Below are 72,089 nucleotides of genomic sequence, written 5' to 3'. Positions count from 1 at the left end.
CAGGATGGCGCACCTAGCTTTCCTAACCGGGTCTAAGCCAATCCGGGACTATTCTAGGGCTAGTCTCCCTCTTCAGGCCCGTGCCTGGAAATACAACAGTATTTGAAATACAACGAAATGGTACAGTGATTGTGCGTTCATGTAAAGCAGATGTGTACCCAGATATGCGCAGTATTCTTAATCAATCACATGCATATCAACAATGTAGGTAAATGTAAGCTCAATGATGTGTATTTTTGTGCAAGCTACACTCAACAAGATATGATCGTTGACATACTCAAAAGTGTTCACAACAAGCAGTATCTTGGAATCAAAACTATTTCAATAGCACATCAATATTCCAAGTATACAAATCAAATAATCAAACTAGTTCAAAAAGATTTTCTTCAATGAAATAAGCACAATACTAGTTTGAAAATAGTTTGCTTGTTAAAAAATATTTGCACAACAAAAATTCAAGCTATAGAAATCTTTGCAATGACAATGCAAAGATTCTTAAGCTACTAGGCTTTTCCTAACACAAGATTTATCAAATGAAATCTGTGGGAAAACCTTGCTTAACTCCCCAAAATCAATATCAATCAACTGAGTAAAGCAATGGGAGTATGAGCAATACTAAGCAATAAATAAACACTCACAAAGAAAGATTTCTCAAGGGAATGAAGGTGTTTGAGTGTTATGGGGTTGGAATGGACAAATAAGGTTTATGAAATTTGAGAGAATCATTGGCTAGTCCTATTTGCTAATCCCACTAATTTTTGCAAATGAACCCCTATTTATAGACAAGGTTAAAAATACAACTGTTTGGGATATGTTGGGAATTATTAGAAAAGATTCAAAATGTTTAAACACCATTAACCCCACATAACCCAATTTTACCGCGGTTAAATAATTTTTAACCCACCGAGGTTTGGGTAGCTGAACCGAGGTTCGGTCGCCCGAACAAACACAACTTTAAAAGATATTCAACTGAGTTCGGTCGCCCATGTCGTGTTTCGGTAGCCCGAATCAAAGTCAGAAACATTTGTTTGTGACTTTGGGTGCCCGGTCCTGGGTTTGGTAGCCCGAACTCTTGTGTTCGATCGCCCAGGTTGGTGAAAAGTTCCCTTTAAAGGGTTTGGGTGCCCGAGGAAGATACCCTCAAAATGGTTTGGGTGCTTGAACAAAAGTCAACAAGTTGACTTGTAAAGGGTTCGGTCGCCCAAAGCGTTTTAAACGCAATGGGTTCAGTCGCCCGAACACTCATAATATTTTCAATGAAGTCCATTTTTATCCTATTTTAATTCCCCTGATATAGTGAATGATAATGGGGATTTTCTTTTTGTGCAAGTTTTGGGACCTTGGGTCTTTTCAAGGACCTAAAGTCATTCAGTCCCTATGGTCAAACTACGGTCTTTTTAAGAGCTTACAAATGCCTACATGCATGACATGTAGATATTATTACAGACCGTATGCCTAGTTACTATTACAGACCCAAATAATATAAATTACAACAATAATTAGTCTTCAGGGTCCTTAGTCTTCAAGTCTTCTCATGTGCCATCAATATGATCTTCTAATTATATACTTGCACACAAACTCGAAAGTCATCAAATACCAAGAGTATTTGTCATTATCAAAACTAGGTGTGACCCATAAGACATCATTTTCTTCGTGATCATGTGCAAAAAGGAGATGTAACACTTGAGTTTGTATATACTGATGAACAATGGGCAAACATATTCATGAAACCACTTGTGAATGATAGGTTTATCCAAATTAGGTGTAAATTAGGCCTAATGCATAGTCGAGAGGTTGCTTAGAATTATATTAGATGATATAATTTAGGGGGAGCAACGTCACTTAATACTCACAATAGACAAAAATTTCATATTCAGCTCATTTGTTCTCACTCGGTATCACATTTGTTCGCATATGAAATTTGACACATTGTGTATGGTAACATTGCAATTTACATTCAATAAGACAACTTTCTGCATTAGCAAGGGGGAGAAGTAAATTGAATTAACATAGAGAGACACATTTCATAGTACAATCTTTAAAATCTGATGGCTGAATAAGTTTTTAAAACTTTAAGATTTAAAAGGGGAGAAGAGCATAAGGTTATATCCACTTATGTATTATTATTGTTATACACCTTTTTGTTGATGTCAAAAGGGGGAGAAGAATCAGGCTCAGAAAAAATGAAAAAAAAATGAAAAATGGGCAAAAATGATTGGCAAAACTAATTGTGTAAAGGGAGAGAAGAATCAGGCTATATGAGAAAATCAGGGTAAAAATGATTGGCAAAACTAATTGTGTATGAGTATGAGCATATTTAATTTGGCATGAGCATATTTCATTTGCAATATTTGATGCATTATTTGAGGGGGAGCCTTGTTAGGCGTAACCCATTTTATATTTTTTCTCATGTATTTGTCATCATCAAAACGGGGGAGATTGTTGACTCTATGAGTCCAATTCGATTTTGATAATGACAAATCACTTGGTATTTGATCTGTGCATTGAGATTGTGAACAGGAACGATATTTAGCATGCACGGAAGGATAACAAGTCATGGAAGCCATGAATACTAAAGTATATACATCTTGGCAAACTCCATGGAACTAAAAGAGTAGAAGAATGAAGATGCAAGTGGCAAGTTCAAGAATGTCATGGGAATGGGTATTTAGAACTGAATGTATTCACATCTTTCATATGATTTAATTTGAGGCTCAACGTATACCCTAGACTAACCTTATGAATCATGCATCTCATGAACATCATTAGGGGATATTTATGGACTTAGAGATATTTTTGAACCCTGGAAAATATTTTATAAAAGCGCAAAGAAAAGGAGAAAAAAAACAGATTTTTCAAATTAAAAGGGAAAATTCAAAAATTGGTTAGTTCAGAAGACTGAACTCAACGTTCAGTCGTCTGAAGATTCAATTTCAGAAGACCAAAGTTAAGCTCAGTCGTCTGAAGAATTTCTTCAAAAGACTGAAAATTAAGTTCAGTCGTCTGAAGAATTTATGGTGAAATATAGAACCTGGTGAAAACACATTAGAAGACTGAACTCAAACTTCAGTCGTCTGAACCCAACACTTCAGAAGCCTGAACCCCAACTTCGGTCATCTGACCCTATGTCCAAGTAAATTTTTTTGAAGCTCTAAGGGACTTCAGTCATCTGAGCCTTAACCCTCAGTTGTCTGAACCTGCGGGAAAGTTTAAAATTTTAATTTTTAATGAGAGAACTCGCGAATTATTTTTTGATCCAACGGTTAAGATTCATTCTAAGGGCAAGGTACCTATATAATGAATATCTAAACCCTAGTGCCCCAAGAGAATAGAAGAGAAGAGAAAAAAAAAATCTTTGCCGTACGATTGAGCTGATTGCACGTTTAGCACAACTTTGAACACACTTCTGAAACTTTTTCCTGGGATTTCAAAGCTTGTACAGCAAATCTGAGCTAAGGCTATCTTGATTTTCAAAAGGCCACCTAGCAATCATTGTGCTATTTTTTCAAAGAGCTTGTCATCATGAAATCTATTATTGAATATTTGTTAAGAGGTTGATCTTGAGTGTGCATATATTAAATCGTTTTGATAAGATCACTACTTGAGAAAAGCTTTAGCCATTGGTTAGATATTTTTTATTCAAGTAAGTTTTCATTCAAAGACTTGATATTTTCAATATTACAAAACTACATGATTGAATATCCTTAGTGTTCATAACGATATATTATTGAGGGATATTTTCTGAAAAATATTACATTGGGTTTTTGATCTTTGGAAATCATATCGTGTGTGTGTGTGTATATATATATATATATATATATTTGCATATTACAAAGATCGTATTGTGGTTGAATATTTGATAGAAAACTTTTTGATTTTGATTGATATAATATTCAAGACAAAGCCTTGGATAAGTTCACATTTGATATTTGTGCATTTTCACAAAGTGAACTAGAACCCTAATTTTCTCCAAAACTTTTACTTCTATCATTACTTGGGAGATTTGAAAGAAAAAGGGGAAATTTGTTGAAGCATTTCATTCATATAACGATTGTATCATTTCATACACACTAAGCTTCAAGTTTCACCATATGTATATGTGATAGGTTTCAATTGTACTCACTTAGCTTTGTTAGAAGCGATTCTTGAGTTATTTTGCAGATTTGATATTAAATTGTAATCACAGTTTAGGTTGTGAACCGGGTGAGGAGGAAGTTGTGCCTCTTATAAGAAGCGGATGTAAGGGAAGTTCCGTCCTAGTTAAAGGAGCAAGGAATTAGTGGAATCCTTGAGTGGGTTGCTCAAGGTGAGGACGTAGGCCGGGTTGGCTGAACCTCGTAAAATCTGTGTTTGTCTTTTCTCTTCCTTTACTTTTTTTATTTTCTGCATCACATTTAAATATCTATCTTGGATGTGTATGTTGAATAACCCTATAAGTACTTGAAAATTAATTGGGTGAAAAGAATTCATTGGTGTAATAATTTAAATTAGTTCTATACTTCAGCAGTCAATCTATTAAATTTAGAAATAGGGATTAAGTGGTAAAGGTTTTTTAAAATACCCAATTCACCCCTCTCTTGGGGTTACACCTAAATTAACAAGAATTAATTAATAAAAACTTATTACCTATACTACCTGTATCTTGGCAATCTCTCTTAAACCTGTACGAAGCTATATTAGGCAACCTCTCGATTCCACTCTTATGCTTGGTGTCTAACCAGAACCTCTATGAATGCTCTCCTCAATGAGATTCTTTGGGCTTCCTTAGAGCTTCAACCGTCACACAATAGTGTTTGAATAAAAAGAAAGATTTCAAGAGAGAACTTTTGGACTAAATAAACTTTTATTAATTTGTCTCAATTTTTCTTCCCCGAACAAAGGGTCGGAGATCCCTTTAAATATACTCCAAGGGATAAGCACAACTTGCTTTCTCCTTGATTGACAAACTTACTTTTAAAAAAGCAACTGATAGCTTTACTTTAATAAAGCAACTGACATAAAAAAACACTACGTAGATATATAGCCTACCAACCTACTTTAATAGCCTACCAATCTTGACTTTTTAATATATCAAGTACACATCATACTTTAATAAAGTTGCTGCAAAGGTAAGTAATATAACCAAATAATACAACAAACTTTAATAAAGCTGTTTTAAAGATAACTTGATATGACTTGTCAAATTGTCTGTTCTGTAATGCCTGGGTATGACACGTGTCTGGACAAGTGCCTGATATGACCTTACTAACTATTCTGATCAGTTTGGCTTGGGATATGATGAAAACTCGACTATCATCTAAGTTGTACACCTGTCAAGATCTCATCTTGCTTTAGAGATCTTCCAAAGCTGCAATGATTTCTTCATCGTACTCTTTTCTTGCTAATTCTGCTAGTACAATCTGAAGATCACTCTTCATAGCATGAGTTGAAGGTAGATGACACTCCCAATTCTTAATTTGATTGATTGTTTTCTTTGCTTCAATTGCAAGTTTTGCTAAACTAGCTTCTTCAAATTGCTGGCGATACTTCCCCTTAATAGCAATTAAAGTTTCATGGTCTGCAAAGAAAATGCAAATTAATGCCATTTTTGCTTCAAGAAGATAAATTCCCCAAAGATTTTGAACCAATTCATAGAATTTACTATGCCTCTGGAAATCCTCCCAATCTGGTTTTTCTTCATGGAAGTTTGATATGGGACCTTCTTTCCAGTCTTCTAGCAATAGATTCCAAAACAAAACCTTTCCTATTTTTAATTCAATGGGTTCAATGTATCCAATCCACCATAAACGTCCTCGATTCGTGAAATTCAATACATATTTTACCACTAATGGCAGGAAATTAAAAGATTGGCGTATTTTGCTGAATCCAAAAAACTGAAATTCTCTTATTCTTAAGGCATTTTGCACTGCAATTAGCAACTCAGGGTTTATACTTCTAGGAATGTGTAATTTCGGAATACACAATCCACTCCTTATCCAAAACTATTTTAATCCTGGATAATCTAAAATACTCACTATCGCTCTGGTAGTGAAATTGTATTTCTTCAACTGAATATTCATTTCAACTTTGAGCTTGATTAGTTGAAGGATAAGTTCTGCAATGCCTTCCCTCTCCACAATTTTGAAGTTTTCTGAAATAATGGCTTCAAATTCTTCCAATATTTCGACTACTTCTCTTAGACAAACTAAAAAAGATGTATTTGCTGGAATTGCTGGATTATTGACTATCCCTTTTAGAAAATTTCTTTTTTCCTTAGAGATTTTTGGAGTCCTTCCTAGAAAATCTTCAATAACCAAATCAACTTCGACTGTTTCAACTTCAACTATTTTTTTATCCTTACTGGATTTCCAAACATTCTTGTTGATAGTTTCCTGGTCAATTCTCTGCTTTTCTTTCTTGCCTTCTCCTCTTACCTTTTTGGTTCTGGGATTCTGAACACACTAAGTACTATAGTGTCCATACTGACTGCAAATAAAGCATTTAATATGACTTTTATGAATGGGTTTTTTTTATCTTTTCTAAACGAACTCCCTTTCTTTACCTAGATCTGTTCCAAAGCTAGAACCGAACGTTCTCTTTTCTGAGAAACATTTCTTCCTCTACTACTCCTTTCTCCCTTTCTAGAGTTGGAAGTTCACTGTCTCCGTTTGTCAACAAATTTGGCAACTGGGCAATCTGCCACCTTATGCTTTTCTTGACAAATCGCATATTTTAAATGGCTACTACTGCTAGTGCTACTGCTTGCCATTTGTTTTGTAAGAATTCAGATATCTGGTTAGAGTATCAGCAATAATATTATTTATACCTTTAATATGTTCTACATTAAAAGAAAAATATTGTAATTCATTCCTCCATCTAACTAATTTTACTTGAGTGCATCGTTTTAACTTAATTCCTATGAAGTGCTTTACATATGAACTATCTGTTCTAACGATGAAGAGTTTACCCAAAAAAAGTTCATTAGCCATAATTCCTTTAAGGACTGCTAATAATTCCTTTTCATGAACAGGGTAATTTAATTCTACTCCATTAAAACATCCACTTCAATATCTACTGAGGTGTTCTGTTTTATCAATTTTTCTAATTTAAAACATATCCCCATGATATATCTGAAGCATCAGTTTCAAGAATTATATCTAATTCAATACGGTCTGGATATTCTAATTTTGGCAAATTTTGAGCTTATTTCTTTAAGGCTTTTACTACTTCAGTATCTTTTGAAGTCCAATTCTAAGGATCCTTTATTGAAACCTTTTTCTAAATTGGTGCTGCCTTTTTTGCCAATTTTTTTAATAAATTTCCTAATATAATTCAATACTCCTAGAAAGCATTGACACTGCCATCTGTCTTTGAATTCATTAGGAAATTCACATAACCTTTCTGTTATATGTGACTGAAGTTCCTCTTCACTTTCCCGAATTTTTAATCTTAAAAATTCAATCTGAGGTTGCATCCAAATGGTTTTTCTTTCTGAAAGAACCATTCCTCCTTTTTCTAAATACTTGAGCCACATGTTTCAAATGTTCTAGATGATCCTTAATATTTTTATTAAATACTAAGACATCGTCAATATAAATTGCAACAAATCCAGTCATTCTTTTAAAAGCCCGATCTATCCTTCTTTGAAAAATTCATGGGGCGTTCTATAATCCAAATAGCACAACTAGCCATTCGAAAAGTCCAATCGGCGTAGTGAAGGTTGTAAGAGTTACTGCTCTTTTTTTTACCTTTATCTGCCAATATTTTGATTCGAGATCGAATTTAGAAAATGCTGAGAGTTTCTCCTTTATTATTCTATTTCTAAGAGATTCCTGATTAGGTAAATTATACCCATCATCTTTTGTTTCTTTATTCAAATCTCTATAATCAATAACCATCTTGTCTTTACCATGTACTTGCTCGGCATGATTTGTTACCATGAATGCAGCACTCTTGTGCTCACTTTTACTGTGGCTAATAAGTCCCAAATTCAATAATTCGAGAATTTGTTTATCAAATTCTTTCATCATTTCATTTGGATAATGTTAGTGTCTCTCCCTAAAATACCCTTGTATGCCTCCTCCTCCTATAAAAAGATGGCCTTGTACAGTAGTATGTGTACAAAAAAAGATTAATAAAATTCCTTTTAATCTTTGCATGGTATCAGAACCAAAGTTAACCTCATTTTTTCTTAAAAATTCCTTCCCGTGCTCAGCAGCCGTTCCTGCTCACTATCATCCCCGTCCGGCCTCGTTCTTGCTCGCTGACACCTCTTTCCTTTGCTTGGCCACCGTTCCTACTCGCTATTGTCCTCGTCCTGCGTCGTCCCTGTTCCTGCTTGCTATCATCCCCGTCGTTCCTGCTTGTTGTCCATTGTCGCCATTAGAGCTCTGCTTCAGACTCATCGTCACTGTTCCTGCTCACTGTCGTCTCCGTCATTTCTTGCTCGTTGTCCACCATCACCATTAGAGCTCTACTTCAGACTTGTCGTCACTAATTGTCTCTGGACGATGCTCTAGTGCGGCAACGATCGCACGACCCAGCCCATGGAAATTCCAAAGGGGGCAAACAACAGAGAAGGACTTGGAAGGTTTTCTTTGAAGCCTCCCGAGGATTTGTTTGATTGGAGGCCTCCTGAGTTCTGCATATATACACCCAGCCCATCCTGTTTGATTGGAAGCCTCCCGAGTTCTACATATATACACCCCGCATAGCCTCTTCCACAAACCAATTGAAGAAGTTCTAGTATAGCAAATTTTTGTATTCCCCCTATGCAAGAGCAAGAGAGCGTTTCTTCACCCCTCTCGTTCTCTCCTGCTTCGGCTTTAGCATGATTTCTTGTTCGTGAATTTGAAGCTTTCTTTGGGTTATCCAGCTTGTGTGTCCCTCAACACTGACACGCTACTTGAAGCCCGACTACATAGGCATAACCAAGGCGCTGAGGCTTGTTTAATTTTATTACTATGCTTCAATTTTTGCTATTGTCCTTGCATCATGCTAAGACTTGATTAATTTTATTATTGTGCTTCAGTTTTTGCTATTGCCCTTGCATCTTTTTTTTTGTCTACATGGTCTCTTTACATGATGTTGCTCGCCCTATAGAGATTGTTCTGAATGGCTCCAACTACAATGCATGGGCCTAACAAATATCAGTTTTTTTTATTGGACGGAGATTATGTCGTTTTGTTACTGGAACAAAACAAAAAACCACGAAAACTGACACGCAATCAACAGAAGAGTTTGATGAGGCTCTTGATGAATGGGAAAGTACTCCCTGTAAGATTCTTTCCTAGTTTATTAATACATCCGTTCCTTCTATTCAGAGTCTACTTCCTAAATTTCATAATGCTAAACTTGCTTGGGATTTTTTGGCCAAACGATACAACTGTGGTAGTCATGCTGCTCTCGAGTTTCAGTTGGAAACTAGGCTTTCCCAGATGCGTCAGGAACCTAGACAATCTATTGCCGAGTTTCATGCTCAGGTTAGTGGCATTTGGGATTAGCTTTCTAAAGCTGACCCTGCTTTTTCTGATGAACAGTCGATTAAACTTTTTGCTGCATATCGGGATCGTCGTCAGTTTATATACTTTATAATGCATATCCGGGATGAGTTTGAGAATACTCGAGCTTCTTTGTTACATCGTTCTCCTCTTCCTATGTTTGAGGTTGCTCTTGAGGAGCTCATTTCTGAGGAGACACGCCAACAAACTCGTCGGGTTCATTCTACCAATATGGTTTTAGCTACTGCTCCATCTCGTTCCTTTACTCCGGCTCCTCCTGCTATAGCTGTTGCATCTTCTAAATCGCGTCGTTTCAATGGCCAGTGCCACTATTGTAAGGAAGACAGTCACCGTATTTCTGATTGTCCTAAGAAGAAGGCCAAGGATGCTTGGGATGCTCTCAAGGCTAAGGCCTCTTACTCTTCCAAGCCTGTTGCTGTTGTCTCCACTAGCTCCTCAATTTCTGCACTATCTTCTGCACCTCCATTGTCGTCTCTTTCTGCAGCTGACCTTGAGAGAAATTATCACACAGGTTCTATCCTGCACTTCTACTGCCTTATCAGTCTCTGCAGGTACCTCTACACCTTGGTTTATTGATTCTGCCTGTTGCAATCATATGACCTCTGATTCCTCTTTAGTAACACATAAGCAATCTTTAACTTCTGTTCCCTTAATTTATATTACCGATGGTTCACATATGTTTGTTAGTCATTTTGGTCATCTTTCTACTCCTACTTTTTCTGTACTTGATACATATGTTGTGCCTAACTTGTCTCTCAATCTCCTTTTTGTTGGTCAACTTGTTGAATGTGGTTTGATCTTAACCTTTTCTCACAAAGGTTGTGATGTGCAGGATTCGAAGATGGGCCAGCTTGTTGGGACCGGGAGTAAAGTTGGTCGCCTTTTTGAGCTCACTTCTCTGTATTTGCCTTGTTCGTGTTCTCCTCCGTCTCTTTTTGCTGCGGTGTCTTCCAGTGTTTGGCATTCTCGTCTCGGTCATGCATCGTTGTCTCGTGTTCAGTCTTTAGCTTCTAGTGGCTGCTTAGGAAATGTTAAATTTGAACATTTTGATTGTATGCCTTGTCAACTTGGGAAACAGACAACTTTACCTTTTAATGACAATAATTCTTTGTCTTCTGCACCTTTTGATTTGGTTCATTTTCATATTTGGGGACTTGCTCCTGTCCTTACTAAAGGCGGGCCTCGTTACTTTGTCATTTTTATCGATGATTACTCTTGGTATACATGGATTTATCTTTTGCATGATCACACTGGGTTACTTAATGCTTTTCGTGACTTAAAGCAAATGATTAAAACTTAGTTTGCTCGCACCATTAAAGTCTTTTGGTCGGATAATGCCCTGGAATATACTCCTACCCTTTTCATTGAAGAACTTCGAGAGGCCGACACCTTATCCCATCGATCCTGTCCATCCACCTCCCAACAAAATGGTCATTTCGAACGTAAGCACCATCACATTCTTGACACTGTTCGCTCTCAACTCTTCTTTGCTTCCCTCCTCGAATCCTTTTGGGTTGAAGCTGGTTTTACCGCTGTTTACACTATTAATTGGGTTCCAACCCCTACTCTTTCCAATAAATCCCCATATGAGGCTCTCTATGGAAAGGTACCTAATTATTCTCTTCTCAAAGTCTTTACTTGTGCTTGCTTTGTTTTGCTTCAACCTCATGAACATACGAAACTTGAACCTTGCTCTCGTCTATATTGCTTTCTTGGTTATGGCATTGAACACAAGGGTTCTCGGTGCTATGACCCCATAGCCAAGCGTCTTCGAGTCTCTCGGCATGTTCAGTTTTGGGAACACAAAATGTTTGCTAGTACTCTCCATTTTCTTCCGATTGTCTCTCATGCTCCCCCATATTCACTGATCCTGCCCTTGATCCCTCTCTCGATATCTCTTCTAATGCAGGTCCTGCCAGCTCATCAGGTGCTCCCTCTGCGTTTGCCGCTTCCGAACTTGGACTGTCTGATGATCCTGCCATTACTTCCACACCGCTTGAGTCCACTACTTTGGATGTTCGTCGTTCTAGTCGAGTAAGGGCACCTCCAACCTATCTTAGTGACTTTCACTGTTTTTCTACTCTTGACTCCCTTCACGAGCCTCGCAGTTATCGCGAAGCTTGTTCTGTTCCTGTTTGGCAGCAAGCTATGTTTGAAGAACTTGACGCACTTCACAAAACCCATACTTGGGACCTGGTTGACCTGCCTCCTAGTAAGACTGTAGTTGGGAACAAATGGGTGTATAAACGCAAAACAAACTCTGATGGTTCTAAAGTACGCCATAAAGCTCATTTAGTGGCAAAGGGCTTTACTCAGGAATATGACATTGCTTATGAGGAGACATTTGCCCCTGTTGCTCGTATTACCTCCGTTCGCTCCCTTTTGGCTGTTGCCTCTGCTCGGCGGTGGCCTTTATTTCAGATGGATGTCAAAAATGCCTTCTTACATGGTGATTTGGCTGAGGAGGTATATATGCTGCCCCCTCCTGGGTATCCTCTTTCTCCTGGTCAGGCTTGTCGTCTCCGTCGTGCTTTATATGGGCTTAAGCAAGCTCCTCGTGCTTGGTTTGCCAAGTTCAACTCCACTATTGCCCAGCTTGGGTTTGCCTTTAGCCCCTATGATTCAACTCTTTTTACCCGTCACACTGTTATTGGCATCACTTTTGTTCTACTTTATGTTGACGATATAATCATTATTGGTGATGATACTTCTGGTATTCATGAGCTTAAGCAATTTCTGTGTCGGTCGGTTCCCTTCACTACTTTCTTGACTTAGAAGTGTCCCCTACCTCTGATGGCTACTCTTTGACCCAAGCCAAGTATGCCTCTGATCTTCTCACACGTGCAGGTCTCACCAATTGTAAGTTAACTGATAGTCTGCTGGAGCCCAATCCTACTGATGGGGAGCTCCTTCCCGATGCCACTCGTTACCGACAGCTTGTTAGGGGCTTGATTTATCTCATTGTCACTAGACCGGACATTGCCTATGCGGTGCACCTTGTTAGTCAGTTTATGTTGGCTCCTCGGTCTGATCACTATGCAACTGTTCTTCGCATCTTATGCTATGTGAAGGGCACCTTATTTCATGGCTTTTTTTTTTCCCCTCTCACTCATCATTGACGTTACAAGTTTATTCTGATGCTGATTGGGCAGGGGACCCTACTAATCGTCGATCTACCACTAGTTTTCATTTTTTATTTAGTGACTCTCTTATCTCTTGGCGGAGCAAAAAGCAGACTGTTGTTGCTCGCTCTAGTACTGAGGCTGAGTATCGGGCTCTTGCTGATACTACTTCTGAACTTCTTTGGCTTCGTTGGCTTCTCCAAGATATGGGAGTTCCTCAACCCTCGAGCACTTCGCTTTATTGTGACAATCATAGTGCTGTCCAGATCGTTCACAACGATGTCTTTCATGAACGCACCAAACATATCGAGATCGATTGTCATTTTGTGCATCATCATTTTCAGGACGGGATACTTCGCCTCTTGTCCGTTCCTTCGAATGATTAGTTGGCTGATATCTTCATGAAATCTCATCCACTTGGTCGTCATCGGGCTTTAGTCTGCAAACTCTAGTTGTCATCTTCGATACCACCTTGAGTTTGAGGGGGGATGTTAGTGTCTCTCCCTAAAATACCCTTGTATGCCCCCTCCTATAAAAAGATGACCTTGCACAGTTGTATGTGTACAAAAAAAGATAAATAAAATTGCTTTTGATCTTTACAGATAATTAATCCCGTTACCTCTGATAATTGTATCAGGGTTTTTAAGCACAATATCCGCTTTTGGTATGACCTTTTGCCATAATGTCTGTGGATTTTCTGATCAATTGTCTGAAAGCATCTTCTTGACTTCTTCAAAATTACTTTTTTTTTCTGATTGATTTACCTTTGAATACTTTCTGATACCAATTCTTTCCGGTTATCAAGCTTATCTTGATAATCAGATTTTTTTAATTTTTTGACTATCATATAATTTTTTATAATAGCCCTTGAAGATTTTGAAATGAAATAGTTATTTAGGATTATTTCTTTTGAAAATACCTGTTGATATTCCTTAAAAAACTAATTTTACAAAAGAAAATCATCTAGTAAAATTTTAATGCTTCATAATGACTAATACCCAAACTGTAGGGACCATCTGATGCGGTTTCTCTGCCGCACATATAACGAGTGGCCTTGGGTGCGCAGGTCCAGCGCATCCCAATGTCATAGAGGAGCCTATATGCAGGGTAGCACGATCAAGACACAGGCTAGATTGCCCCTCTGAAGTTTGATTTCTGTATTTATTTTTTAAATGCACAACTCAACCTCCCTCCCTCTCCATGAAAGAATCACATGTAAAAACAACGCACAGAGAGCCCTGGATCTCACCATCCTGTTCCTCCTCCTTTCTCTCGTTTCCTATCGTCTCCTCTCCATCAACCGCCACGGATTCGCTTGGCTCGTTGCCTTCCTCTGTGAGTCGTGGTTCACTTTCGTATGGGCTCTTGCAGTTAACGCTAAATGGAAGATAGTGAAGAACGAAACGTTTCCAGACCGCCTCTCCAAACAGTATGTACCAGATTAATAAATTAACCTTACATTTCTATGCTATCTAAGGTGTTGTTATTCATTTCACGAACTTTTTTTTTTTTTTTCTTTTCAGACATCCTAAGATTGGATTAGTTTTCTTCGCACTTGAATCATTAATTTACCCTTTTTAAGGATAATATGTTGAAAATTATGTTTTTCTTTTCTCCCAAAGGGTGTCTGAGCTTCCAGCAGTGGACATTTTTGTAACAACAGCAGACCCTGTGTTGGAGCCACCTATGATGACAGTAGACACTGTACTGTCGTTGTTGGCAGTTGATTACCCAGCTCATAAGCTTGCTTGCTATGTGTCCGATGATGGCTGTTCGCCGCTTACCTTCTTCTCACTCGTCGAGGCGTCGAAGTTTGCAAGGCTCTGGGTTCCATTCTGTAAGATGTATGGAGTCCAAGTTAGAGCACCCTTTAGATATTTCTCTGATGATCAGCCCATGTGTCCTAGTGGCGGTGCTGTTCATTCATCATTTGAGTTCCAACAAAATTGGAAAATGATGAAGGTGATTCATTAACTATATGATAAGCCTTTCGCCCTTTATCCTCTATGATTGGCCTGAAATTAAAATTTTATTTCTTATAATAACACACACACACATATATATACATGTGCCTACGCATGTATGTATGTATGGATATGTTAGTCTAATTCATAATCTGGGTTTATATATCTTTGATATTTTTTTACAGGATGAGTACGAACAGCTCTGCCAGAAAGTAGAAGCAGCATCCCAAAAACCTACGCCATTTGATCTCACCGGCGAATTCGAGGTTTTCTCAAATATAGAACGCAAAAACCATCCTACCATAATAAAGGTAATTTGCTTATATATATATATATCATGACCAGGCTTGTTTTCAATTTTTATGTCTGACCTAATTGGGCTACATGCCTTTTGTTTGTAGGTTATATGGGAAAATAAAGAAAATGTCCCCGATGGAGCGCCCCATCTCGTTTACATATCCCGAGAGAAGCGTCCAAAACATCAACATCACTACAAAGCAGGGGCCATGAATGTTCTGGTACGAAGCTTGTTCCTACAGTTGCACGGGTCTGGAATGCGTATGCTTGACGAATTAGCTCATTATATATAGTTCATATTTGGTGCAACCAAGATTAATGTCCTTAGATTAGTTTGACTAGCACAATGAAAAATAGGTTTATTTTAGTATATTAATTATACAATCACTATAAAGCAAATAATATGATACATTTTTTGAGTTTATAATAAGAAATAGATAATAAGGATTATTTATTCCCAAATTTGATGTCTATTCTTTTCTTATTAAATGTCAAATTAAATAATTAGAAATATATAAGGAATAATTATTCTCTTAATTCCTAAAATTTAAAGTATATTCCATATTATTTCAATGAACAGTTATTTTGTCGAACCAAATGAATTACTAGATTACGTTTGATTTGTGCAATGTCAATTCCTAAAAATAAATTAATTTTAGTATATTAACTACAATTCTTTATACAAAAAATTATGTTACTATAAAATAAATAATAATGTGAAATATTTTATTAGTCCATGATAAGGAGTAAAACAGGGATAACTATTATAAATTTCATCATGGGGATGCATATTCCTTTCTTGTTACATTAAATGAAATAATTAGAAATATATAAGGAATAATTATTTTCTTAATTCTAAAAATTTAAACTATATTCCATTTTATTTCAATTAAAAATTTCTTGTCCAACCAAATGACCCATTATAGTCCAAGCCCATGGGTTAGAGCTGGACAATTTATCTCTCCTCGCGTCCCCAATGTTTAAGGTATTTTGCAAGTGTAAAGACCAACAACAAGAACACAAAACACTTCACTCTCTCTTCATCTTAACTCTCTTAGAGAGAAAATCAAATGATATGATATATCACACCGGTTCATTGTAATATTATTAGTCCTACCAAATCTTTACATCCTTTCTGTGTCATATCTTGAATTTTTATAATTCAATATCAGATATATGTCATATCAAAATGTCCATTTATGTGCTTGTTAGCTTGCCCATAATATATACATAACAAATCAAATAGTACATTCCAATACTATTTGAGGGAGTTGAAACTACTTATGTATAACTATTTGTTTTTTTTTTTTTAAAGTGCTGAATTTAGTAAGTGTTAAACTGAAAAAATGTTGAAAGTTATAAGTGTTGTGTTAACTTTGGTGCAATCCCAAAAGGAAGGGTGAATTGGATATTTAAAAATTCTTTTCTAGGTCAACCAGTCTAACAACAGTAGTGCGCAAACTAGGGTCATTTTATGTAATTGCGAACCCAACCAGATATTCAACCAATAAACATAAAACATATAGGTGCAGAAAATAAATTGTGGAAAATAAAACTAACACTAGATATGTTATCGGGGTTCAACCAATCCTGCCTACGTCCCCGCCTTGGCTTACTAGCATAAGGATTATACTAAAGGCTTACTTAACGGGTGGAGCGACACCTAAATACAATCAGATCAATTAGTACATGACTAACTTCAACCTTTACAACCAATCTTTTAAGGCTAGATTACCACCCCTTCAGGCCACACTTGGAATACAACAGTATTTAAATACAAATTGGGTACAGTGATTGTATTTCTCAATCAAGCAGATATGTACAAATGAGAGTTTTAAGCAATCTAAAGTGGAGTACCAGCACATTAGAAACTCTCACAATATTTGGATGATCAAAGAAATGAGTGTATGAGAGTATTTGAAAGTAGTATAAGCAAAATAGGCTTTGTAAATTTGAGAGAGTTTTTTGCTAATGATCTTGCTAATCAACCTCTAATCAAGACAGTTGAATGAGTATATATAGACAAGAGTTGAAAATTAGCCATTGGGAACACGCTGGTAATTTTTAAAATTGTTTTAACCATGTTTAAAACATTAATCCCTCATTTAACTTTAATTACCCGTGGTAAAATTAAGTCAACCCGAGACTTTCGGTTTATCGAGTCCAAGGTTCGGTCGCCCGAATAGACACAATGGAAAAAGCGAATTTTCCATGTTCGGGTGCTTGAATTTATATTTGAGTGGCTGAACCAGGCGATTTTCCAATCGCTCGAGGTTCGGTCGCCTGTTCCTGAGTTCGGTAGCCCGAAGCTATGTTGAGCGTAAATGTTCGGTAGCCCGAACTGTTAGGAAAAGTTTGAATAGGATTTCGGTCGACCGATTAAGATGTGTTCTTTTTAGTTTGGTCACTGGAAGGTCAAGTCAACGTGCTGACTTTTTCACGGTTCGGTCGACCGAGGCAAATATACTTGCCAAGTTTGGTCGCCTGAACCCTAATGGATTTTGGGTTAAAGTCCTATATTCATGTGCATTTAAGTGTGGGAACCTAAGGGTCATTCTAGGGTCATTTGAGCTTACAATTACTTACATGCATGATATGCAGAGATTATTATATATCCATTTGAAGTTAAATTAATACAAATCCAATAGTATTACAACAAATGATATATATATGCCGGGTCCTCATAATTTTTCAAGTTATTGCATGCTATTAATGTGATCCAGTTAGTATGATTCTGCACACAAACTTAAAAGTCATCAAATACAAAGAATATTTGTCATTATCAAAACCGGGAATAACCTATAAGGTCAACATGTTGTTTGGTTGTTATTAAAACAAAGTGGTATTTGAATACTTATTTTTATTATAGGATATTATAAGATTAGGGTGAAATTAGACAAATTTGAATACAATTTTGTTTTACATCTTATTCAAATTCAATATAAATCCAAATCTAATATCTCTTGGAACATAATATTAGTGATCTTTTTCTAATTTTGAATATAGTAACAATTATTACACTATTAATTCCCAAATCAAAATATGAATTGGAGGCTTCTTCTTATTCTCACATGGTGTATGATAAAACAGACCAGAGTGTCTGGGGTGATGACAAATGCTCCATTCATTCTGAACGTGGACTGTGATATGTATGCCAACGATCCCCAGATTGTTCTTCATGCCATGTGTTTGCTGCTTGGTTTCGACAACATAAGGTATTCCGGATTTGTCCAGTTTCCACCAGAATTCAGCGGCGGATCAAAGGTTCAACCATTTGCAGACATGTTTGTGGTTATGCAGCAAGTACGTAGATTCATGAATATGTAATTTTTGCAATTAACACAGAAACAAATGATCATTCCATATCTACTAACTACTTTTATGCTTTCGTGTAATGTGTTAATATTGTCAGTGCCTATTAAGAGGGTTTGCGGGAATTCAAGGAGCTCCCTATTTAGGAGCTGGATGTTTCCATAGAAGAAAAATAATTTATGGTTTACTGCCCGATGACACCAAACTTGAAGGGCCAAATTTTACCTCAGCAGACGGTACATCCATGCATCAACTTTGGTTTTGTTAATTAATTTACTCAAGCTGCTGTATTTCTTATTGTGCTTTTGTCAATTAATACATTTATGCTGTAGATCCAAATTAAATTTTCACTATTTTTTTCCTGGTGGGGGTGGCGTGGCAGTGAGGTTATCATCAGGAAAATTGGCTGATCTGAGCCTACAGAAAATATTTGGAAAGTCGAGTAAACTCTGCAAATCAGCATCTTACACTTTGTCAGAGATGGGCACGAGGACAGAGTGTGTCCAGAGTCTTTCGGCTTCTGTGAAGGCAGCTTACCAAGTTGCAGGTTGCGACTACGACTATGGTACAAGTTGGGGTACAAAGGTGTGGCTTATGTTTTCCTTCCCTGTTCTAACTCAGTCAGCATGGCCCACATTCATTAACAACATTGGCAGTGCACCCTAAAAATCTTTTTTATAAAGGGTAAATATTTTATTAGAAAAATGGGGAGGACTCAAGCAGAAGGCTTGAGCCCCTTTCAGTACAAACAGCAACAGGTACAGACTGGGCAATGAAAACAGTATATAAAGTCAAGATCATAAATCAAAACTTGGAAAGAAGACTTATCTCTCGTCTAGTTAATGGAGGGAGAGGATTTTGTGAAGATTCGCCCATTGCATAGTTTGAAAGGGAGTAAGGGTTTGGCTCCAATGAAATATGTTATGTTGGATTTTCTTCTTGAATTGACAACATTTTAGTGTGTCCCGGACATAAGTTCAGGTGATAAGGAGATTTCCTAGAAGGCCGCTTATAACGGTGGATTTGGGGTTCAAACTGTGATGCTTGTGGTGCACGTATGGATTTATCTCCAAATATTATATAAAAAAAAAATGCCATTGGAATAGTGTCTCTAAGTTTGCTTGAAGGGCATTTTGATCGTGGGAAGTTCCAAGACTCCATCTGGCCTTCAAGGGTTTTGGCATGGAGAGGGGTGAATTGGAAATTTAAAAAATATAGGTCTAATATTTTGCAATCAATATACCACAATCTAGGGTCTGTCTAAAATTCGTATTTAAAAGATTCGATAAATAAATCAGTAATTAATGTGTACAAATATTTACTTCAGGTATTTTCAATCAATCACAAATATGTATTCTAAGATAAATTAAATAGATATATTTCAACAAATAAATATCAGAAAATAAAGCAAGCAAAATACGTGATGACACCAGAAATGTTATCGGGGTTTGGCAACAATGCTTACATCCTCGCCTCGAGCTAACAAGTAGGAAGATTTTAACTAAACCTTTGCTCACTTGCGGATGAAGCGTCATCAATTACAAAACCTTCCCTTACTGGGTGAGGATTGCCCCAGGTCAAATTTGTAAGGCTGACCCTAACCTTTACAACCTCCTTAAAGGGGCGGAGAATACTCACCTCAAGCCACGATTGAATTACAACAGATAATCAAATAATGTGTTCAATATCAGTATTTCTCCAATAAGCAAATATGTACCAATACAATTAATGCACTCACAGATAATAGAGATTTATGCTCAAGTGAGATTATGTAAGGACCCGAACCTGAGTGGATTCCTACATATAAATTTTTCAGCGGACTCAAATAAATCTAAATAATTTTTATTAACAGAACAATAATTAGCTTTATTACAAATATATGTCTCAACTATTAAAATGCAAATTTATAAAATTCTAAAATAAACAAACATATTCTAAATTGTATTATGCTAATTTTTTTTTCTACTCTGCTCTTTCTATTCCCGCCATGCACTTACTACGCCAAATTTCTGGTACTCTCTTCAAAATGATCTGAAATGTAAAATAATGATTGGGGTGAGACGACGCTCAGTAAGTAAATAAGATTATTATTAGTGTGTGGCCAAAATGACCTTTCACAATTTCGTAAAATAATATTTAATATTATAACTTCAAAAATGCTTTTAAAATAGATTTAAATTTAAAAATTTCTGTATAAAAACTTTTGCCATCAACTATAATAGTAAAATTTTATAATCATATACTATAACTATTAAATTAAACTTTTAACTTTAAAAACCGTAATTATAATTTTTAATTATATACATATATATACTTTTACTTATTCGTTTCCTTTAGATCATCATTTAGGCACAATAATAACCATGTTCATATAAACTTATATTTTACCTTCAAATCATCAATAACCCTGTATACGTAATTAAATAGGTATATATATATATATATATATATATATATTTATATATACTATAAAAATCATCCTTAGGCCTGTTAATCGTAAGTCACGTTTATTCCCATGACTAGGTTGTGCGGTCCGAAAATTGGATTTAGCTGGCTGGCCAGTCAAACTAAATTAACGTACATCATCATTAGGTGGGATTTTTCTTATTAAACCCTGGTCCGACCCAGGTGTGCACTCAGGAGAAATCTATTACAATATAAAATCACTCTGCAAACAGCGTAGGTATACTCTGATCCGTTTAAACTTTAAGTTGCGGTACCAAGCATTTGTAATTTTCTGTATTGTCTGAGTCATAAAGGGTTTTAAAAATATTTTGATTATATAATTTGTACAATGAAAATAATATCATGAAAATCTCATTTTTACTCATATTTTTTGTGAAATACGCAATATAAAAAAAAAATCAACTTGTGTAATCTTTACACATATTTTTGTGAAATATGCAACGTATAAATAAACTCATGTCACATAATTTTTGTGTGAAAAATATTTTCTTGAATAGAAGTTAATGATGTAAAATATCCGAGAGATTTAGAACATTTCTTAACTCAAAAATAAATGCAAGTATATTAAAGATAAAATTAGTATAATTAAATATGCGTAAAAGTAAATTTAAGAGAATTTTATGAAATTAACTAACATAATCGAAATTTACTTACAAATAAACTCGGATATGAACTTTAAATAAAAACCTAACATAATCAAATTTACTTACCTCTTCTTTTATCTTGTGCTACGAACACAACGAATATCTCAAAAAAATGAGATCGGAAAGAGTGGGTGAGTGAGAATTTTAATTATAACAAAAATTCTCTCTACTACTAATTCTTTCATTCACTAATTCTTTTGTTCCTTTGATTTTTTTTTTTTTGGTGAAAAATGAATGTTGAGAGCTTCCTATTTATAGAAAAATTTTGGAGAAGAAAATGGAATTTGTAAAAGTGTGAGGAGAGGGGTGAAATTAAAATTTTTTTTAAAATTAAAGAATGAGAATGGGATGAGTTAGGCATGAGTTAGGTATGGGATAGGGGATGAAGGTCATGTGAGAGTGCTTGCCATCACTTCCATTTAATTAATTTTTTTTTTATTTTTAAAAAAATTATTTTATTATTATTATTATTATTAAGCTATGTTTTAATTTTTTTTTTTAAAAAAGAATTAAGTTCAAATTTCGAAAATTCATGTGGCACATGGTCTTGTGAACCCTACACAATTTCGAGACCCAAGTGGGTCTTATGTAACTCTATTAGTCTTCACACAATTTTATGAGTCCTACATAGTTTCGGGGCTCATGTGGGCCCCACACAGTCTTGTGAGCCCCACATAGGATACATATATTATTATTATTATTATTTTACCATGTATTTTTACACATTATGTCTTTCAAAACACTATTTTATGTATATGTACTTATTTATGTATACAAACAGTGTCTATACTGTTTATCCCATGAAATTCCATTTTGATTAGGGCGATCTCCAGGGAGCGACTGAGCCGTAATGGTCTCTGAGCACTCGCTAAGACAAGGTCTTCCTTAGGCATCAAACATGGAATCAAAGAAACTATAGAAGAACATTTCTGTATTGATATTAACTTAATGAACATTTTTGTTATTTTATTATTATTATTATTATGCTTTAATCATATATATATTTTTGGGTCATCACATATTAGGTTAAGCTAGATGTCAACTCTCAACCAATGTGTACTTAAATATATATATTTGTATATGTGTGAGAGTGATACGTTTAATTCAAAATAATATATTCAACAAATGAATAATCGAAGGACTTTGAACTTTTAAGTAAATATCTCAACAAATATTTTTCAAATATTAAGCACAATCAAGATTGGGTTTAAACTTGCAAAAACGTATTTTATCAAATAGCACTAGCCAACTTTTGAATCTGGCAATAAGAATGTCAAGACTCAAAAACAAATAAGAGTTCTTCCCAAATGATATTTATCAATAAACTATTATGGGAATAACTTTAGCTTACTCTCAAAATATCAATTTCAGATAATGCAAGATGAGATAGTAGTAAGCTTTAAGAATGATGTATGAAAGTATGCACGACAATAAGAAATCAAACTCCTTTTTAAGTTGCAATTAGTTTGCAAGTAAGGAGTTATAAACAGTGATTCTCCTCAAAGATGATTTTTCAAAGAGTGTAAGGAGAATGAGTGATATGCTTGAAAGATTTGAAAGAATATAAGCAATAGGAGCACAAATAATATCAGAGAGTATTTGCTAGTTATTTTGTTAATCAAAGTGGCTAATCAGGACAAATGAATGAGTATATATAGATATCCTGAAAAATATTATCGTTGGGGATACGACGGTCTGAAAAAAGATTAATAAAAATTAATCCCTGATTAGTGCAGTAAAAAATAGCAAACTCGAGAGGTCTGGTCGACCTAAGTTCGGGTTGGTCGACCGAAGGGAACCAGCAGTTAACTGAGCTCTCACAGCCAATTTGAATTTTAAATTGGTTTGGTTGACCGAGGACAGGCTAGTTGACCTAAAGACTAGCGAATCGGAACCCTTTGTGGGTTTGGTCGACCGTGATAAGGGGACGGTTTGCCATCAACTAGGTTCGGTCGACCGTGGTAGTTTTGAACTATATGTTCGGTCGAATGAGGAAGGTAGCACAAGGTTCGGTCGACCGTGCGAGCTCAGTTCAACACTGAGTCGGTTGACTGAACCGTGGTCAACAAGTTGACCCGGGCAAACAGTAGTTCGGTTGATTGTTTGATTATAATACATGGGTGGTTGGTCGACCGAGGACATTTGGATTTGCAATATTGCCCTCAAATTGACCCTAAATAGATATCATTTAAACTTAGGGTAATTTTCATGAAGTAACAAGGGACTTAAAGTCAATCTATGACCTTTTGAAAATAAATACCTATCATGCATGAGATGCAATTATTATAGACCATAATTATTACAGACCTAAGAATTTGAATTATGATTACAATAAAGAAAAATGGTCTTCATTCCCTTTTGTCCTTCAATTGCCATCTTGTGATGTGAGCATTTGGTTCCTTATGACAACACCTGTATCTTTACCAGCCATTATGTGCTAAGGTTAATCCTGTGCAAAAGCTCAAGGCACATGTAAGATACAGAGAGATTTGTCATTATCAAAATGGGATCTAACTCATAGAGTTAACAGAGTTTCGAAAGCAACAAAGCAATTTAAATTATTAAGGTTAACTTAGTTCTACATGTCTAATTTTAAACTAGAGAGAAGCTTTTGGGTATGTCAGCTCGGATATGTCCACTTTAATGTCACAAACATGTTGGAACTAACCCTACTCTTTTTGGGCCTCGTATGCCCGATTTGGACACTTCAGTTCCAAAATGAACTAAGTACCTAAATTATGAAAGTCATTTTACTTCTAAGTGTCTAATTTTTAATTGGAGATGAGATTTCATGTAATGTGAGCTCCGACATGTCCGCTTCAATGTCATGGATGTGTTGGAACTGATTCGACTCAATTTGGACCTTGTATGCCCAATTTTGACACTTGAATTTTGAAATCAACTAAGCAATTTAAACTATTAAGGTTAACTTAGTTCTATGTGCCTAATTTTCAAATCAGAAGGAATTTTTGGGAACTATGAGCTCCGATATGTCCACTCCAACATCACAGACGAATTGAAACCAACCTCACTACTTAGTTTTAACCTCGTATGTCTAATTTGGATACTTGAGTTCCGAAATGAACTAAGTGCCTAAACTATGAAAATCATTTTGTTTTTGTGTGTCTCATTTTCAACTGGAGAGAAGTTTTGGGTACTGTCAGCTCTGGCATGTCCACTTCAATGTCACATACGTGTAGGAACTAACCCATTAAATTTGGGCCTTGTATGCCCAATTTGGACACTTAAGTCCCGAAATCAACTAAGCAATGTTAACTATTAAGGTTAACTTAGTTCTACGTGTCCAATTTTCAACTGGAGAGAAGCTTTCGGGTACTATCAGCTCCGACACGTCCACTTCAATGTCATGGACGTGTTGAAACTAAGCCCACAAAATTTGTACCTCATTTGCTTGATTTGGACACTTTAGTTTCGAAATGAACTAAGTACCTAAACTTTTGTAACTCATTTTCTTTCTAAGTGTCTAATTTTCAACTGAAGAGGAGTTTTTGGGTATTGTGAGTTCTGTCATGGCCACTTCAATGTCACAAACATGTTGAAATTGATCCCACTCAATTTGCACCTCATATGCCAGATTTGGACACTTGAATTTCGAAATCAACCAAGCAATTTTAACGATTAAGGTTAACTTAATTCTACGTGTCTAATTTTCAACTAGAGAGGAGTTTTTGGGTACCGTCAGCTCAAAAAATATTCACTTCAATGTCATGAATGTGTTGGAATTGACCCGATTCAATTTCGGCCTCATATGTCTGACTTGGACACTTGAGTTTCGAAATGAACTAAGTACCTAAACTTTCGTAACTCATTTTGCTTCTAAGTGTCTAATTTTTAACTAGAGAGGAATTTTTGGGTACCATGAGCCCCAGCACATCCACTTCAATGTCACAGATGTGTTGGAACTGATCCCATTCAATTTGAACCTTGTATGACTAAGCAATTTAACTATTAAGGTTAATTTTGTTCTACGTGTTTAATTTTCAATCCAGGAGGAATTTTTGGGGACTGTGAGCTCCAGCATGTCTACTCCAACGTTATAGGCATGTTGAAATTGTCCTCACTCAATTTTTACCTCTTGTTCCTGATTTGGACACTTGAATTCCGAAATGAACTAAGTACCTAAACTATGAAACTTATTTTGCTTCTAATTGTCTAATTTTTAACTCGGGATGAGTTTTTGGGTACTGTCATCTCTAGCACGTCCACGTCATTGTTATAGACGTGTTTAACTAACCCCACTCAGTTTGGACCTCGTATGCCCAATTTCGAAACTTGAGTTTCAAAATCAGCTTAGCAATTTTAACTTTTTGGGTAAACTTAGTTTAGGTGTCTAATTTTCAACTGTAGAGGAGTTTTAGATGTCATAAGCTTTGACATGTCTACTTCAATATCACGGACATGTTGGAATTGACCCCACTAATTTTGGACTTCGTATGCCCAATTTGGACACTTGAGTTCTGAAATGAACAAAGTACCTAAAAATGCAACAAATACACTCAGAATTTGGCAGTCGACAGGGCCAGTCAATCGCCTTGTAACTAGAGGTTGAATTTTCAAAAACAAGAGGATTGGTCAACCGTTTGCAATGCAAAAAATCCAATACATGCAATTTTTTGATACTTAGGCATGCTTTTAATTAGGAAATTGTAAGCAAGACGTCCTAACACCACTAACATGTCATAAACAACATATAATGACATAAAAAATTTGACAAATCTAACCATTAGCATGGAATAACCTAAATGCATTACGCATTTAAAATATTAAAGGAAATGAACACAAATTGAAGAGAAAAAGGGTTAGGCATTGATCCTTTTTTTTTTTTAATTTAAAAAAAACACAAATTTTATTGATATGCCCTCACTTTTGGCAGAGGAATACCGTGGTTATAAGACAAGCATTGGGAGATTACAGATAAAAAAATTAAAGTCCTCCCAAAAACAATACCACAACCAACCAAAACAAGACTACAAATCCAAACAAAGCTAAATAAGAAACAAATCTAAATAGGCCTATCAAAAACAAAAATAATAAAATAAAATAAAATAAAAAAATTAAAAAATCTAAACCTACCAAACAAAAATCAAGAGGTTGAACTAATGACAAAAGGAAGTGCGACCCAACCTATCCATCCGAAGGATACCTTTCAGAGAACGTGGTAAAAGACGTTCTTCGTAGATGACATTGTTTCCCATTTCTTCTTCTCTAACGAGAAAATCAGCCGCACTATTGCCTTCCCTATATTAATGGATCACCATGAAATTTACTCCTTCTAGCTCCGCCACAATGTCCTCCCAAAAATCCCAAAGATATCACAAGGTACGTCTACCTTTCTGAAGCCAATCAACAACAATTCGCAAGTTACTTTTAATAATCACATTAAAATAATGAAGTCGTTTGCATAAATGAATTCCTTCCAGAATTGCTTTCAATTTCGCACTATTGTTCGTACCATTGCCAAAATACGCTTTCACCATGCCATGACAGTCTCGAATAATTCCTCCACCTCCTGAAGTACTTCGATTGCCCCTACAGCTTCCATCACAATTAAGTTTCATCTACCTTGTTGAGGGTTTAACCCACGAAATAATTTTTTCAGGCCTGACGCAAACTCCCTGCTGTTGAATTTGAAACACTTTTAAAATCGTAATATCCGATATATTCAATTTTCGAAAAGAATTAAAGCTCTCAGCTAAAGAACTAACCAAGTATCGAACACTTCTTCACGTTTGATCTGCACTTTGAGAAACTCTTTCCATTCTTGCTTTGCATCTTTGATTCTAGAGGCACCACGTAATCAAACATAGATGGAAGGTGTTAGCTTTACTGTGATCCCAAGAGAGGGGGGGGTGAATTGGTATTTTTAAAATTTAATTCCTAGGTAAATCTCCTAACACCAGTATATTCACAACCCTATGGTCAATCTAGTGCAAGTAATGTAAATATATATCTAAACTTAAATGCAATAATTTAATTAATAACACATGCACCAGAAAGCAATAAAATAGGAGTGACACGTAGAAATGTTATCGAGGTTTGGCCAATTGCCTACGTCCCCGCCTTGGCTAACAAGCACAAGGATTATCACTATAATTGCTCACTTAAACGGGTGGAGCGACACCAAAACAAATTAGGTCAATTAGCACAGGGCTGATCTCAACCTTTACAACCAATCCTTACCGGGCTGGATTACTGCCCCCTCAGGTCATGCCTGGAAACTCTCAGATTTTAAAACCAAAGAGTATTGGTACAGTAATTGTGCTTTCGTGTAAAGCAGATATGTACCCAGATACGCTCAATGACATACACCACAAAATGATTTAATATGTAAGCTCAGTGTGGTTTAATATATCAACTCTCAAATATATTTGCTATCAGTGTAATTAGTGCGTGAGAGTGCAAACCAGTATGTTTTTTGTATCACAAGATATTTAATCAACGTGCTCAAACAAAGATATCAATCAAGTCTCAAATATACCAATCAGCAATATGCCTCAATCATGTAAATATCAAATAATGTATATGCTTGGTTTGCAAAAGATATTTAATCTTTGTATTCAACAAATGATATGTAAGTCAATGAATATTGCAACAAAGATCAATATCACATAAACAAATATCTTTTCAAAGGTATGTCAAGATAAATTACTCAAGATATTTGAAAATGTTTTGAAAGAGTTTTTACAATCCAAAAACAAATACGAACTTCTCAAGATACTGCAATGAATATGCAATACTCAGAAGTTTAATACAAGTCTTCTTAGGAGAGACTTATTAACAAAGTACCCTAAGAACACTTAGATTTGCCTCTCAAGAAAATCCTATCAACCAAATAAAACAAGGAGAGCAAACCTTTTCAAATAATCACTCAAAGCAACTTACGAAGAGTTTAGGCAACAGTGGAAGGTAAGTATGAGTGAATGGAGTGTGAAAATGAGTAGTAGGAATTTTGAGCTTGAGAGAGAATTTTTTAATCAAGTTAGCTAATCAAGTTGCTAATCATTCCAAATGAAGTGGTATATATAGACTTCCCCTATATTATAACCGTTAAGGACATGTTTAGAATTATTAGAAAAGATTTAATATTATTTAATTATTTTAAACCTGTTTAATCGAGCTAACTGCGGTAAAAAAATAAGTCCAACCCGAGAGCACCGGTCGACCAGGATAAGTTCGTTCGACCCAAGTTCTTGGGGTTCTGTCGATCGGGCCAAAAATGAACTGTCGGTTCGGTCGATCGGACATGTATGTCCAAGGGCGATTTTTCCAAATTTGTGAGGTACGGTTGACTAGGGTCATTTTGAACTATACTGGTCGGTCAGCTAGACCATTGGGTTCCCACACATGGGAACTCGGTCGACCAGGTTGGTGGTATACAATTTTCTCTCGGTTGACCAGGAAGTCAAAATGTTGACTTCCTAGGAGGCTCGATTGACTGGGGCCAAATGAACTACACAGTTCAGTCGATCGGGCCGTGGTCAATCGGTTGACCTGGTTTAGGGTCGGTCGACCGTGGGCAAAATGAACTTGAATTATCGGTCGACCGAATGTACACATTTTGTGCATTTCAGTCATGTTTCATGCAATAATCACTCTATTTAAATGCCAAACACATACAAGTGAGTGTGTGAGTGTGCTAGGGTCATTTCTAGGTCCTATTTCAGTTATGTTTCAGTTTGGGTTCACCTATTAGACCATGCATGTGATGTGTGTGATTATTACAAACCAAAATTCCTAATTACTATTACAGACCCTTTGCATAAAAATGAAATACAATACAATATAAAAATTGGGTCTTCAATCTTCACTTTCTTCCATGTGCATTAAGATCTTTCAATTTAAGTTCCTGTACATAACCTCAAACACTGGTTAGATATAATGAGTATTTGTCATTATCAAAAGCGAGCATGACCTATAAGGTCAACATTCTCCCCCTTTTTGATGATGACAAATACAGCCAGCAAAAATAGGGGTATAAGCCTAAGAAGGCTCCCCCTATCAATATGCATCCAATTATTTTAATCAAATTACTTTACTCAATTACCCCTTATCAATATGCATCTAATTATTTTAATCAAATTACTTTACCCAATTATTTTTGCCTCTCGATCTCCCCCTTTTGGCAATAGCAAAAAGGGCTATAAGAGGTAATCACTCTAGGCAATGGGTAAGTGTAATATTTATACATTATAAGTTAAATTTCGGCAAAGTGCCGTTTGAAAACTGGACTTTCCAAAACATATCCTGTATAAATTATGTCCTGTTTGAGTTTATATCTCCTAGCAGTTTATCCACAATTACTCAAACAGTTCCAGTATGATCCATACAATAAAACGTAAAGTCCAATGGCATCATGTTGTAGATATAATAATTATACACACAAGGAACAATCAATATTCACAAAGTTTAAGGCAATAAAACATATCAACAGTAAGATTAGTTTCTTAGACTTGTAAATTTTACTTGAGAGCTCCTCCTAAATTTATGCAAACTATGAAACATCTAAGAAGCCTCTCTACTGTGCATTAGACCTAACTCATGTCTAATTTGTATGAACCTATCATCGGGAAGTGGTTTAGTGAATATGTTCGCCCACTGTTCATTGGTGCATACAAACTCAAGTGCAACATCTCCTTTCTGTACATGATCACAAAGAAAATGATGTCTAATCTCAATGTGTTTAGTTCGTGAATGTGTGTATGTGAAATATGATTTTTAGAAATATTGATTGTACGAGTTTTATCACATTTAATCGGTACTGTATCATAGTGCAATCCATAATCCATAAGTTGTTCTTTCATATAAAGAATTTGAGCACAACAACTTCTAGTTGCAATATATTCTGCTTCGGCTGTGGATAAGGCAACTGAGTTTTATTTCTTGGAGAACCAAGAAACAAGAGATTGTCCGAAATAGTGACAAGTGCCGCTGGTGCTTTTTCTATCAACCTTACTACTGGCAAAGTCAGCAGTATAACTTACAATCTCAAAGGTAGTATGCTTAGGGTACCATAAGCCTAACTCTATAGTTCCAACTAGATACCTAAGGATTCTTTTAACTGCTTTTAGATGGGATTCCTTAGGGGCAGCCTGAAACTTAGCACACATACACACACTAAACATAATATCGGGCCTACTAGCAGAAAGATATAGGAGACTTCCAATCATGCCACGATACAGTTTCACATCAACAGGGATTCCTTGTTCATCTTTATCAAGCTTAATGGAAGAGTTCATAGGTGTACCAAGAATTTTACAATCTTGCATATTAAATTTCTTTAGCAAGTTCCTAATATATTTAGATTGACATATGAAAGTTTCATGATTAGCTTGCTTAATTTGTAGCCCTAAGAAGAAACTAAGTTGACCCATCATGCTCATTTCAAATTCACTTTGCATGCACTTGGCAAACTCATTACACAACTCATCATTAGTTGCTCCAAAAATGATATCGTCCACATAAATTTGAACAAGTAGTATATCATCATTTTTGGATTTGATGAAGAGTGTAGTGTCAATTTTGCCACGGGTAAACCCATTTCTTAATAGAAAACCACTAAGCCTCTCATACCAAGCTCTAGGAGTTTGTTTCAATCCATACAAGGCCTTAGATGACTGGTAAACATGATCTGGATATTTATGATTTTCAAAACCGGGTGGTTGTTCTACACATACTTCTTCATTAATATGCCCATTTAGAAAAGCGCTTTTAACATCCATTTGAAACAATTTAAAATTTTTAAAAGCGACATAAGAAAGTAGTACACGAATGACTTCTAACCTAGTAACAGGAGCATATGTTTCATCAAAGTCAATTACCTCCTCTTGATTATACCCTTGGGCAACTAGTCTAGCTTTATTCCTAATTACTACCCCATTCTCATCTTTCTTATTTTTATAGACCCATTTAGTTCCAATGATGGTATGATCACTAGGCCTAGGAACTAGAGTCCACACTTTACTTCTTTCAAATTGATTAAGTTTTTCTTGCATGGACATTACCCAAGACTCTTCCTCTATGACTTCTTTAATATTTTTAGGTTCTTCTTGAGATAAGAAAGTAGAATGATTCACTAAAGTTTTCAAGGAGGATCTTGTGGCTACCCCACGGGATGGTTCACCTATGATTTGATCTATAGGACGACTTCTAATGTATTTCCAATCTCTAGGCAACTCTTGATTTTCATCGTCTTCAGATGATTTTTCATTTACTTTATGGTTTTCACTTGCATTGTTTTCATCATCTTTCTTAGAAAATGGATTAGATTCATAAAAAACAACATGAATAGATTCAATAACAATCAATGTTCATTTGTTGAAAACCCTATAAGTTTTACTATTAAGTGCATAACTTAGGAAAATACCTTCATCAGATTTAGAGTCAAATTTTCCTAAGTGTTCATTATCCCTAAGCACAAAGCATTTACAACCAAACATATGAAAATAGGAAATATTAGGTTTATGGTTGTTCCACAGTTCATAAGGGATTTTATTTATTAACAGTCTAATCAACACCCTATTCATAACATAGCATGCAGTATTTATGGCCTCGGCCCAAAAGTATTGAGGTAAGTTATGTTCATTCAGCATAGTTCTACCCATTTCTTGTAGTGACCTATTCTTTCTTTTTACCACACCGTTTTGTTGAGGTGTCCTAGGTGCAGAAAAGTTATGTGATATGCCCTCTAAGTCACAATATTTTTCTATGCTCCCATTTTTGAATTCCGTGCCTCTATCACTTCTTATATGAGTTATCTTATATCCTTTTTCATTCTGAATTCTTGTACAAAGTTTGGTGAACTGTTCATGTGATTCATTTTTATGTGCAAGAAACAACACCCATGTGAATATAAAAAAGTCATCCACAATAATAAAGGCATATGATTTACAACCAAAACTTTGCACAAAATTAGGACCAAACAAATCTAAATGAAGCATCTCAAGTGGTCTAGTGATAGATATGAATTTCTTTTTCTTAAAATTAGATTTAGTTTGTTTACCCATTTGACATGCATCACAAATTTTATCTTTTACAAATGACATTTTAGGCAAGCTTTTTACTAATTCTTTTCTAACAAATTTTGACAATAAATCCATGCTTGCATGTCCTAAGCGCCTATGCCATAACCAACTAGCTTCATTTACAGTAGAAAAGCATGTTACTTGTTGTGAAGTTAAATTATCAAGAGAGGTAGTATAAACATTTTCATGGCGATCGGCAGTAAAAAGCACTTTGTGATCTGATTTGTTTTCTGCTATGCATTATCATTCTCAAAAGATACTTTATATCCTATGTTACATAGCTGACTTATGCTTAGTAGATTATGCTTCAACCCATCAACTAATAAAAAATTATCAATGGTAAGAGAGGAATCCTTACCAACCTTACCTACCCCGATGATGTGTCCTTTTGCATAGTCGCCAAATGTTACATAGCCTTCATCCTCGGGAATGATTGAAGTGAATTTTCCCTTTTCGTCAGTCATTTGCCGTGAGCACCTGCTATCAAAGTACCACTGGTCCTTGCAGGAGGACGATCTTAGGCTTACCTGTAAAATAAGCTAAGTAACTGATGCTGATCCCCAAATTTTGTTGGGTCCATGGGGGTTAGTAGCAGGATTGCCTTTAACTACACATACTTTCCTAATTCTAGCACACTTATTCCTAAGTGGGCAATCAAAATGAATATGGCCAATTTGTTTACATTTAAAGCATCTTATTCTACACTTAGGATCTTTAGGAGGAATATGAGACTTTGACTCACGTGTAAAATGTCTTAAGTAAAGATTAAGTTGTCTGACATTTTCAATACCATTAAAACCAAGACCTTTTTTACTTAAGGAGTTTCTTTGGGCACCAAGTAATTTTTCAAAATTGCGTTTGCTCTTAGTAAATTTTTTAAAAAAATTTGGAGCTATCCTCCAATTTCCTCTTAAACTCAACAATAGTAGTATCTTTTTCCTTTAAAATGGAAGCATGAGAGGTTTTTGCAATATCAAATAATATTGACCAATTTTCATATTTCTTTTTCAAATTATTATTTTATTTTGTCATTTTACCTAACAATTTAGGTACACAGATATATTCAAACTGCAACTCTCTAAATGTAGGTATGCAATCAGAATCATAATCATAATCATCAAATGAATAATATGAAGATAATGAACTAGAAGACGATACCTCATCATTGTGTCCCATCAGGCACAAATTAGCGACCTCTGAGTCGTTGTGGTCTGATTTTGAGTCGATGCTACTAAGTTTATCCCATGATGTCCCAGCCTTCATGGTTTTCTTCTTTTTCTTAGCCTCCTTTTTCAGCAGTGGGCAATCTGGTTTGATGTGCCCGACCTTATTGCAGTTATAACACGTAAGGAGCATTTGATTTTTCTTTTCTTTTGCTGAACTCTCCCTTCTCAATAGTAGACTCCCTATATTTTTTATACAGCTTTCTGTTCTTCCTAAAGAATCTGCTAAATTTTCTGGTTAGCATGGCCATTTCATCATTAGTGTTAGTCACTGCACTCACTAGATGTGTTAGTGGAAGCTTTCAATGCAGTCACTTTCTTAGCCCTATTATGCTTATTAAGTCTCTTATTTATGGTCAATTTATAAGTGATCACGGAACCTATCAATTCATCTAGAGTCATGACCTTAAGGTCTCTACCCTCAGCAATGGCCGTAGCCTTGGCTTACCAAACAGGAGGTAAGCCTCTAAGGATCTTCCTAATCATCTCATATGTGGGATAGGTCTTTCCTAATGTATGCAGTGAGTTAATAATGTGTGTGTATCTAGTGTACATGTTCTGAATGGACTCACCTACATTCATCCTAAAGGCCTCATACTCACTAGTCAACATATCTATCCTGCTATCTTTCACATCTCTAGTACCCTCATATGTGACTTCTAATTTATCCCATATTTCTTTTGTAGTAGAACATTCCATAATTTTGTTAAACTCATTTACATCAAGACTACAGTACAAAATATTCATGGCAGTGACATTAAGACTAACAGCTTTCATATCATCATCATCATATTCATCCTCAGTCTTAGGAACTGTAGCTGCACCCTCAGTTTTCATAGGGACATAATTTCCCTTAGAGACAATCCTCCACACCTTCCAATTAGTATTCTGAAGGTAGATGTGCATCCTCTGTTTCTAGAAGGTGTAATTAATACCACTGAAAATAGGAAGTCGTGTGGAAGATGGTCCCTTAGGTAAAGGGGTCACGGAGTTATGAGCCATATATGATCTTTTGCAAAATAACAACTAATCTATGCTACGTGGCTCTGATACTAATTGTTAGCTTTACCGTGATCTCAAGAGGAGGGTGAATTGGTATTTTTAAAATTTAATCCCTAGGTAAATCTCCTAATACCAGTATATTCATAACCCTATGGTCAATTTAGTGCAAGTAATGTAAATATATACCTAAAATTAAATGCAGTAATTTAATTAACAACGCATGCACCGGAAAACACTAAAGTAAGAGTGACACGCAGAAATGTTATCGAGGTTCGACCAATTGCCTACGTTTATGCCTTGGCTAACAAGCACAAGGATTACCACTATAATTGCTCACTTAAACGGGTGGAGCGCCACCTAAACAAACCAGGTCAATTATCACAGGGCTGACCTCAACCTTTACAACCAATCCTTACCGGGCTGGATTACTGCCCCCTCAGGCCATGCCTAGAAACTCTCAGCTTTTACAATTAAAGAATATTGATACAGTGATTGTGCTTTCGTGTAAAGCAGATATGTACCCAGATACGCTCAATCACATACACCACAAAATGATTTAATATGTAAGCTCAGTGTGGTTTAATATATCAACTCTCAAATATATTTTCTATCAGTGTAATCAGTGCGTGAGAGTGCAAACCAGTATGTTCTTTGTATCACAAGATATTTAATCAACGTGCTCAAACAAAGATATCAATCAAGTCTCAAATATACCAATCAGCAATATGCCTCAATCGTGTAAATATCAAATAATGTATATGCTTGGTTTGCAAAAGATATTTAATCTTTGTATTCAGCAAATGATATGTAAGTCAATGAATATTGCAACAAAGATCAATATCACATAAACAAATATCTTTTTAAAGGTATGTCAAGATAAATTACTCAAGATATTTGAAAATGTTTTGAAAGAGTTTTTACAATCCAAAAACAAATACGAACTTCTCAAGATACTGCAATGAATATGCAATACTCAGAAGTTTAATACAAGTCTTCTTAGGAGAGACTTATTAACAAAGTCCTTTAAGGTTTGCCTCTCAAGAAAATCGTATCAACCAAATAAAACAAGGAGAGCAAACCTTTCGAAATAATCACTCAAAGCAACTTACGAAGAGTTTAGGCAACAGTGGAAGGTAAGTATGAGTGAATGGAGTGTGACAATGAGTAGTAGGAATTTTGAGCTTGAGAGAGAATTTTTTAATCAAGTTGGCTAATCAAGTTACTAATCATTCCAAATGAAGGGGTATATATAGACTTCCCCTGAAATATAACCGTTAAGGACATTTTTGGAATTATTATAAAAAATTTAATATTATTTAATTATTTTAAACCTGTTTAACCAAGCTAACTGCGGTAAAAAAATAAGTCCAACCCGAGAGCACCGGTCAACCAGGATAAGTTCATTCGACCCAAGTTCTTGGGGTTCTGTCAACCGGGCCAAAAATGAACTGCCGGTTCAGTCGACCGGACATGTATGTCCAAGGGCGATTTTTCCAAATTTGTGAGGTTCGGTCAACCAGATTTATTTTAAACTATACTAGTCGGTCAACCAGACCGTTGGGTTCCCACAGGTGGGAACTCAGTCGACCTGGATGGTGGTATACAATTTTCTCTCGATCGACCAGGGCCAAATGAACTACACAGTTTGGTCGACCGGGCTGTGGTCAACCAGTTGACCCGGTCCAGGGTCGGTCGACCGGGGGAAAAATGAACTTGAATTGCTGGTAGATCGAAGGTGCACATTTTGTGCATTTCGGTCTTATTTCATGCAATAATTATCCTATTCAAGTGCCTAACACATACAAGTGAGCGTGTGAGTGTCCTAGGGTCATTTTTAGGTTCTGTTTCAGCTATGTTTCAGTTTGAGCTCACCTATTAGACCATGCATGTGATGTGTGTGATTATTACAGACCAAAAGCCCTAATTACTATTACAGACCCTTTGCATAAAAATGAAATACAATACAATATAAAAATTGGGTCTTCAATCTTCACTTTCTTTCATGTGCATTAAGATCTTCAATTTAAGTTCCTGTACATAACTTCAAACACTCATTAGATATAATGAGTATTTGTCATTATCAAAATCGGGCATGACCTATGAGGTCAACAGAAGGAAAATGGATAATCGCACTCTAGATTAAATGAGGACTCCTCTCTCTCTAATCACACCCCAAATACTTCCAACAAGGATGGAAGGAAAATGGATTTTCTTCTTTTTTTTCTAAGTAAATAAAACCCTTTTCGATTCTCTTTTTCTCACTCAAAATACTCTCCTTGCCCTCACTTGAATGTGCCCAATTCTCTTCCTAGGGAGGTCTTTTTATAGACCTCCAATAGAAGGGAGGGGAAACCCTCTTAAATTTGAAATTTGAAAATTCAAAGTCGAATGTAACCACCAATAAGTACCAACTATCGATTGCTAATGTCAAGACTTGACATGTGGCATCAAAGGGACACATGACATGCCTAAAATCCCCAACCAATCATGTGCAAAGAACTCAAATTTTTGAACTTCAGCAGGGATGGTCGACTACTTGAAGCAGAACTCAAATTTTTGAACTTCAGCAGGGATGGTTGACTACTTGAAGCAGCCAGTCGATTGCCCATTAGGGCGGCGCCAAGCTAATTTGGTGGGGAAAGTGGTCAATTGACTGCCAAGGTGGCTGGTCAACTGCTTCAGCTAATTTTTTGCTTTTGCATTCTTTACCTTTATTTTTTTATACATTCAAATTGACATTTGTTTTGTAGGATATAAAAAGTGATGGAGGAATTGAAGTAGCAAAAAAAAAAAAATAAAAAAATAAAAAAAGAGGATTCTAATTGTAAGACATCTAAGTATTACATAATATTTAAATAAGATTTTGGATCAGCTAGTATTGATTGATTTCCTCAATTATGTTGTTGCTAGCGGATGCAATTTTTTAGTTTTTATACTTGGAATCTTCCAAACCTTTGTTGTAGGAAAAGTAATTTAAACTAAAAGACCAAATTATATTTTCTTGGGATTATGGGTTCCTTGTCTATAAAATAGGGAACTGATGCCTTACTTTGCATGTTATCTTATTTTAAAATTGAGGAATTGCAAATTCTAGTCACAATATGCATGCTAGATGTTCTATCCAAGCTATTATACAAATTGTTGCATCTACAATTAGTTAGTTATTAATTTTTTAACGATGTTGCGAAGACCATGTAAGGATATCAAGGGTTGATGTAATGCTCTATTAGTTTGATGTTGTTATTAGCTCTGGTAAAAAAATTTGTTCGCACGTTGTTTGTTATTTCAAATATGAATATATATGATAACCTGGGGGGTGAAAGTTGTCTGCCTATTGACACATCCCTAATAATTCATCGTCATAATGCCTTAAGGGGGAATCCAATCAGTGACCTTAGGGTCACAGGTTGCCCTTACCACTTGTGCTGACCCGGCTGAGCCGATACATACATACAAACACATATATATATGTTGCAGAATCAATGATGTTTAGTAAGTTGCATGTTTTGGTTATTTGGTTTTCAGGTTGGATGGGTGTATGGATCAATAGCTGAAGACAGCCTCTTTGGAGTTACAATCCATTCAAGAGGCTGGGGCTCTGTCTACTGCACACCAAACCGGCCTGCATTCCTTGGGTTTGCACTGCCAGGCGGGCCTACGGCAATGGCGCAGCAAAAGCGATGGGTCACGGGCTTTTTTGAAATCCTTGCTAGCAGAAGCAGTCCATTTGTTGCCATCTTCGTCACAAAGCTTCAATTTAGGCAAGGCTTGGCCTACCTTTGGTTTTTTACCTGGGGCTTGCGTTCTGTTCCTGAGCTATGCTATGCTGCTCTTCCAGCATGTTGCATTATCTCAAACTCTTATTTCTTGCCCAAGGTGAGTTGTTTTTTTTATAGTTACTTTAATTAAGTTATATATGCTTGCATTGGAAGTTACTTTCTCTTGTGCAAGCTAATACTCCCCTGCATGCCATATAGTTAAAAGTTAATAAAAGTAACTTCTATTCATGAAAAGTAACTTGTGAGTAAAAGTGGGGGTGTACGAACAATGTCATATACTACTTAAATGAACTAATTTTTAATTAATTAATCTTGCAACATATTAATCTTGTTTTGTCGAGGAGTATGAATTTTGAACCTTAGATATAGATTTGCGTAGATGTAGACAATTTTTAATATAATTTTATATTATATTTTATCCAAATCTAATACAAATCCAAATTCAAAAGCTATCCAAACATAAGGTAATTTTTTTTGTTCTAATGGTTAGGCATCACAGACACATTGAATTTATAAATTCAATCCCTTTTACCCTTACTTGCCCTACCTTATTTTGCACCCTATAAGTTATATTATTTGCGGCAAATATTCTTTGATCTAATTTTTTTTTAGGTAACACTTAAACTAATCCAAATAATCTTTTATAGTTATAAAATATATCATTTGTTAGAAGATATCAATAGCTTAGTAGGCTACTGTCATATGCATGGTACCCTACTGATTAGTGATAAAAAAATAATAAACTGACTTTGCTAATGCAATAAATTAGATGGTGACATTGGTGAGCCTCCTTTCCTTGCTTATTAATCATGAAAATATATTCTAAGGATAAAATTTTTATATCCTAAAACAATCCTTGAAGTAATAACATAAATTCAACATTCAATGCATGGTTAAGATAAGCAATGCATGATTTGGTAATTAAATAAGTAACATTTGTTAGGATTGGAGGAGCCCATGGGTGGGCTTGATACACACCGGTGAACACCAACTTGACCCAAAAGCTTAAGCTTATTGGATCTTGGGTCCAACCATGTGTATAAGTATCTATCATTCACTCAAATTTTCCAATGTATGACAAACTCACAAGTGGAATTCTCAACAACTTTTCCCTTACCAATATTTAAGGTCATTTAATTTAAATAATTGTCAGATCTTGTAAGGGAACTTTTGAATGTAATCAATCTAATTCAAAAGATTTAAATATTCAATCTCGAAACAACAAATAAGATACAATTCAAAAATCTCCCATTCTGGAAACAGAGAATACAAATAAAATATTTCAATGGAAGCAAGCATAATTTAATAAATAGATTTTAAAAATTCAAATATTCAGCTTGATAAACAAAATCAGTTTATTTAATAAAGTATAGATCATAGCTAATTGAATTACATCAAAATATCATACACAGATACACTGCATTAGCAGTTATTAGACACGTCATTAGATGTTTAAGCAAAGTTTAACAGAAAATCTATGGACCAAATTTAGAGTCAGATCCTCTTATTACAGTCTAATAAAATATTCATGCACCAGATTGCCGTTTCATGCAAAGTGTAATACAGTAAACTAAACATACAAACTCAAATCACATATGAGCAACACATTCACTAATCAAAGTGACATAAAAGAGTTTGAAGATCATCGAAGAAACTTAGTTAAAACAGTCGCAAACAACACAAGTTATTCCAAGTTTCTTCAAGGTAAAGAGAAGGGTTAACTGTATAGCAGTATAGGTGATGCTGGGTTTCGTTGGGGGTTTAAAAGCTCTCCTTCCAGTCCTATATAAATGCTACTTCAGCTACTCATTAATGCGTGTAATTGTGCCCAAAGTCATTGCATTGGAACATCTTAATATGCATATGGTTCCCCAGTATACTCAATTTCAACAATGGCATTCCCGTTTAATACAGAACATCTCCATTTTACATCAATTTTTGCACACATACAGAAAAATAATAGGTTCTTCATTTGCTTTTTTGTAAAGGATTCAAGCTGTGCAGGGTTTTCTAGTTGGAATTTTGTAAAAGCGGTATTTCATAAATCTTTATTACTACTCTCCACGGTCATTTTTAAAATTTATTTAGTTTTTAAATAATTATAAAAACAGTTATGACCTTTTATGCGACCACTGTTATTTAATGTTTTGTAACCATTATGGATCCTTTTACGACCGTTTTATGATTATATATATATATATATATATATATATAAAATTATATTTATGTACACACACTTATCTTGAAGTTAGAGATTGATAAGGATGTAACTAGTAGGGCTTTCTTCTTTCTCACAAAATTATTTGCTTTGAAAAACCTTTTGTTAATGGTCCAATGGTGATTCCGTTCTTGTGGTTAATTATAGTTGAAATATATTTTCCGGGCTAAGCAAATTGTGCTGCTTTTGTCCCCCAATTGGTGTGTTGTGTTTTTTTTGTGGCTCATATACTTGATAGATTGCATAAACAAGGAAGAAGACATAGTGGAAAATCACATGTGTTGAGGAGTAGCAGGGAAACAGTCCATCGTTTGACTCCAGAATTTAGACAATTTACATTCTGTCTGAATCAGTTGACCGTGTGGCCCAATCAGTCGACGGTTTGGCTCGAGAACCCATTGTAGATTTTCAAAATTTGAATGTGAACGTTAAATTGGTTAGGTTTTTGGAGGGAAACCTTCAAAGTGCTTATGAATATACCATTCTGGGTATATTTAGAGTGAAGAAGATCATTGTAAGAGTGATTCTATTGTATGTTCTTTGAAACTTAAATAGTGAAACTTTGTCGATTGCTTCCGTGGATGTAGATATTACCAAACCACGTAAATCTTTGTGTTGTTCTTACTTTCAGATATATTGTGTGTGTGTGTGTTCTATATTTGTTCTTCATTAGTTGTTGCGTTTAATTTTTGTTGTGCAATTTCGAGTTTATTCACAACAATTGGTATCGGAGCGTTGTTGTTGTGGCATTGGGCACTTCATCTGCGAAATTTTATGTTGTCAAATTTGATGGAAAATGAAACTTCGGTTTATGGCAGAGGAGAGTGAAAGATTTTTTTGTGCAGCAAGGGATGGCGAATACCTTGTATGGTGTTCAACCGGAAGATATGGATGAGGCTAGTTGGAAAGAGTTAGAGGCAAAGGCTGTTGCTACTATACAATTGTATTTCGCCGACGAAATGCTCTATCATGTCATGGAGGAAGATTCTCCTACGGCTGTTTGGCAAAAGCTTGAAAGTCGGTACATGTCCAAATTGCTTACTACAAGCTATTTCTTAAGTGGTGTCTTTATTGACTTGAGATGGTGGATGGTTCAAACTTGAACCAACACATTAACGCATTTAATCAAATCATAAGTGATTTAATGCTGGTTGAAGTGAAATTTGAAGAGGATAATAAGGCGTTGATGCTACTGAATTCCTTGTCAGCGACTCACACATATGAGAACCTGGTTACCACTCTTACATGGGGGAAAGAGACCCTAAAGTTGGAAGAGGTGACAAGTGCGTTGTTGGGGTTTCGTCAAAGGATGAAAGTCTGCGATGAAAATTCACTTGGAGAAGGATTTCTGGTGAAAGGTAACCATGATCGTGGTAGAGGAAAATTCAGAAATGGATCTAGTCAAAAATCTAGAACTCAATCCAAGAAGAAAAAGAATATTTGGTATTATAAGTGCAGTAGAAAGGGACAAATTAAACCGAAGTGTCCAGATTGGAAGAAAGGAAATGCTAAAAAGCATAAAAGGACTTCAAAATCAACAAATGTAGTTCAAGAAGAAAAGTTAGCTTGCAGTGATAGTGATGTACTTTCAATTTCGACAGGGTTGGATCGCCTCACAGACTCATGGATCCTAGACTTTGCATGTTCTTACCGTATGACTCCAAATAAGTGGTTCAACACTCATATGTTAGTAAATTTAGGTTCAGTTCTTATGGGCAATGATGTCGCTTGTAAAATCATTGGTATTGGAAGTGTTAGAATAAAAATGTTTGATGGTACTTTAAGATAGCACTGGGCACATGCAGTGAGTAGTGAGTAAGTTTCTCTCTAATTCTAGTAGATAACACTGGGAAGCCGTCAAATGGATTTTCAGATACTTACAGGGCACTTCTAGTTATGACATCATGTTTGGCAAGCAACAGGATAGTCCATCAGTTGTGGTGTTTGTTGATGCTGATTATGTAAGGTATATGGATGACAGAAGGTCTACAACGGGTTATGTCTTTACCCTTGTGGGAGGACTTATATGTTGGAGGCCCATGGTACAATCCTTGGTGACATTGTCTACAACTGAATCTGAATACATGACAGTTACCAAAGCTGCAAAGGAACCCTTATGGCTTACTGGTTTGGTCAAAGAGTTGGGTATACAAAGTGGGATTGTATTACGTTGTGACAGTCAAAGCGCTATATACTTGGTGAAAAATCAAGTGTACCATGCCAGAACCAAACATATTGATCTAAGGTTCCACAAGGTCCGTGAATTGATTACTTCAAGTGATCTTGTACTGGATAAGGTTCACATATCTGAAAAAGCTGCGGACATTTTGACAAAATCAGTTACTACTGAAAAGTTTAAGCATTGCTTGGACTTACTTCATGTCTCCAAGTGTTAGAAAGGAGACGGACCCAACCTAACATTCCAAGGTCAAAGTGGAGCAATGAGCTTTGTTTTCATGTTCTCCTAAGGGGTGTATACTCGCCAAGATAGAGATTGTTGTATTTTTTGTGACTTATATATTTGATGGATTGCATAAATCACGAAGAAGACATAGTGGAAAATCACATGTGCTGAGGAGAAGCAAGGAAACAATCAACCTTTTGACTCTAGAATTCATACAATTTACATTCTATCTGAAATAGCCGACGGTTTGGCCTAATCAGTCGACAGATTGGCTCAGAACCCAGCGCAGATTTTCAAAATTTGAATGTGAACATTAAGTTGGTTGGGTTTTTAGAGGGAAGCTTCCGAAGTGTTTATAATTATACCATTCTAGGTATATTCAGACTAAAGAAGATTATTGTAAGAGTGATTGTATTGTTTGTTCTTTGACACTTACATAGTTAAACTTTGCTGATTGCTCTCGTGGATGTAGGCATTGTCGAATCACGTAAATATTTTGGTTATTGTTCTAGCTTTCAAACATACTGCGTGCATGCGTGTGTGTGTTCTATATTTGTTCTTCATTGGTTTCTGCATTTAATTTTCGCTGTGCATTTCTGAGTTCATTCACAACAATTGTTATCAGAGTGTTGTTGTTATGCCATTAGACACCTCATCTACGAAATTTGATGTTGTCAAATTTGTTGGAACATGAAACTTCAGTTTGTGGTAGAGAAGAGTGAAAGATTTGCTTGTGCAGCAAGGGATGGTGAAGATTTTGTATAGTGTTCAACCGGAAGGTAAAAGAACTAGATGCAAAGGCTGTTGCTACAATACAATTGTGTTTGGCCAACGAAGTGATCTATCATGTAATGGAGGAAGATTCTTCTGCGGTTGTATGGAAAAATCTTGAAAGCCGGTACATGTCCAAATCCCTTACTAATGAACTATTTCTTAAACAACGTCTTTATTGACTTAAGATTGTGGATGGTTCAAACTTAAACCAACATATCAATGCATTTAATCAAATCATTAGTGATTTAATGCGGGTTGATGTGAAATTTGAAGAGGATGATAAGACATTGATGCTACTGAACTCCTTGCCAGCGACTTACACATATGAGAACACATATGAGAACTTGGTTACCACTCTTACATGGGGGGAAAGAGACTATAAATTGGAAGAGGTGACAAGTGCACTGTTGGGATTTCATAGAAGGATGAAAGTCTTTGATGAAAATTCACACAGAGAAGGACTTGCGGTGAAAGGTAACCATGATCGTGGGAGAGGAAAATTCAGAAATGAATCGAATAAAAAATCCCAAACTCAATCCAAGAAGAAAAAGGATATACGGTGTCATAAGTGCGATAAAAAGGGGCAGATTAAATCAGAGTGTCCGTATTAGAAGAAAAGAAATGCTAAAAAGCATGAAGGGACTTCAAAGTCAACAAATGTAGTTCAAGAAGAAAATTCAGTTTGCAGTGATGGTGATGTACTTTCAGTTTCGTCGGGGTTGGATGGCCTCACGGACTCATGGATCCTAGACTCGGCATGTTCTTACCATACGATTCCAAATAAGGAGTGGTTCAACACTTACAGGTTGGTAAATTTAGGTTCAGTTCTTATGGGCAATGATGTCTCTTATAAAATCATTGGCATTGGAAGTGTTAGAATTAAAATGTTTGATGGTGCTGTAAGAACCTTGAGCAATGTAAGACATGTACCGGACCTACGGAAGAGTCGTTTCACTTGACACTTTGGATTGTAATGGATTCAATTACATGTTTGAAAGTGGGATTATCAAGGTGTGTAGAGGTAATCTGACAGTGATGAAAGTGCAAAAGTTAGATGAAAATATTTATACACTGCAGGGAACTACTGTTGTAGGTGGAGATGCAAACGTAGATTCTAAATTTGATGAAACCATTTTGTGGCATATGCGGCTTGGGCATATGGGTGAACATGGTATGAAAGAACTTCACAACGGGAAACTTTTGAAAGGTATGAAAACATGTAAGCTGAATTTTTGCAAGCTTTGAGTTCTTGGGAAACAAAATAGGGCACAATTCAAATTAGCTATTCACAAGACGGAAGGTATTCTTGATTATATACATTCTAATGTTTATGGGCTTGTTAGAGTAGCATCATGAGGAATACATGCTTATTTTATGAGTTTTGTTGACGACTACTCATGGAAAGTGTGGGTATACTTCATGCGGCACAAGCTTGATACGTTTGCGAGGTTTAAGTTATGGAAAGCTGAAGTGGAAAACCAAACGAAGAGGAGAATCAAATGCCCGATGACAATGGGACGGAGTACGCTAATTCTAGATCATTGATTTTTGTGAGCCGCAGGGTATTAAGAGACGTTTCACTGTTAGCTGGACACCTCAACAAAATGGCGTGGCTAAAAGGATGAACCAAACTCTAGCGGAAAGAGTTCGGTGTCTCAGACATAATGCAGAGCTACCAAAGAACTTCTGGGCAAAGGCAATTAGTATGACTTGTTTTTTGGTAAACCGATCACCAACGGCATCACTAGAAGTGAAAGTGATAGAAGAGGTATGGACAAGAAATGCAATAGATAATTCTGGATTGAAGGTATTTGGTTGTCCAGCCTATGTTTGCGTGTCTAGTGAGGATAGATCAAAGCTTGACACAATGTGTAGACGCTGCATCTTTTTGGGATATCAAAAGGGTGTAAAGGGGTTCATGCTGTACGATCCAATGGCAAATAAAGTGGTGATCAATAGGGATGTAGTTTTCGATGGGAACGCTATGGTGAAGCATACTTAAGAATTTGATTGAAAGAAATAGGAGTTAGAAAATTGGAGCAGGGACGAACATGTTGTGCAGGCGGAGTTAGAAACTTAGGGCAATGATAAGATCTTGGTCCTCTAATTGCAGGGAGTTCTAGTTCGGGAAACCACTAAGTTGATAGTATTCCTATATAGAGATCCAGGCGCACTATTAGACCACCGCCAAGGTATAGATTTGAAGAGTTAGTATCTTATGCTTTCATTTTCAATTGCAATGATCCAACTACTTTTCAAGAGGCAGTGCACGACTAGGAGAAAGTAAGTAGATGGGTGCTATGATTGAGGAAATGGAATCGTTGCATAAGAATCAAACTTGAGAGTTGGTGGAGCTTTCGAATAGAAAGAGTGTGATAGGTTATAGGAAGAAGGACGCAATTTTGGAAAAGGAATGAGATAAATTTAAGGGACGGTTAGTGGCAAAGGGGTAGTCACAGAAAAAAGTGAGTAGATTATTATGAAATCTTCTCACCCGTGGTCCAACACACTTCCATTAGGGTAGTGTTGGGGTTAGTAGCACATTATGATATGCATTTGGAACATATAGATGTGAAGACGACATTTCTACATGGTGACTTGAAGGAACATATTTATATGGTACAACTGGAGCGATTTAGTGAACCAAGGCAAGAACACTTAGTTTGCAAGTTGAAGAAGTCTCTTTACGAGTTGAAACAGTCTCGAAGGCAATGGTACAAAAGATTTGATTCCTATATAATCAGGGTAAGCTGCAGAAGATGTGAGTATGATTGCTGCATCTATGTGAAAAAGTTTGATAATGGTGCTCTTATTTTCTTATTGTTGTATGTTGATGACATGTTAATAGCTACGAAGGATTTAACTGAGGTAAATCTATTAAAGGATCTATTGCATAATGAATTTGACATGAAGGATCTTGGTCTAGCCAAGAAGATACTTTGGATGGAGATTCACTGGGATAGAATTGTAGGGAGTTTGTGGTTATCTCAGGGTTGTTATATGGAGAAGATGTTGGAAAGGTTCAGCATGGCTGATGCTAAATCGGTATGTACACCTCTAGCGAGTCACTTTAAATTGTCTATGCTGAATACCCAAGTATGAATGATGATATCAGGGACATGTCAAAGGTATCCTATGTTAGCGCCGTGGGGAGTTTAATGTATGCCATAGTGTGTACAAGAGTAGACTTGGCTAATGCAGTGAGTGTGGTGAGTAAGTTTCTCTTTAATCCTGGTAGACAATACTACGTGGATTTTCAGATACTTACGGAGTAGAATGGAGACGGACCCAACCTAACGTTCCAAGGTCAAGGTGGGGCAACGAGCTATGTTTTCACGTTCTTCTAAGGGCGTATACTCGCCAAGGTGGAGATTGTTGTACTTTTTTTTTTTTTTTGTGGGTTATACACTTGATGGATTGCATAAAAAAGGAAGAAGACATAGTGGAAAATCACATGTGTTGAGGAGCAACGGGGAAGTAGTCGATGATTTGGCTAAATCAGTCGACGATTTGGCTCCAAAATTTAGACAATTTACATTTTGTTTGAAACAGTCGATGGTTTGGCCCAATTAGTCGACGGTTTGGCTCGAAACCTAATGCAGATTTTCAAAATTTGAATGTAAACATTAAGTTGGTTAGGTGTGTGGAGGGAAACCTTTGAAGTGTTTATAAATATACCAATCTTGGTATATTTAGAGTAAAGAAGATCATTGTAAAAGTGATTGTATTGTATGTTCTTTGACACTTACATAGTGAAAGTTTTCCGATTGCTCCCATGGATGTAGGCATTGTCGAACCATGTAAATCTTTGCATTGTTGTTCTTGCTTTCAAATATACTACGTGTGTGTTCCATATTTGTTTTTCATTAGTATTTGCATTTAATTTCTTCTATGCAATTCTGAGTTCATTCACAACAATTGGTATCAAAGCGTTGTTGTTATAGCATCGGACACTTTATCTACGAAATTTGATGCTGTCAAATTTGATCAGAAACTTTGGTTTGTGGCAGAGGAGATTGAGTGAAAATTTTGCTTTTGTAGCAAGGGATGGTGAAGGCTTTGTATGGTGTTCAACTGGGAGGTATAGATGAGGCTAATTGGAAAGAATTAAAGGAAAAGGGTGTTGCTACAATATGATTGTGTTTGGCCAATGAAGTGCTCTATCATGTCATGGAGAAAGATTCTCCTCCAGCTGTTTGGCAAAAGCTTAAAAGCCGGTACATGTTCGAATCTTTTACTAACAAACTATTTCTTAAGCAACTTCTTTATTGGCTTAAGATGGTGAATGGTTCAAACTTGAACCAACAGATCAACACATTTAATCAAATCGTATTTGATTTAATATGGGTTGATGTGAAATTTGAAGAGGATGATAAGGCGTTGATGCTACTAAATCTTTACCAGTGACTTGCACATATGAAAACCTGGTTACCACTTTTACATGGGGGAAAGAGACCTTAAACTTAGAAGAGGTGACAAGTGTTGGGGTTTCATAAAAGGATGACAGTTTGTGAAGAAAATTCACACAGAGAAGGACTTGTGGTGAAAGGTAACCATGATCGTGGGAGAAGAAAATTTAGAAATGGATCGAGTCAAAAATCCCAAACTCAATACAAGAAGAAAATTGATATCCAGTGTTATAAGTGTGGTAGAAAGGGGCACATTAAATCGGAGTATCCAGATTGGTGGAAAGGAAATGTTGAAAAGCATGATGGGACTTCAAAATCAACAAATGTAGTTCAAGAAGAAAATACAGGTTGAAGTGATGGTGATGTACTTTCAGATTTGTCGTGGTTGGATCGCCTCACGTACTCATGGATGCTATACTCGGCATGTTCTTACCATATGACTCGAAATAAGGTGTGGTTTAGTACTTACAGGTTGGTAAATTCAGGTTCATTTCTTATGGGCAATGATGTATCTTGTAAAATCATTGGCATTGGAAGTGTTAGAATTAAAATTTTTGATGGTGCTGTAAGAACCTTGAGTAATGTAAGACACATAACGGACCTACGGAAGAGTCTCATTTCACTTGGCACTTTGGATTATAATGGATTCAATTACAAGTTCGAAAGTGGGATTATGAAGGTGTGCAAAGGTAATCTAACGGTGATGAAAGGGCAAAAGTTTGATGGAATTATTTATACACTGCAGGGAACTACTGTTGTAGGTGGAGCTGCAGCCGTAGATTCTGAATTTGATGAAACTGTTTTGTGGCATATGTGGCTTGGACATGTGGGTGAACATGGTATGAAAGAACTTCACAATAGGAAACTCTTGAAAGGTACAAAAACATGTAAGCTGAATTTTTGCAAGTTTTGTGTTCTTGAGAAACAAAATAGGGCACAATTCAAATCAGTTATTCACAATACGAAAGGTGTTCTTGATTATATACATTCTGATGTTTGGGGTGCTGTTAGAGTAGCATCATGAGGAGTACATGTTTATTTTGTGAGTTTTGTTGACAACGACTTATAGAAAGTCTAGGTATATTTCATGCAGCACAAGTCCAATACATTTGCGAGGTTTAAGTTGTGGAAAGCTGAAGTGGAAAACCATACGGGGTGGAGAATCAAATGCCTCAGGTCAGCAATGGGACCGAGTACACTGATTCTAGGTTCATGGAGTTTTGTGAGCAGTAGGGCATTAGAAGACATTTCACTGTTCGCTGGACACCTCAGTAAAATGGTGTGACTGAAAGGATTAACCAAACTCTAGTTGAAAGAGCTCGGTGTCTCAGCCTTAATGCAGGGCTACCAAAGAACTTCTGGGCAAAGGCTGTTAGTATGACTTGTTTCTTGATAAACCAATAACTACGGGCATTACTTGAAGGGAAAGTGGCAGAAGAGATATGAACGGGAAATGTAGTAGACTATTTCGGATTGAAGATATTCGGTAGTCTAGCCTATGTTCACGTGTCTAGTGAGGATAGATCAAAGCATGACACAAAGTCTAGACGTTGCATTTTTTTGGGATATCAAAAGGGTTTAAAGGGTTCAAGTTGTGGGATCTAATGGAAAACAAGGTGGTGATCAGTAGGGATATAGTTTTCGTTGAGAAAGTTATGGTGAAGTGTGCTCAAGAATTTGATGAAGAGAAACAAAAGCTAGAAACCTAGAGTAGAAATGAACATGTTGTGCAGGTGGAGTTAGAAGCTCAGGGCAATGATAATGATCTTAGTCCTTTAGTTGCAGGGAGTTCTAGCTTTGGAAACTAGCAAGTTGACAATATTTCTATATGGAGATCCAGACGCACTATTAGACCACCGCCAATGTATGGATTTGAAGTGTTTGTATCTTATGCTTTTATTACCAGTTGCAATGATCTAACTACTTTTCAAGAGTAGTGCACGACTAAGAGAAAGTAGGTAGATGGGTGCTATGATTGAGGAAACGCAATCGCTGAATAAGAATCAAACTTGAGAGGTGGAGCTTCCAAATGGGAAGAGGGCAATAGGTTGTAAATGGGTATATAGGAAGAAAGAAGCAATTTCAGAAAAAGAAGGAGAAAACTTCAAGGCACGGTTAGTGGCAATGGGATACTCACAGAAAAAAAGGAATAGATTGTGATGAAATCTTTTCACCTGTGGTTCGACACACTTCCATCAAGGTAGTGTTGGGGTTAGTAGCACATTATGATCTGCATTTGGAATAAATGGATGTGAAGATGACATTTCTCTATGGTGACTTTGAGGAACAAATTTATGTGGTATAACTGGAGGGATTCAATGAACTAGGGCAAGAGCACTTAGTTTGCAAGTTGAAGAAGTCTCTTTACGGGTTGAAACAGTCTCCAAGGCAATGATACAAAATATTTGATTCCTATATGATCAAGATAGGCTACATAATATGTGAGTATGATTACTGTGTGTATGTGAAGATGCTTGATGATGGTTCACTTATTTTATTATTGTTGTATGTTGATGACATGTTAATAGCTGCGAAGGATTTAACTAAGGTAAATTAGTTAAAGGATCCGTTGCACAGAGAGTTTGACATGAAGGATCTTGGTCCAGCCAAGAAGATACTTGGAATGGAGATTCACTGGGACAGAACTGCAAGAAGGTTGTGGTTATCTCAGGACGGTTATGTGGAGAAGGTGTTGGAAAGATTCAGCATGGCTGACGCTAAACCCGTATGTACACCTCTAGCGAGTCACTCTAAATTGTCTAGTACTAAATGCCCAAGTACGAATGATGATATCAGAGAGATGTCAAAAGTCCCTTATGTTAGCGTCGTGGGGAGTTTAAAATATGTCATGGTTTGTACAAGACCAAACTTGACACATGTAGTGAGTGTGGTGAGTAAGTTTCTCTTTAATTCGGGTAGACAACACTGGGAAATCATCAAATGGATTTTCTGATAGTTATGGGGTACTTCTAGTTATGGCATCATGTTTGGCAAGCAACAAGATAGTCCATTAGTTGTGGAGTTTGTTGATGCTAATTATGCAGGGGATATGGATGATAGAAGGTCTACAATGAGTCATGTCTTTACCCTTGTGGGAAGACCTATACATTGGAGGTCCATGGTACAATCCTTGGTGGCATTGTGTACAACTGAATCTGAATACATGACAGTCGTCAAAGCTGCAAATGAAGCCTTATGCTTATTGATTTGGTCAAAGAGCTAGGTATATAGCAAAGTGGGTTTGTGCTACGTTGTGACAGCCAAAGCGCTATCAACTTGGCAAAGAATTAAGTCTACCGTGCCAGAACCAAGCATATTGATGTAAGGTTCCACAGGGTACGGGAATTGATTACTTCAGGTGAACTTGTATTAGATAAGATTCACACATCTGAAAACGCAGTGGACATTTTGACAAAACCGGTTACTATTGAAAAGTTCAAGTATTACTTGGACTTACTTCATGTCTTCAAGTGCTAGAAAGGAAACGGATCCAACCTAACGTTCCAAGGTCAAGGTGGAGCAAGGAGCTATGTTTTCAATTTCTCCTAAGTGGCATATACTTGACAAGGTAGGGATTTTTTTTTTCTTTTTTTGTGGCTTATATACTTGATGGATTGCATAAACAAGGAAGAAGACAGTGTGGAAAATCACATGTGATTAGAAGCAGCTGGAAAATCGTCAACGGTTTAGCCCCGAAATTCAGACAATTTACATTCTGTTTGAAATAGTTGACGGTTTGGCCCAATCAGTCGACGGTTTGGCTCGAGAACCTAGCTCAATTTTTTAAAATTTGAATGTGAACATTAAGTTAGTTGGGTTTTTGGAGGGAAACCTCCAAAATGTTTATAACTGTACCATTCTGGGTGTATTCAGAGTGAAGAAGATCATTGTAAGAGTGATTGTATTGTATGTTCTTTGACACTTATATAGTGAAACTTTACCGATTGCTTCCGTGGATGTAGGCATTACCGAACCACGTAAATCTTTGCGTTGTTGTTCTTTCTTTCAGATATACAGCGTGTGTGTGTTCCATATTTCTTCTTCATTAGTTGTTGCTTTTAATTTCTGCTGTGCAATTCTGAGTTCATTCACAACATGGTGAGTATACGCTAATAGAAAAAGGTTATTGTATCTTGGAAATAGATGTCAACAAGCCTTCCTCATCATATTAGAGGAGCGAAATCTTCCCTAACGACACTGTTATGCACACTTCGACCAATAAATTTTCTCAATTTTATTTATCACATCGTGTGTTCATATTCAATTTTTTCAACAATCTTAGGATGTGTTTGGATCAAGGATTTTACTTGGGGAAGGAAAAGGAAAAGAAAAGGAGGAGGAAACTCATCTTCATTTGTATTTTCCTTCAACATTAAATACCATTGAAAATGTAATTTTTTGAATATGATTAAAAATATGAAAAATTCAAATATTAATGATGTATAGAATCAAAATATTGTTCCTAGATTTGGTATGTTTTTATTTATTGTTTTATTTTCGTTTTCCTTAGTAACCAAATATAAAAATATGAATTCTTTGATCCTTTCCTTTCCTTAGTACTTTTCAAATTCTAAATAGAGTCTTAGGGAATAGTTAAAAGATTTATTCTAACTAATATGCATGTTGCTCTTCTCAATATCAAGGTTTTTTCCTAATATATTTACAATTAAGAAGTTCAGTGACATATTTTAACATTATTATTATTATTATTATTATTATTATTATTATTATTATTATTATTATTTTGGGTTTAAATAGTAGTTTTGATTTGTTTTTGTTAATTAATTGGACTGCGTGGATTGTGTTGTTGCATTCAACATTTTTAAGATATAAATAAGTTATTTATATACCTAACATGCGTCATCACCTTAGGCTACATGGAAAAGCCATAGAATATTTGAATATTTTCCTTTCACAAATTTGTGTATATACAAGTGGCTTTTAAACAACATACCTTGTATAATTGTCACAATTCCACTAAAATTTAGAATATTATTCATTTTGAAAGTCACTAGTAAAACAATATAATTTTGTTATGACTTGACTTGAATTTATTTATAAGTACATGCAGTTGAATTCTTTGATTGCATTATTTCAATTTATAAACCATAATATGTGTCATCATTTTCATTTGATTCTAAGGTTAGTTGATCTAATTTTCATTCTTGATAATTTAGATACATAATTTAAGATGAGGACTACTGTTATTTATTTCATGCTTAACAACTAGGAAGTGATATAAATGGCTTAGTTGGGTGAATAAATATTGTTGTTATGGTTTTTTTTTTTTTTTCAATTTCAATATTTATTAATTATTGGATTAAAAACAAATGGGATTTAAAAACCTAACTTGTACAACTTTTTGGATTAACGAAAATCCTTTTATTTAGGCATTTTATATTTTTTTGTAAATGCAACGTTGTAATGAAGAGTTGTTGTCATATATCTACTGGTTCATAGATAGATTCAAAGTAATGAAATGAGATGAAGTTTCCAAGAAAGTAACTATAAGAGTTATTATTTTTTACTTATTTATTTTCTCACTACTTGGTTGAAACTATTTTTTGATTGTGGTCATTTTTTAATCTCTATGGTATATTTTTATTTAAGAGTGAATTTATAGTCTATGTCCGAAGCTATTTTCATCAATAAGCATTGAGATTTTACTTGAAGTTCTTTTTTCACTTTTCATGAATTGAATGATGATAGTAAGGGATGTGCAGTCCAAATCAATTAGTACCACAAATTGTTTAAGGACCTAAAAGTGAGTATATTACTCTTTAGATGACTTTTGTCCTAATCTTGGCAAAGTTGTAAGTAGCATCTGACATACAAAAGAAAATCATGTGTCATTAGAGTATGTCATGGTGCACTTTATCATAGAGGGAAACATGTTTTCATGTTTTTGATTGATGCGAGTTTACAATTAAAGAAAAATATAGGGGACAATGTATTACAATCTGAATATGCTAAGATAATTGTGACCTTGTTGCTTTTAATGAATTATATTCGCCTAGATATAGCACATTCATTTTATAGATTGTGTCAATAAAATCAGCATCCTAATTGATACAATTAAGACAGCAATGAGATACTAGAGATTATGGTTTCATGTATAATAGGTTTCCCTCCATATTAGGAGGCCACAACGATGCTATCTAAATCTCTTATTCATATAAGATAAAATCCACTAGGGTTCTTACTATAAGAGGAGGCGGTGTGTCATGAAAATTATCTTGACAAATTGTTATAGCTTGGTCTACCATGGAATTCGAGTTTATTGCCTTAGAGATGGTAGGAACTGAAATTATGTGGCTTAAAAATTTCTTCATAGATATCCCTTTATATATGGATGAAACAAGTTCTACTTGTGTCTTTGTATTGTGATTTCCAAGCTGTAATAGCTTATGCAAAGAATAAAATTTATTATAAAGAAAATATTCATATGAACCTATGACATAATGTTGTAAAGTAACTGCTAATTCCGAAAGTAATATTCATAGATAATGTGAGATTAGAGACGAATTTAGCAAATCCTCCAACTAAATCATTAAGTAGAAAGCTACAGTGTGATTCATTGAGGGGAATGAGGCTTCCGCTTATAACCAAAGGTAAAGAGTGATGGTAACTCAACTTATGTGATAAAAGATATCCAATGAGTAGGTTCATATAAGTAAACCAAATCATTGATTGTCCTTGTATACACTATCATTGAATTTATAAATATAACTCCTATGGTGAGGATTGTGCAAGACAACAAGTTGTGAGGTTGAGCACTTGCTCTTAATGAACTCCATATCTCTTATGGGTGTTTTTCTTTATTATAGTGCACACTTCATGGTTTCACCTATATGGGTGTGGAGTGAGGCTCCTCCTATGTAATTTTAGGTAGGATTGCTAGAACACATGAAATATAAGAAAGATGCATAGTGTCGTGGACAGAGCTTACAATGATCAAAAGGAATCACTCTTTCCAAAATCCTTCAAAAGTGTCAAGGAGACACACCTGTGTGGTGGCAAGACTACAACAAGTTGAGCCTAGCCGTACTCATCCTTATCCAAGCAAAAACTGAAGTGTCTAACCTAGTGGTCAAATCTCGTGACTCAACGACCTTTAAGCCAAGTAAAGTCATAACTAATGAATTCGACTTGAATAGTAAAGGAAATAACTCACATTCCACTAGTACTAAGGGTAACTCTCATATCCTCAACACAACCAGGGCCTCACATGACGCCACCCAACTATATAGTTGATGAATAAGAAAGACATGCATACATCCAAGCCTCTAGACTAAGAGTGCTTGCACGATCTCATTCCCAAATGGATCATTCATAGGGCTCCCAATCCCATTTGAAAGCCCGAAGACAGCCCTTAAGAATCTCAAGCCCCTGAGCACTCCTTAGGGTTGCTCATTTAGTACCCGTAGAGATACTTGGGGAGGTAGGATGCCCACCTGGTGTACCCCCAAGTAACTACAAGGGATCTAATGATCATACATCTTAGGTTCTAGAACATCACAATCAGAACTATCCAGACCAACCACAATGTCACCAATACATACCGAAACCATCCCAGTGACAATAGAAAAACTACATCCAAGTTAACCAACCATACCTCCAACACAATAATTATACACCCAAACCATGTGTTAGGGTCATAGAACTCTAAGATCCTAACATATAATCTAGTCACGTCAGCTCGCATTGAACAGTTGAGCTTTAGACTGTAATGTGGACAATAAGCTTAATTGTATGATTTGTAATAGGAATTAGGTTCATAGAGTCTTCATGTCCCACGTTGTTTTGGTGGGTCACAACTTATATATCTTCCTAAGAAGCCAATTCAATAGCGAAATGAGTGTGTTCATTTCTTTTGTGCATTATTTTCCACAATATTAAAGGAGAAAAGGAAGAATAGGAAGAAGAAGATTTTGATTTTGGGATAACTTGAGGTTTTAGCTCCTAGCCTTTATTTTATAAGCTACACTATTTTCCCCTTTTTTTATTTTTCTATATGTCCATTGTAGAAAAAATATTTTATTTGCTTGATATTTTATGAGTTTTATATATAACAAATGTTTATTAGCTTTGCTTTGTCCTCTTTCTTATTCTCTTTAACTTACATATTTTGACTTTGAGAAATATTTTGATTTATATATTATGAAAATAATATTTACATTTTATCATAAAGCAGTTTGTACTTAAATTGAAATATTTAATTCTTATAGATTGTAGAATTGGATTGAAAGTAAATTATTTTACATGTCGTATATTTCATTTATAATTTGTAAACAAGCTATCTTTGGTTTTTAATACCAAAATATCTGAAGTAATTTACAATGTGATTTATGAGCAAAATTTCGTAGTTTTGGAATAGAATTCTTATGCAAAAATAGTTTGATACTTAATTATATAAGTCATGATTTGCTAGCTTTTAGTTTCATTTGTGCAACATATTGTTTATGAAGTGATAAATTAGTGATCTATGGTGGCTACTTAGAACTTTCTCAGTTTTTCTCAGAGTTCATTAAGGACGATTGCCATCGCATGCTTTTTTTTATATATATAAAAAAAATAGTGATCTTATGGTTTCAATCATTAATCAAAATTTTTCATGGAAAACATGCTTCTTGTTCTATTACTTTTTTACACTATCTTTAAAAAGTTAGTATGCCATTCAACAAAACGATATTAGATGCATCTTTTCTAAAGTTTAGAAAGATACAAAGAAGTTGTTCACTCCAATTATATTTTCAAGAATATGTATTCTCAAGTATTCGCCGACTATGATTAGAGATCATGATAATTAGGTATTTGTTAAGAGTTTAAAGATTGATAATGGTTTTCTAAAATTTTCATTACAAATGATCAGTTAATAATTTTCTAACTCAAATCTTTAAATATCTAAAATAAATAAGCTTGATAAAAAATTTTATCTAGTCCTACTTAGACCTAAATCTTGAAAGAATATTTATCATCTAATTTTAAAATATAAAAATTCATTACTCTAAAAAATAATTCACATGATCTACACTTTCAAATATATATTTATATATATATATAGCAAATTGTCTATCTAGATTAAGCATGATTGAATTGGTCTAACTTAATTTTTAAATAATACTTTATCTTATTTCTAAAAGAAATGAAATGTATTTTTGTGCAGGTTCATGAACCAGCCATGTTCATGCTGATGGCCATTTTTGCCCTTTACAACCTATCCACTTTGTCAGAGTACATTAGAACTGGCTTTAGTATTCGTGCATGGTGGAAGGGCCAAACGACATTCAGAATAATCACAATATCTGCATGGTTATTTGGAGCTTTAAATATAACACTGAAGCTTCTGGGAGTTTCAGAGACAACATTTGAAATTACACGGAAGGGCAGATCTACCCTCGACGAAGATGGCAAGTATGTTGATCCCAGCGACTTCACCTTTGATGAGTCCCTGGTTTTTGCACCGGGAACCACCCTTGTGCTGGTGCATTTCGCTGCACTGGTTATGGAATTTTCAGGGTTCCAGCGGCCATCGAGCCATCACGGAAACGGGGCAGGGGTAGGGGAGATTATTTGCAGTCTGCTGGTGGTAATAACCTTTTGGCCTTTCGTGAAAGGCCTATTTGGAAGGGGAAGACATGGGATTCCCTCGTCCACCATTTGGAAGTCAACAGTTGTGGCATTTCTACTATTGCAGCTCTGCAAATGGGCCTCAGTGCATGAGACGAACTATTTATATTAGTTTATCGGAAGGACATAGTTTATTTTGAGGTTGGTAAGGTCGTGGATGCATGGTGAGAAGAGTAAAATTATGTAGTTGAATTTTAGATTGGAAGGATCGGTTTGAATGTGTTGCCTTTGCAATTTTAGCTTTATGTAGTTCCACATTTGCGTTAATAACCAATACTTGTCCTTTTTCCTTTCTATTGTATTATACACACACACACACACACACACACACACACAAATAGGTAATATATGTGTGTGTGTCGTCTATATATATACATGTACAAAAAGAAAATATGGAGGAAAACAATAGATGCTAGTTTGCAGGAGCTAACTATTGACGATTTGCGTGAAACTGTCGACGATTTTGGCAGGATGAGAAGGAAATGGTTGACTATTATGCAGTGTTTTATCGACTATTTGGTCTCAACTCCAAATCGTTAACGGTATGTCTAAAACCATTGACAGTTTTGCTCGGTTACTCAGCATTGGTTTTCAAATTTTGAATTGGAAAGTTGTATAGGTTGGGTTTCCGCAAGGGAGGGGGGAGAATCTCTGCGAGAGTTATATATACATGTTGTATGATGTAATTCTATGTTTGTGGGCATAAGATAGTAAAAATTCACTATTGTTTGCTCCCGTGAATGTAGGCATTGCCGAACCATGTAATTTTTTGTATCTTTGTTTTATTGCTTTCATTATAATATGTGTGATTGTGTTTTCTGTTTATTTCATTCATTACAAGAAATGAGGTTATTAGTGACAATTTTAAATCGGTACTAATAATAAAAAAATCGTCACTAATACTATTAGTGACGGTTATCTCAGTATTAGTGACAGTTCTAGCTTTGTCAGCATATCTATGGATATTAGTACTTATTAGTGACGAAATATTCAAGTTGTCATTAATAGTAGAGTATTAGTGACAAAAAAAAAAAAAAAAAAACCATCACTAATATCCTACTACTGTCACTATAAATTATACATATGGTCAGCTCAAATTCGTTACTAAAGCGCATGTATTAGTGACAGATTTAATAATCTTCACTAATATTACTGTAGTAGTGACGGTCAAGAAACCGTCACTAATAGTGCGCTTTGTAGTGACAATTATTAAAACCGTTACTAATAATTAACTAATAGTAATGATTATAGAAAGCCCCCATAAGATTGATTCTATAGTGACGGTTTTGGTAATTTAGTGACGGTTTCTAAACCATCACTAATACATATCCTATTATTAGTAACGGTTTTGCAAACCGTCACTAATGCTTTGAAAAAAAATAATTTTTTTTTTAAAATTTTAGTAAAAACCTGTAATTACATTTTAACATACATAAAATTGAGTTAGAATTACTAAAACATTCATAAATTATTAAAATTTAAAATACAAATTGTTCAAAATTAAAATACATATAAGTACAAATTCAAATTAAAATATAGAAATTAATTATGTTCATTTAACAAGAAATACAAGAAAAGTCAAAAGTTGCGACTGAAGTGTCTGACATCGTTGTAGTGTTTTGAGAGCCGCAAACCTTACAAAATAATAATTTTACAAGAAATTAGCTAGCTAGTATACAATGTTTGAACATATATGTACATAGCATGATTTTGTGTTCATAACTAAAGAACAATCCATATTTAATCATAAAGCTTTAAGAGTAGAGTACGATGTTTAGAGTTTTCGGAAGAGCCTTAATATTAAAAAAGCAAAGCACATGATGCAAATGAGTTCTTCATGCTCTATTTCTAAGAATGATGCTCAGTTCCTCTATTTATGTTCTTATGTATGCATTTTCATTTTAGAATGAAGATCAATCTTCATTTAGCAATCACTTATTCTTTCAATAACAATTTAAGCATGCATCATATTATAAGCATTTAGCACTTGATTTTTGGGCTTTGATTATTTTGGAAAACTTTTAACAAAATTTCGGTAGCTTGCTATCTGTAAATAGAACATTTCCTAAATCTGTAAATCAAAGAGAGTATACCAGATAGCCTAGTAGTTTTATATAACATTCGAAACATAAATCATTGCGTCAACCATGCAGGTGGCATTCCCGATAAGGCATGCAATCAAGTAGCTTAAATAATAGTTAAAAAATATAATCCATCCATTAAAGAAATGTAATCATTCACTTGGTTTGCAAAAATGAGACACAAACTTTCACTTGCTTATTTGGGTGGCCATCCAAGAACACGCCTTAACTCTGAAAGCACTTGTGGGGCAGACGTGTCCAGGATTTTTTTCTTTTCCGATGCAAGCCTCTTGTGCAATCGCTTTTGATGATCTGCTAACTCCATGAATAAATCCCTTACCTCCTTAGCTATCCTGTATTCTGCAGTTCCTGAGTGACAGAGCTTTAATTCTTCGCCAATTATAGCATTTGTACTCTGTAATTCCTGCTACAATATGAGAATCATAAAAATCAATTATGTAATTCCACAACAGAGCTCCAACAATAGCACAAAATCTCACTTTTATAGTTGATGATATTTTCTAAAAAACTAACAAAATAAAAATGAAAGAACATGCCAAGGACGTCGGTTTTAGGTTCCCAATTAATGGTTTAAACAATTCATGTCTTGGTATCTTTTCAGTTATCACCCACGACCTGTAGAAAATGAATAAAACAATGAAAGCCAACTGACAAGGGAAATATAAGTTCTAATGAAAGCAATTACTTCAAATCCAATATAATTTGATATAGAAATAGAGCAAAAAGCGGATACTGTACAATCAACAATAATAATGCATTAAGTTGATACCTTCCTGTTGAAGATGCTATAATGTGCTTTGGATTCTCCAAAAAATTCCTATAATTTCTCTAGGTTCTCTTTAGAATCCAACACAATGATTCCCCTCGTGTATGTCTCTGAAGACAAACTTGAGAAAATGCAAACTTGTGTTGATATGATCATCTACTTCTGTATGAATTCAATAACTATTCTTGCGGACAAGTTTTTCTCCAAATTGTCAATTAATACGAAATGGTCATAGCTAGTGATTCTATTCATAAGTGAAGTTTCCATGCCCGTATTTAAATCTTGCTCTATAGACTGAGACAAAATTGACTTGTTCTTGACATTTGAACTATAAATATCCTTATGGTAGGTAGCACTTCCAACACTAGAATCACCGTCTTCTTTTGAATCTGAACCAGACGCTAGTAGGGCGGTAGGCCAGCTCTCCATTGTTAAATTGTGTCTAAGAAAAATATGTCCTGCTCTGAACAGAATAAAGTACATTAGTTCATAAAGTGAAAAAATAAGTCAATCTCATACCATATAGATTAATAAGGAGTTAATTTATAGTTTCATTTTGACCAGTAAACCCCCTTTACAATACTATACAAAAAAAGAACATCCAAATCAGTGGGTGGGTTGCTCGTGAAGATGCGTACAGTTTCGTATGGTCATTATGAGACTATCTTCGTAACAATGGACAGATGAAAATAATTTCTGATATTATCCAAGAAACAAAACCGAATACATATATAGGTGATATATTGTCTATCCTCGCTAGTGTGGTTGACATCACAAATTAGAATCTGGAGGAGTTGGCAGTAGAATAGAGTGAGCAACCCATGTCATTTTAAATATAATGCTTGAAGAGAAAGATCGTCACCAATAGTATGAAATTATCTGTTAGCTTAACCTTTACTAGTTGACTCAAGATCCCCAAAAGGGGTGGATTATTAGTGACAGTTGAAAACGAAGGTGTAGTCCCAAGAGGGGGTGAATTGAGTTTTTTTTTTTAAATTATTTAGTCTTTTTTTTTTTACAAATTCACAACCTTTAGTAAATTCATCAAATACACAAGAATTGTTTAATTTTAATTCTTAATTTGATTAACCCAAAATTCAATATCAACACAATACAATAACAATTGACCAACCAAACAATCAATTAATCAACCAATCAAAATACCAATGTATAAGCTGCAGCATTTTGCAATATTTAGCGTTTGCAAAAACTCAAAGTAAAGTTTGAATGATAGCCCTATATTGATTTTGATTAAAGCCCCCTGTTTAATTTTTGTTTGCTTCCTTTTAACTAAGGTTTCCGAAAACGATTAATCAACGTACTCCCTTTAAGGTTTCCGCAAAAGATTAATCAATGTACTCCCCTAAATTAAAAGTCTTCTCAATCTCAGCTTTTAGCTTCTTGCATTCAAAGACACCACACAATTTATATATACAGAAATTTAAAGAGAAAGGGTAGAGAGTGAGACTGAGATTTTTACGACGTTCATCTTATACCCAGCTTATGTCCTTGCCTTAGGTCAATACTACCTAAGGATTCCACTAAACCCTTCCTTTCCGGGCTGAACAAACCTTTACAAGCCGCCTTAAGGTTAGAGTCCCCTCTCCAAGCGATACCCCACACTTGACCCAATGATCCAAACAGCCTTGAACCATCAAAGAACTACAAAATAAGAAACAAATATTGGTGTACAAAGACACTCTCATAAAAAAGCTGATTAGTACAAGTTAGAACACTGATATGCTTCAAATCAAATATCAAATAGATAATATGAAGCTTAATGAATATCATCGGAGGTTCTTTCCTAGAATTTGAGAAACGTAGTAGCAAATTAAGAACCGTAGGCTTTTGATCAGTAGAATATCAGTAGTATTCTTCAGCAAGAGTTTGCACAAGAAAGAGCTTGAGAAGAGATTTCAAAATGAATGCTTGAATGTTGATTGTATTGCTGGGTACATCAAAATCCTTGGGTTTATGGAGTATTTATAAAGTTTTAGAAAGTAATTCCTTGTTTCCCACGTTACGTGGAGTGTCTCCCAAGTTTTTACAACATTTAGAATTCAAAAACTCATTTTTGGAAATTTCTGGTTGTCATTTAAAAATCAAATTTTTCACAGGTCAGTCTATTGGCTAGTCGTCTGGGCCTATTCTATTTGGGGTCAGTTGATTGGGTCGGTTGACTCAGCCTATTTTGTCTGAGCAAAAATTTAGTTAAAACATTGTTAGTTGACTGGGCTTTCTAGTCAGTTGGCTGAGCTGTCAATTTTTCACAATTTTCATTTTTTCAATACTTTGAACCTTTAATTTTTGAAAAACTAAAATGTGACTTTAAAAATCATTTTTTAGGGTTTTCAAAAATTGGTCTTTAAGTCTATATTGTATCTGAAAGAGCTTCATATACCCATATTGATATTGAATAAAATACTTACATAAGACTTCTTAAACATGAACACTTTAACCACTACGTCTTCATGCTTTTTCCATTTCTTTGGGTCCATCTTGACTTCATGTCTCAATATGCTTTAAGCTTTAGAGTTGTCTATCTTTGAAACCAATCTTCAATATCCTTTCATTTGATTGACTTTAAGTATAAGCTTTATCCTTTGATAAGACTTGTTAACATTTTGAACATTCAATCTTGAAACATTATAACTTTAATAAACACATGTTAAATTCTCTTGATTTGTTATCATCAAAATAAGATTCGTAAGCCTTGCTAGGCCAACAACGTTTTTTTAAAACCGTCCTTAATAATGCATGTTAACGAAAGAACAATTTGTGTTTGATTGGTTGAGTTTAGACAATGAGCTACGGTCATTTGTTAGGTGTTTGGGCGCTTGTGAGCTTGTTGAAATTTTGGTATGTAGTGAAGTATTTGATCAAGCAAGAATGCATAGGGAAGGTTGCGATTCCTCTGCATTGAGGAATCCTAATGAGCATAGTGAAGGACCTTCCAAGATGAAGGTAGAAACGGTAAATGAATGGAGCAACGAGTATGGAGATTTCCCTCCGGATACAGAGGTTCAACCCAGTGATGTAAGTGAAACTAATGTGAAATCAAAAGTGGCACCAATGGTTCCACTCGAAAAGGGTGAAAGCAGTTTTCATGACCCAATCACATGAAGGAGCACTTTAAGACCGTCACCATGCAACTGTTCACAATCAACCCTAAGGCCTCATTCGACAAATTTGAAATATGGTTTGAAACTTTGATCCTTCTCTTAGCTTTGATCATTATCTTCTAATTTCACATGGTGATGATCAAACGGTGGGTATTTCCTCTCACAGGAAGTTGAGTCAAAGACCATAGTATGAAACAACATGTTTCCTTCATACCTGAACTTTCTGTGAAAATAATTTCAAGCTCATTTTCTCTTTAAATGCTGCATTATGATATCTCATAGGGCTTTCTTCAATGTTTTTATAGGTTGGCCACCATATAGGCATGTCACTTACTAGACGAGACATATCAAGTTGTTGAAACTTGATATGTCCTGGTGTCACAAATTTGTCGAATGAGGCCTTGGGGTTGACTGTGGACAGTTGCATGGTGATGGTCTTAGAGTACTCCTTTATGCGATTGGGTTGTGACAATTGCTTTCACCCTTTTCGAGTGGAACCATTGGTGCCACTTTTGATTTCACATTAGTATCACTTGCATCACTGGGTTGAACCTCCATATCCGGAGGGAAATCTTCATACTCATTGCTCTATTTACCGTCTTTACCTTCATCTTGGAAGGTCCTTCACTAGGCTTGTTAGGATTCCTCAATGCATAGGAATCGCAAACTTCCCTATGCATTCTTGCTTGGTTAGATATTTTGTTACACACCGAAATTCCAACTAGCTCATAAGCGGCCAAACACCTAACAAAAGACCATAGCTCGTCGTCTAAACTCAACCAATCAAACACAGATTGTTCTTTCATTAACGTGCATTATTAGGGACGATTTTAAAAAACCGTCACTAATAATCTATCCCTTTTGGGGATCTTGAGTCGATTTATAAAGTTTAATCTAGCAGATAATTTCATACTACTAGTGATGGTTTTTCTCTTCAAGCATTCTACTTAAAATGACATGAGTTGCTTGTTTTATTTCATTGTCAACTCCTTTAGATTCTAATATATGGTGTCAACAACACTGGAAAGGTTTGCCAATATATCACTTGATATATATATGGTTTTGCTTCTAAGGATAATATCAGGAATTATTTTCATCTGCCTACTGCTACAAAGATAGTCTCTTAATGACCCTGCTAAAATGTACTCATCGTCACAAGCAACCCACCCACTGATCTTGAGGTTCTTCCATTAATCCTTTTCATATTCACATCTTCTTAATTTGATGTTTTGTGTAATTAGGTGTTCTAAAAGACGCCTCATTTATTTGGAACTCAAATTATCCTTATACGACCAAGATGTCCGTACTGCATACTTGATGTGGGATCCTTACTCAATGGCCCTATATGTAAAAAAAAACTCTTATAGTTTCATATAATAAGTTTCTGATGCTAAATTGTTAAATGAACTCCATGAAAACTATCCACATTAGAAAATTTAGGACCTGATTGAAATATAAGCATCACTTTCAAGAATATTTTAGCATATAGTATAACATACTCATTTTAGCTTTCTGGTTTATGAACTTTTGATTATTTTTGAAAAATTCTAATGAAATTTCGGTAGCATGCTATCTGTAAATAGAACATTTCCCATCAAGAAATGCTCCGAAAACCTGGTTGTTTACAGCAAGTAATTCAGATTAAGCATGCTAGAACCTAAAACTATCTACCAGCATGCAATATACAAGTCATTGCATCAGCCATGCAGGTGACATTCAATTCAATTAGCATACACCCCTATTACCTGAACTATAACATGCAATACATAAGTCACTGCATCAGCCATGCAGTTGCTGTTCCAGAAAAATATGCAATCCATGATATTTAAGCAATTCAGTATAGTCCAATATAATTCATGTCAAAATATAAACTATCCATCAAAGAGATATAATTATTTGATACAATATGGATAGTAGGTTGTCATGCTGATCTCATAAGGCATATAGGAAAAGATAAAATAGGGATGCCTTGAGGATATTGATCATGCCAAAGACTTGGGTAAATATCTCAAAGAATTTAGTTAGCAGGGGATTTTCTTTTAAGAATGATTTTAAGGCTTTGCTAATGAAGGAGGAGATAAGTTGGAAATAAACAGTTAGGGTTTAAATGGGTCAAATTCAATATATGCAATATTGGATTGGGGAACCAATGAGAACAAAGCAATATAGAGAAACTCTAAAAAAATATTACCAGGATGAAAGTTAAAACACAATTCAACTAACTTTAAACCATTGCACAAAGACATGGGCCCCTGTTTCATACTTCATTTCCTCACCTCATCAACAAAGCTCTATCCTCTTCCAGGCACAAAACCCTAGTCTCAAATTCCACAAACCACTTCTTCCAAGTCTCAACCTCAGCCTCGGCTCTCGCCTTCGTGCACTCCAAATCCTTCATCTTATTCTTTAGATAAGCAACAATCTTCTTCTCACCTTCACGAGAACTCATCAAAGGCCCCAATAACATCTTGCATCCCTCCTTCCTCCTCTTTTCCTTATCGCTCGTTACTATGTTATCCTTTCACAAATGAATGATCATCCTTTTAGTATCTTTGTACTTTTTCTTCAAGTCTTCCAATTGTTCTTCAAGGAAGCATTTATTGAGCGATAGCGCTTGATCAATGCTCCTATATAAGTGCGATTTTCACCTGAAGATCACTCACGAATGGAGAGTAGAATGGAGAGCCGGCGCTCAATAAATGCTTGCTTGAAGATCAACTAGAAGACTTGAATAAAAAATACAAAGATGCTAAAGAGATGATCATTCATTTGCAAGAGGATAATAAAGTAACGAGCGATAGGGAAAAGAGGAGGAAGGAGAGATGCAAGAGGTTATTGGGGCCTTTGAGGAGTTATCGTGAAGGTGAGAAGGAGGTTGTTGCTTATCTGAAGAATAAGATGAAGGATTTGGAGTGTGTGAAGGTGAGAGATGAGGCAAGGGTTGAGGTTTGGAAGAAGGGGTTCGTGAAATTAGAGGTTAGGGTGATTTTTTTTAAGTGGTGATTGGCAAGTGAGTGATTTTTTTAAACCCTTTTTGGTAAAGGGACTAGGCAGCCCAACGAAAGGCCCTATAGATTCTAATAAACAAACTTAGCAAACTTAGTGGTTTTTACCACTCAGGTGTCCAAGCTGGGTATACAACGTCTAAACCAAGTGGGGTATTCCTAACACATCTGTGACCACTTGATCAAGGCAATTTATAAATTCACTTGCTCTGTAATGACTTGCTATTTAAATGGGATTTTTTATTTTATTTTATATACTATGAAATTTAACATGCTTTGATACCATACTGGATTAAAACCAATCATCAACCTAAGCAGCGATAAGTAGAAATCAAATAAACATAACTACATAAAATTATATACAATACCAGAGTGCTAAATTGTTTTCCAATATATACATATATGACTGTTCCCCAAAATACCCACGACTGGCCAGGGCTATACAGAAATACTCCAAAACAAATACTCACTCTTTACTGACAAGGCAGTACTGAAGCCCCTCTACCTGCGAGCCTGATCTGCTCGCCTATCTGGATCATCTGAAAAATGTTAAATTAATTGGGATGAGCCAATGCTCAATAAGACGAAATATGCTATTACCATTGTATGGCAAATGAGTGACAATATTGTGAAAATCCATTACTATATAGTCATGTATCATTGAATCTGTAAAGTACAATATCAGTAATATAATCTTCATCTTTTACCTATTGCTTAACATTTCTGTGCTTTAGGTTTCTACTCAAAATACTGCTAATATATATATATACATACACACACACACACACATATATTTTATGTTTCTGTAAAACTGTATAAACATAGTAATAATTGTAAACTTCCCTATGGATAACTATGTGTCATGATTTAACCCCTCATGACAGGGTTGTGCGGCCCGTAGGTAGGATTTTCCCTGGCTGGCCAACTAGGAATAAATTACTATACTCCATAGTCTGATCAACCCTCCTTAACCCATATCTGATGGGGAGCCTGTCCACTCGTGGGCTTTATGCAACCGACCTCTATACCACGTATTATCTGAATAGGTGGTTGCACTCTATAAACTGTTTGTAGTTACGGTACCCTGCTCTATAACTGTATGGTCCAAAAGGGTCTGATACCATATAATACATCTCTATATATAACAATCTGTTTTACCATGATTCTGTAATAACTATATAAACCATGACGCTGTAGCAAACTGTATCTCTATCAACTGTCTTTCTGTAATTAACTGTAAATCTATATGTCATGGTATTGTAAAACTGTATAATCATGGTATTTCTATAATTGCTATAAAATATATTTACTGTCTGTATATTCTGTAAAACACATCTCTGAAAAATACTATAAAACATGTTTCAGTACTATATCTATATTCTCAAGCCACACAGCAATTTTAAAACATATTAATCATACTTGAATAAACTGCATAAATCTTTACTGTAAATAATACTCTGGTGGAACATTTATAATTTTATACTGAAAACATATTCAAATAACCTAGCATAGCATATTTCCCTTACCTGTTTCATACTAAAAAAATCCCCTACTATTACGAGTCCAACACCAGCAGGGTTCTCCACTCAACACCCTGAAAACCACATTTTTCAGAACAGAATATCAATATTTCTTTGCCTACATCATTTCCTCTAACTTCCAAAAAACCAAAAACTGAATAAAAGACCTTACCTTGGGTTTGGGATGAATTCCAACTTCGTTCCACCGACGATCTGCTTCAGCAGACTTGCAGAGAACTCCGCCAGGAGTGTCATGGTAGCTTCAGATTGTCGATCCAGCAACTGACGAGGCCAAAATCGAAGAAAGAAGAGGGAGAGGCCGTAGGAGAGAGAGAAAGAGAGAGAAAGAGAGAGAGAGAGAGAGAGAGAGAGAGAGAGAGAGAGAGAGAGAGAGAGAGAGAGGAAAGTGGCCGAATTTTTGCGATTAAAAATCAGTTTAGGGCTATTTATACTATGGGATTTGTCGACGAGTCCTTAAGTAATTTCATCGATGAACCTTACCCTTCGTCGATTAAATTCAGAGTAGCCCAGATTCCTCTCTCGGTATTTTCTTGTCGACGAAGACGAGACCTCGTCGACGAGGTCCTGCTATACCCTCGTCGACGAATCCCCTGTATTCGTTGACAAGGCCCTAACAAATTTATTTGGGTATTTCCCAAAGTACGATGTCGTCAACGAACGCTCCGCGTTCATCGACGAAGTCTATTTCCTCCTTCTATTCCTGTTTCCATTTTCCTCCCTCTTTATTATTAAAATACTATTATTCTTTGGGTCACTACATCCTCTCACTCTTTCCCATACTTCAGATCTATAAAGTTATAGAGATCCCTATTTTTTGATCCTTGAATATTTTTATATATCTAGGATACTAGCGGAGCACTTGGGTAAAGATCAAATGTTTGCAGTTGTGTGTATATACTATGCAACTGCATGTGCTCTTGATAAGTATGAACAAACTAGAAAAGTAAAATTATCATCTTGCACTTCATTCAATTGCTTAGGAAAAAACATAAGTGGTTGATTTCTTGTTATATGTCTTGAGGATATAAGTTAAAATGGGGAGTTCTTTCAATGTATTTATGAAATATAATTAGTGATTTCCATGGGAGATTTTCCACATGTGTGTGTTTGCATTTATTGGTATGATTGTTTTGTATATGCTCCTTTAATTTTAATTGGGATATGGTTTGGTGAATTGGCTCACCCGATGTGGGATCCTTACACAAAGGCCCTATATGTAAAACAACTCTTATAGGTTCATATAATAAGTTTCTGATTCTAAATTGTTATATGAACTCCGTGAAAACACCTGCATGGTTTATGGACTTTTGATTATTTTGGGAAAATTCTAACGAAATTTTGCTAGCATGTTGTCTGTAAATAGAGAATTTCCCCATAAAGACATGGTTCAAAAACCTGGTTGTTTATAGCAAGTAATTCATATTAAGCACACGAGAACCTAAAAACATCTACTAGCATGCAATACACAAGTCACTGCATCAACCATGCAGTCGGCGTTCCAGAAAAATATGCAATCCACGATATTTAAGCGATTCAGTATAGTACAATACTATTCATGTCAAAATATAAACTATCCATCAAAGAGATATAATTATTTAATACAATATGGATAGTAGATTGTAGACTGATCTTATAAGGCATATAGGACTAGAAAGTCACAATGAATATCTTTTTAGGTTTACTTTGAACCATTTGGAGGAATGATATGAACCAGGTGTTCCATCAATATTTGGACCAGTTTGTGGTTGTATTCATTGATGATATACTGGTCTACTCAATGAGTTTTGAGGAGCATGAACATCATTTGAGCCTAGTGTTGAAGATATTGAGAGAAAAGAAATTGTATGCAAAATTCAAGAAATGTGAGTTTTGGTTAAGGCAGGTTTCTTTTTTCATCCATGTGATCTCTGAATCGGGTGTATCAATTGATCCGAGTAAGATTGAGGCAGTGGTGAGTTGGGAAAGGCCAGAAAATGTCTAGGAGGTCAGGAGTTTTCTGGGAATGGTAGGCTATTACTGACGTTTCATGGATGGCTTCTCCAGGTTGTCGAGTCCACTAACATGACTTACGAGGAAAAATGTGAAGTTTGATTGGACCAATGATTGGACCAGAGTTTCAAGAGTTAAAGCGGCGGTTGGTTTCAGCTCCAATATTAGCTATTCCATCGGGAGAGGACGAGTTTGTAATATATAGTGATGCGTCATTAAAGGGTCATGGATGTGTATTGATGCAGAACGACAAGTTTATTGTGTATGCTTCTAGACAGCTTAAAGAATATGAGAAAAACTATCCTGTGCATGATTTGGAATTAGCTGCAGTGGTGTACGCTCTTAAGATCTAGAGACATTATTTGTATGGGGGAAAATGTGAAATCTTCATGGATCACAAGAGCCTGAAATATTTTTTTACCTAGAAAGAACTGAATATGAGACAAAGAAGGTGGTTAGAGATTATTAAAGATTATGACTGCACCATTAGTTACCATCCAGGGAAAGTGAATATGGTAGCTGATGCTCTGAGCAGGAAATCAATGGGACCAGCACTGGCAGCTATGGAGATTCAGCACTCAATTTTGATGGATTTGGAGAGATAGCATAGAGTGAGTAGAGGACAATCCTCAGGCATTTTTTGCCAGCCTGGTGATACAACCTTCACTATATGAGAAGATTAAGGCTACTCAGGGTAATGATGTGGAATTAGTAGAGGTAATAGCTAGAGTGCGGGATAGTTAGGGAGAGGAGTTCAATATCTTTGATTGTGGAGCTTTGAGGTTTCATACCAGATTGTGTGTTCCTGCAGATTACGATATTAAAAGAACGATTTTAGTGGAAGCTCACAGATCACTATACACAGTTCATCCTGGAAGTACTAAAATGTACAGGGATCTGCGAGAATATTTCTGGTGAAGTGGAATGAAGAAGGAAATTGTCGAATTTGTACAACATTGTTTAACATGCCAGCAGGTTAAGGCTGAGCACCAGAGACCAACAGGGCAGTTGCAGCCACTGTTCATCCTAGAGTGGAAATGAGATCACGTCTCTATGGATTTCATTACTTGGTTACCACCAGTGCGACAGGGATTGAATGCAATCTAGGTGATTGTTGATCTTCTGACGAAGACCGTTCATTTCATCTCGATTAAAGTTGGTTACTCTATGGACAAGTTGGCAGAAATATATGTTCAGGAAATAGTTCGTGTCCATGGTGTACCAGTATCCATAGTTTTAGACCGAGATCCTCGGTTTACTTCACGATTTTGAAAGGGTTTTTAGGAAGCTATATGTACACAAATAACATTTAGCATTGCTTTCCACCCCCAGATAGATGGTCAGACTGAAAGAACAATTCAAACATTGGAGGATATGCTTCGGGAGTTCGTGTTGAATTTTAGGGGTAACTGGACCCAATTTATGCCGTTAGTCGAGTTTGCTTACAATAACAACTATCCAGCTAGTATCGACATGGCACCTTATGAAGCACTGTATAGTAGAAGGTGTTGTTCTCCTCTTTTCTAGGATGAGGTAGGTGAGAGGCGAGTTTTGGGACTAGAGATAGTACAACAGGCATATGATAAGGTTCGATTGATTAGAGAAAGAATTAGTACCGCGCAGAGTCGGCAGAAAAGCTATGCAAACACATGCCGACAAAAATTAGAGTTTGATGTGGGGGATCGAGTATTCTTGAAGGTGGCTCCACTGTGAGCGGTTATAAGATTTGGGAAAAAGGGCAATCTGAGCCCTAGGTTTATTGGCCCTTTTAAGATACT

General features: G+C 35.7%; 1 protein-coding gene across 1 annotated transcript; it reads left to right on the top strand.

Moving 5' to 3' along the window:
- The first annotated feature begins 13,636 nt into the window (after positions 1-13,636).
- Positions 13,637-58,075, top strand: LOC131149113 (cellulose synthase-like protein B3). The gene is made up of 9 exons (XM_058099228.1): positions 13,637-14,051; positions 14,245-14,584; positions 14,772-14,897; positions 14,988-15,104; positions 17,974-18,186; positions 18,296-18,431; positions 18,578-18,780; positions 38,098-38,448; positions 57,323-58,075. Exons 1-9 carry the CDS (start codon positions 13,795-13,797, stop codon positions 57,896-57,898), a joined length of 2,319 nt encoding a protein of 772 aa, XP_057955211.1. The 5' UTR covers positions 13,637-13,794; the 3' UTR covers positions 57,899-58,075.
- The last annotated feature ends 14,014 nt before the right edge of the window (positions 58,076-72,089 follow it).

The sequence above is a fragment of the Malania oleifera genome, chromosome 2 (assembly GCF_029873635.1).
Source record: "Malania oleifera isolate guangnan ecotype guangnan chromosome 2, ASM2987363v1, whole genome shotgun sequence".
Lineage (NCBI taxonomy): Eukaryota > Viridiplantae > Streptophyta > Magnoliopsida > Santalales > Ximeniaceae > Malania > Malania oleifera.
This window is presented reverse-complemented; position numbering and strand designations above follow the sequence as displayed.

Excerpts from the sequence above, each read along its gene's own strand:
- LOC131149113 (XM_058099228.1), top strand. The coding sequence starts at position 13,795 with ATGCACAACTCAACCTCCCTCCCTCTCCATGAAAGAATCACATGTAAA. Across the intron at positions 15,105-17,973 it reads CAGGGGCCATGAATGTTCTG|ACCAGAGTGTCTGGGGTGAT; the intron begins GTACGAAGCTTG and ends ATGATAAAACAG. Across the intron at positions 38,449-57,322 it reads ACTCTTATTTCTTGCCCAAG|GTTCATGAACCAGCCATGTT; the intron begins GTGAGTTGTTTT and ends ATTTTTGTGCAG.